The sequence below is a fragment of the Aethalodelphis obliquidens genome, unplaced genomic scaffold (assembly GCF_003676395.1).
Source record: "Aethalodelphis obliquidens isolate GAN/ISIS:26980383/991018 unplaced genomic scaffold, ASM367639v1 scaffold38, whole genome shotgun sequence".
Classification (NCBI taxonomy): Eukaryota; Metazoa; Chordata; class Mammalia; order Artiodactyla; family Delphinidae; genus Aethalodelphis; species Aethalodelphis obliquidens.
This window is the reverse complement of record NW_020837982.1, coordinates 13,290,065-13,362,153: the sequence shown is the minus strand read 5'-3', so window position 1 is coordinate 13,362,153 and position 72,089 is coordinate 13,290,065. Positions and strand designations below refer to the sequence as shown.

The window sequence follows — 72,089 nt, the reverse complement described above, 5'->3', positions numbered from 1 at the left end:
GACTTAAATGTTCCCCAGGAGGCAGCCACATGGAGATGGCACGGAACAATTTGGTCAGTGGGAACAGTAAGTACAAATGTCCTGTGATGGAAACAAACAAGCTTAAAGGATTCTCGTTACTAAAGGAAGGCCTGTGTGTCTGGCATATACTGAGAAAGGGCAGAAGTGATAAGAGATGGGATCCGGCAAGGAGGCAGGCACCAGATCGTGACGATTCATAGGCCACGTTGAGAACTCTGGATTTTATTCTAATTAATTAGGCTTTAACCTCTGCCTGGAGTGATTTCTCCTCACCTGGCACCACATTTTCGAAAGAGAACGTACTGAAATCCTCTTCATCTTTCAAACTCTGTTCTAATGCCATGTTTTCTAGAAAGTCCCATACCCACCAGAAAAATCAGTTCCTCCCTGGCACTTTGATCGTCTTATTCGTTGTGTACATGTTTGTCTCCTATATTCATTTTGAGTGCCTGAGGTCTGGGATGGAGTCCCATTCACTTCAGAATCACCTATCAAAGCGCGTGGCACAAATAAATATTCTTTGGATGACTGAGAGGATGAATGATACCAGCTTGGGTCCTTTAGTCGGACTTGCTAATTGCAAATCTGGACCCAAAAGGAACAATCTATAGCTCAGGTAGATTTCACCTGGAGCAAAAAGAGACCCTGAAAACGACAGGAAGAATGAGAGGACGCAGAAGGGAGGAGGCTTGTAACGGGACTCCGCGTACTTCGATAGAGGCCATACCTGTTTTCCTCAGTTCTAACCCTCGCTTGGGAGCTTGGGAAATTACTCAACAAAAATTACTCAGTGAAAACCACCATTCTCCACTTATCCGGAAGGTAGACTTCTGACACCCTAATCTCTTTAATGTGGACAACACAAGACAAAAACCCAAAATGAAAACAAAACCCAATAAACAAAAAACTCAAAATAGAAGTTAAAGGAAAACAATCTTAGCCCAAAGAAGTAATCATAAAACCCAAGACCTCAGAGCGAGAGTGACTTCAGGCAATAGCCTATTTATTTCCTTTTCTTCCTTCTTTCCTCTCACTTTCTTCCCCAAATATTTACCGAGCACCTATCAACTGTCCAACACGGAGATGCTGCTGGGGCAAAAGCAGTAAACATGACAGACGTGTTCCTGTTCTCAGGGAATTTCTTTCCTTTTCCCTCCTGCCTCACTGCCTCCCTGCCCCCTCCTAACCTGCCTTTCTTCCTTGCATGCTTCCTTTATTTATTGTAGTAAGAAAAGGCAACAGATTCTGAAATCCAAGTTTTAGAGTTCAAATTCTGACTGTGCCGATTAGTAATTGCTCTCTCCCCCCAGTTTTGAAATCACTCTGTCAAACCTTGCCCCAGGTATAAGAAGTCATTAGGAAAGCATAAAAGAGGAGGAAAGCAGAGGACTGGAGATCTAGGCTGAGGTCTTGGCTCTGGTATTTTGACCTTGGGCAGATCACGTGACTTCTCCGTCTCTCCATCTCTAAGAGGCAACTACTGTCCTTTTCAACATTCTCTGTCTCTGGGCTAAGTCAGCTAATAGCCCCGCCTCCAGTGCTGGGTATTTCATACAACTGGCAGATGCCACATCTACCAGCCTGTTACAACACCTCCAGGGAAAGAGCTTTAAAGGTTTTCACAAAAAAACAGATCTTTTTCATTTCTCTGATGAAGAGACTGACTTTAAAGCCAGGAAGAGAGAACTATGTGCAATTTGATGGGATTCAGAACATCAAAGGCAGTTGAGTTGGTGTTTAGAACAATCTCTCAGGTCAAATCTAATTTTATCTGAGCTGATGTTACCAAGCTCTGGTAATTGCTCCCAGCATAACTGCCAATTCCTTGTTATAAGGCTGTGAGCACAATTGCTGCAGGGCCTCCAGTAGAGGGTCCAGCTGATGGCTTTTGTCTTTGTTGCTCTTGGGGCTGAGGCAATGGGCTAGATTTCAATCTTGGGAGCTATAGGCGGACAAAACAGAAAGGACACTGGACTTGAAGTCAGGACCTCTGTCTTCAAACTGTGGCTCTACCACAGAGCCCCGGAGATTCTCCTTCCCAAGGACTTTTCCACTTGAACTTGACACTTTTGTGTACTGGTTTCCTGAAGACTTTGTGATGGAAGAGGGATGGAGAGAAGTTTGGGGTTGTGGAGAGTGGGGTGCTACTCAGGGTGGGCAAAGTTGACAGAGGCTCAAATGGCACAATGGCTCTGCACACAGCGATTCTCCTGACTTAGAGAAAAGGTTTGAGCCTGTAAGTTAGGGGTCACTGAGGATTGCAGGAAGCTGCCGGTGTTGGGCATGGCAACATAACTGGGAAGAAAAGACCTGCAATGGTTAATTTTATGCGTCAACTTGACTGGGTCACAGGGTGACCAGACATTTGGTCAAATTTATTCTGGGTGTTTCTGTGAGGGTGTTTTTGGATGAAATTAACATTTAAATAAGTAGACGGAATAAAGCAGATTGCCCTCCCTAATGTTGGTGGGCCTCGTCCAATCAGTTGAATGTCTGAATAGAACAAAAAGCTGACCCTTCCCCGAGGGAGAGAGAATTCTCCTGCTTGATACATTGAACTGGGTCATCTGCTCTTCCTGGTCCTACAGCAGCCTGATGGCCTTCAGAGTTGAACTGGGACATCGGCTCTGCAGATTTTTGACTTAGCCTCCATAATTGCATGAGCAATTTTTTTTTTTTTTTTTTTTTGTGGTACGCGGGCCTCTCACTGTTGTGGCCTCTCCCATTGCGGAGCACAGGCTCTGGACCCGCAGGCTCAGCAGCCATGGCTCACAGGCCCAGCCGCTCCGCGGCATGTGGGATCCTCCCGGACCGGGGCACGAACCCGTGTCCCCTGCATCGGCAGGCGGACTCTCAACCACTGCGCCACCAGGGAAGCCCATGCATGAGCAATTTTTATTATTCTTTATAATAAAGCTTAAAAACTAATTTCCTATTGATTTTGATTCTGCCCGAATAACATGGGGCACTACATCTGCAGCAGAGTTTCTTACAATCAACAAGGAAAGTTGGGAAGAGAAGTTCAAATAAACACCTTCCGAGTCCAAGGCCACCACTCACTTGATCATCTGTTTTGAGTCTGGCAGACTCTATTCCCCAACCTCTTGGCAGATGTAGAAGGGAGCAGGTCTACTATTAGCCAAGTGCAGCAAAGTGGCCTCTAACTTTTGGAAGATTTCCTAATCCTTTATCCACATCCTCTTGCCCTACATGGGTAACAAAGGCTTCTGTTTTCCCATCACAGGCATTCCTAGCCCATCATCTTAGCTCAGAAACAAGCCTGGCAGATAACCTCCCTACCGGGCAGAAAACCTCTCCTCCTCTCATGCACATCCAGATTCCACTTTAGACACTCTGTGACTTTCATCTGGTCCCTGGCTTTTTGAGTGAAACATCCACAAAGTACATAGGGATGCCCAAGGGGCTAGTTTCTGGGCTAGCTCTGGGCTATAGGCAGAAGGTATGAGCAGAAGTAATTTTATCTGCAGGGAGTAATATTTTGATATTTATGTGTGTGATTTAGTTTGATTTCTCTTACCCTCTACCTTTCTCTTCACACTGAAGAAAAAGTTTTCCATATATACTGTTCTTAGGGTACCGATATACAAAGTGAACAGAAGAGCCAAATTCAGGGCTTTCGAACTTGTAATTAATCTATAGCAGATATAATAACCTTGAGTATCATACATCTTTACTTCAAGAACCAGGTGCTTGAAAAGAAAAAAAAAAGATGTTTTGAATTCTAGAAAGCTTGGTTTCTAGAAAGATCAAGAGGTGACGCCTGGAGAAAGAGGGCAAATTTTATTCATCAACAAGAGATGACAAAGAGGAGCTTGGAGAATCGCTAAACCCTGCCCGAAAAGGAGTGAGAGCAACTGCGTTACAGGAGAGGAGGCAGAAGTGTAAGAGCAACCTAGATGCAGAAAAGTCTGCACAGCACAACAAGGCTTGGGGAGGAGTGATGACAACCCGGCGGCTACAGCGCTGAGTTTTGGAGGGTCAGGGGCGGAGGTCCAAGGCTAGGGATTGCCAGCTACACCTCAGCCACCCCTACCAGGGGCATCTGCTCACACCAGGAGGCTACATGCCCCATTCTCCATCCCCTCCGTCCCCTCCCGTGAAATCACCCTCATGTCCAGAAAGATGAGGAGGGATGAGGGATAACCTTAAAATTAACTGAGCATTTATGTGAGATTAAATTTTAAACAGCAGTGAATGAATTGCCTTAAATCAGTAAGATTACATTTTCTACCATCAAGGGGGGATGAGAGTTTGAGACCTAAACCTAATCATTTTATAGATAGAGTTTTGTCTTTCCACCCCTGATTTTTTTTTTACTACAATACTTATTTTGTCTCTATGCTATTGATGGGAACAGCCATATTCTTCTGGGCTGCATGTGCTTGTAATCACAGCTCTCAGATGCTAGGATCATCTTCAGAAGGGGAAGAGATCTGGTTGAAGCTGGACTCGAGGCTGTCCTTCAGAAGCCAGCATTGTACATCCACCATTTCCGCTCTTAAGATTGCCTCTGTTGCTGTTAACTTTATTATTATCACTAGTTACTATTACTGACTGAGAATGTACCATTTCCCAGTCACTGTGCTAAGTGCTGTGCTTAGATGCTTGTACTTTTGTTTGGGTTGTATCAGACTTGATTGAGGTGGCTGTTACCACCTCTAGTCTATGAATGAGTAAACTGACAAACATACAGACTAAGTGACTGTTTTTCAATTCCACGGCTTGGGGCTGGCAACAGTGGGATTGAAATGCAAGTATCTCTGACTCTAAATCCCTTGCTCAAAGATGACTCGGTTATACTGAATTGAATTGAATTGATAACATGTACACTTGCCAGAACTGTCCGAAGTGTACATGTTATCAATTCAATGTACATTGTGTACAATGTAAAGTGTACATTGACTGCCCCGAATCAATCTAATTGTTAAAAATTGAATGAATAATTGTCATTTGTTTTGCCTGCCCATCGTCTGCATCTGTTTCTAGGTTTGAGAGATTTTTTCCCACTTTGGGGTCTTGGTGGGAGAACTATTGGCAACAGCTTTAGGGGAACCCCAGCGAGCAACACTTGGTACAGGCTGAGATTCAAGGGCAAAAGGGTCAGCAGCTTCATTGGTCTCCCATTCTCCCATCACCCATCACCCAGGACTGAGACCTGTCCAAGACCTAGTGCTGGGCACACTATAGGGTCGAGCGCCAGGAAAGGGCCCTCGCCTACCTTTTGCTCTTTCATTGTATAGGGCAAGCATGAGGGTGATTTTGCAGACCACAAATAAACATTACGGACTTGGGAACCAAATTGGAATTTAACTGGAAAACAGAGAGAATGCTCTCGTGTTCAGAGGGGGAAACAGTCTCCCGGGCCTGGGGTGTCCACGTACGGCTTCCCAAAGATGTGGGAGATGCACCTTGAAGAATGACTCCATTTTATTTAGGAGATATGAAGTGGATTGTAGAACATCAACTCCATGGAATATTATGGGATCATTAACATTATAATTAGAAAAACTGTGTAAGAACTTGAAAAAATGGTATACTAGTGAGCATGGCAGAATCAAACTTTCTGCTATGATCACAACTCGGTAAACTCCATGCTTATGAGTGTGTGATGGAAAGAAAGCTGGAAGATAAAAACAAAGGATGTGTTTGTTGTGGTGCAATACGGGGTGAATTTTCTTTTTCATTTCCATTTCCTTTGGGACTTTTTGTTCTTGTTATCAATACAATACCATTTTGAAAGCAATGGGGGCTGGGAAGATGAGTGTTCCTAGCTAGAAAAACAACCTTGTCATAGACTTGAGACTGTGAGGGCAGTCTGTTTGTATGCTAGGGTTTCTGCAGTTGAGTTTTTTGTCTGTTGAACAGCTGTGCTCAGACAGCACCACTAGACCAGAAACCAGGACTGTTTTGATGGAATGTGCCAGACAGCCACAAACTCAGGCAAGTAACTCGCTCCTTCACTTAGTGAAAGAGACACCAGAGTCTTAGGAAGTCCTTTCTACCTGGGAGGTACAAGAGAAAGAGGGGCTTTGGGACTCGAGTGGAAGGTGTCTGGTGTGTGAGCCTTGGTGGGAGGGTGTTTGGGGCGCTGAGAGGACGTGACCAGAGTCAACCATCTCTGCTCTGGCGGTTTTAGCAGCAGTCACACCCTTTGTCCGGCAACGTTTATCCTGCACCACTTTTTTTCCAGAAAAACTGGGGAGTGGGGAGCTGCCTATCCAGCAGCCAACTAAGCTGTTTTCATTTTACGCTAATTGGCCCCAAACTGGTCAACAGGGGCATGCAGATGCTTCCCTCTTCTCACATCCCATGCCCCGGTCCATGGCGTCCAGCAAGAGCCCCAGTACCCCAGCCGCCCTCCAGATCCAAGCAGCTCATCTGCCAGTGAATTATGGGCCAGCTCAGGCTGTGAGGCACTCTCATTTCTCTTACAGAGAGCAACCTGGGAAAGGTGTCCTGCAGGGTGGAAGCACATAGAAATTCAAGTGGTCTCAAGCACCGGGGCTGCCTTCGTTTTCCTGGCTCACGAATCCGAGAACAACTTGAAAGGAAGAATTGTCAGGGCTGTCTCAGATCCTTGCTTCTGTCCCCCGACGTCCCAACCAGGGATTAGACATGACGCTGCATTCGTGGGAACTAGATACCCCAAGTTGCTGGCTTCTGCTCTCCATCTGCTTCCTGTAACTTCCCCAAAGCCCCAGCGTTAGTGCCCAGGTCCCCCGGGGCGCTCATGATTAGCCTTCTTAAGTTCCTCCGCCCTGAGCTTCTTGTTGACATCATGACCAAGGGGCCTGCTGAGGCTGCCAGGGATTTCCAGAGTGTTGCTGCCCTACACAGCAGGCTGCCCACAGGCTCAGCAGAGCTGCAGGGCCCTCAAGGCGAGTACATCCGCCCTGAGCCCCTGCTCCACTGCATTGACCCTCAGCATGAGAGCTGGGCTGCTTCTGCACAGAAGCGGGGAGCATGCCCACCGAACTCTCTGCTCTCCTTCGTCATTTGAGCCTCCAAGCAGCCTTGTGTGTGCCTGGAATAATCTAGAAGAGCAACTGCCTCTATTTTCACCTTCAATCTCTTTTTTGGGGCTTAGGCATGGATCACGGAGCAGGGCGAGGGAACAGATGCCTGGACAGGTCCATAGTACGCTTTCTGTCACATCCTTCCCTCCCAAGAAGGTCTTCTTGCCTCGAAGGCACTTTCCAAGCAGTTTATGCTAAGATGTGTAAATATCACCTGCCCCACACCCAGAATGCTTGATTCTTAGTCGTAATCCCCCTCTATATGCCTTCAAGTTTTCTAAACTCAGTCCTTCCTCCAAATATAGGTGCTGAATGAGATGTAAGACATTACATCACAATCACCATCAACCCAATCGTCATTACCCTCCTCTTCAAGGTGCGCCCGTGGGTACCACGGAGTGCAACACCCCTAACGCATGCTCTGGCCTCATTCAGCATTAGTGAAAAACAGACCACAGGCCCTAAATCAAGTTTCTTGTGCCAAGCCTATGTCACCAAACCTAGACTTAATACCTAACTAGTTGCAGTTTCAGCTTCCCCGTGGAATGTAATCTTAACCAGTCTGTCTGGGATCACCTGGTCAGAACTAGTGAGGTAACCTGCCTGGTGGACCCCTTCCTTCCCCCAAAGGAAGGTGACCTTGCCTGATACGATCCACTCTTTGCTGGAAACTTCCTTGTCCTGCGCCCCTCTGCCTATTAAAGTCTCTCATTTTGTGCAGCCCTTCAGAGCTCCTTCCTATCTGATAGATGGGATGCTGCCTGATTCATGAATCACTGAATAAAGCCAATAAGATCTTTACATTTTACTGAAGTTGAAAGTTGTTTCTTAACAAAAAACAAAATTCAATTCGGTTAATTTATCTCATATTTGTCTGAGCCCACTGATACTCTGAGTTTGCTTCCTGAGCCCCTAGTGGGGTATAAGGATTGGCTGGTTTGAATAATTTCCGTGGACTCTAGGGCATAGGGGCTGTCCTAGTTGTCTGGTACCCGGCCCCCCAGTGGGGTGATTAGGGCAGGTGGATGGTGGTCTGGAGTGTTAAGAGCTCCAAAAAGGAGGTGGTTGGAGAGAATGGGCCCTGGATTGGTTACTTTGCCTATGAAAGGTGCACTCAGGTGAGTTGTTTGCTATTGCTAGGAATTGGCCAGCCCTGGGAGGGGCAATCTCTCCGCTGTCAGCAAGACCCCAGATGCCAAAGGGTTAGAATAAAAAGGCATGCTTCTACAAGGTGTCATACAGTTTTATTATAATGGTTAACTGTTGAACAACCTTGTATCCTAGTTCCATAGCCTAAAAGTTCCCAAAGGGACCAAAGCTAATAAGAAGGCAGAGGTCCAAAGAGTAAAGACAGTCTTGAGCCATCACAGAACATCACTGGTGACCTGAAGGAGACTGAAGTCACCAAAGGGCAGCCCAGGGAGTGTGTGGATAGAGATGGAGGCCAGCGGCACTGGCTGCAGGGTGTGGACTCAAGGTCTGTGAACAGCAGTCTCTTATCCATTGGCCAGACTGCTGAATTGCTAACAAGAAGTGAGAAGTCCTCCAAAGGACGTGGCTTAAATCCCACTACGCTCCTCCCTGAACCGCTGGTCTCAGTGTCCTTTGCTCTCAGTCCTTTCAAGACAGACTCTCTGATGCAACCTGGCTGAGTGAGACACGCTTAGATTGCCTTCCAGCTCTACAACTCGCTACCCGAGTGTCTGCTATTTAGTCACCTCTCTGCGCCTCTGTTTCTTAAGCTGTAAAACAGGAACAATATTGCTGTTGTAGGCTCTTTATGAGAATTCAATAAGATAAAGCATGCCAGGTGCCTGGTACACAGCCTAATACGTATAGGGGCCCAACAAATCTGGTTTCTTTTCCCTGACTTTGAGAAGGCAGTGAAGGTGTTAAAAACTTTTTTAAACTATGAAATATATAGCACACAGGAAAAACTGTGCAAAAAGAAAAGACAGACAGCTCAAAATTTTATCACAAAGCTGGTACCCAAACACCCATGGACCCAACACCCAGGTAAGAAAATAACACATCATTAGCACCTTAGAAGCCCCATTCACGCCTAAGCCCAAGCGGTGCCCACCCCTCCCTCCTGAAAGGGAACCATTCTCCTGATGTTTGCGGTTATCCCGTGTGTGTGTGTGTGTGAGTGTGTGTGTATGTATGATATATATATATATGTCTCTTATATCACATATGTCTATCTAAACTCTACATTTTAGTTTTAGCCACTTCTTAAACTTTGTATAAATGAATTATACAATATGCTTTTTTTTTTTTTTTTTTTTTTTTTTTGCGGTACGCGGGCCTCTCACTGTTGTGGCCTCTCCCGTTGCGGAGCACAGGCTCCGGACGCGCAGGCTCAGCGGCCATGGCTCACGGGCCCAGCCGCTCCGCGGCACGTGGGATCTTCCCGGACCGGGGCATGAACCCGTGTCCCCTGCATCGGCAGGCGGACTCTCAACCACTGCGCCACCAGGGAAGCCCCCAATATGTATTTTTTGTTGTGTGTCTGCCTTTTGTTATTCAACAGTGTGTTGTCAGATAGCTTTAAATGTGTTTTCACTGAGAGATTCACGTAGCTGGTGCTTTGCTTTCCTTTCATTGCTCGGTGGTATTTCAATAGATGGATATACCGCAAGTGGTTTATCCGTTTTTGCAGCTGATGCACGTTGGGTTGTTTCCAGTTTGGGGGCTATTACAAATAGTCGTGCAGCAAACATTCCTGTACGTGATTCCTGCTGCATTCCTGTTAAGTATATAGTTAGAAATGGAATTGCTGAGTTACAGGGAATGCAAATCCTCAACTTTAGCAGAAAATGCCAGGTTTCACAAGTGGTTGTACCAATTTATATTCCTTATAAATTTAGAAACTAGTTGCTCCCTGTTCTCATCTACTTGGTAACGTCAGCCTTTCAAATTTCAGCCACAGTTCTCGTAAGTGTGCAGCGGCTTTGCACTGCTGCTCTAATTCACATTTCTATGATTTCTAATGAGGCTGAGCATTCTGTGTTTATTGGCCATTTGGAAACCTTCTTTTGTACCTGGTTAAGAGCATGTTGAAGTCTCTTGCCCACTTTTCTGTTAGACTGTCTGTCTTTTCTTTGACTTATAATAGTTTTTTTAAAAAAAAATATTCTGGATGGAAGCCCTTTTTTGACTTTATGCAGCAAATATATTCCTCCAGTCTTTGGGCTGCCTTTTTATTTGTTTTCTTATTGGCATCTTTTGATGACCAGAAGTTCTTAATTTTTGAAGACAGTCAGGTTAACCTTTTCCTTTTGGTTGGCAGTGTGTGTGTGTGATGTTTTATGTCACCTACCCCAAGATTATGAAGAGTCATCCTTTAGATGTTCCATTGTTTTACTTTGAACACCTAACATATTCTAAATCCAACTGGAGTTGGTTTGGGGTATGGTATGTGTGGTAAACACCAAAATTTTCTGTCCTTTCCCTTACATTTGCACATGAATATCCAACTGTTCCAGCACAATTGGCTGAAACGCCCACCCTTGCTTCCTCCTTTGTGGCGCCACATCTGTCATCTGTCCATTCATGCATGATTCTATTTCTAGGCTCTTAATTATGCCATTGATCTATTTGTCTATCCTTGTCTTAATTAATCTCTTATAATAATTCTCAATATCAAGTAGAGTCAGGCTCCCACCCTTCATCTCTGAAAGTGTCTTAACTTTCTTTGCCATTTGCTTTTCCACATAAAGTTTAGGATCAGTTCCCAATTTTCCCCCCAAAATAAAACCTTGAGATTGTATTGAATCTATCAATTGATCTAGTAAGAACTGACATCTTAAAAATATTGTTTCAAATTTGCACGGCACACCCCTTCATTTATTTGGGTCTTCTTTAATTTCTCTTTTTGTATTTTCTGCAATGAAGTCTTTATACGACTTTTGTTAGATTGAATCCTTGGTATTTGATATTTTTCATGCTAATGTGAGGTGTATATTTTAAATTTTCTTTTCATTTTATGGCAGGTATAATATAAATATATATAAATTTAAAAGATTATATCTATATATCTTTAGTCGCTTACAGAATTTACTTTCCACTCCTAGCTTACTAAGATTTTTGTTTTTTCAATTTAATGAACAAATGTTTAAATTTTCCAGATGACATTTCTACATCTGTTATTTTCCCTTTATTCTGCTAATGTGGTATATTATGTTGATTTTTAAATGTTTACTTAAACCATGTATTCCTGAAATAAACTCAAATACTTATATTATCATATATATGCTAAATATATATACATATATATGTATATATTGCCAGATTCAGCTTGCTAACATTTTCTTTAGGATTTTTGCCTCTCTGCTCACAAATGAGTATTTTCTTTTCTCATAATGACCTTGTCAGGTATTTGTTAAGGTATTCTGACGTCATAAAACAAACTGGGGAGCAGTTTCTCTTAATCTTTGTGCAAGATTGTCATTGCCAGTAAAGCTATTTGCTCCTACAATTGCATTTGTAGAACATTTAAAATTCTGGTTTCATTTTCTTTAAGTTATTAAAATATTCAGATTTTCTATTTCCTCCTGTGTCATTTTTTTGCATTTTATTGTCTTATATTTTTAAAATTGAAGTACAGTTGATTTATAATGTTTCAGACATACAGTAATTACAAGATATTGAATATAGTTCCCTGTGCTGCCTCTTGGGTCACTTTTAATAAATTATATGTTTCTGGATTCATCTCATCTAAAACTTAGTATGTGTTGACGTAAGGCTGTTGATAATATTCTCTTATTTCCTTTCTCTGCATGATCTTTGGTGACGTGCCCTATTTTGTTCCTGACATTAGATATTCGTGCCTTCCTTCTTTTTCTAGTGATCAATCTGACTAGACATGTGTCAATTTTACTAGGCTCCCCTTTCTGTCCAAAGTATAGCTTTACTGATCCTCTTTTGTAGGCTGTCTCTGCCATAAATTTTTGCTTTTATATTTATTTTTCTTTCTTCTACGTTTCTTTAACATTTGTCATATATGTTTTTTTTAACATATTTATTGGAGTATAATTGCTTTACATTGTTGTGTTAGTTGCTGCTGTATAACAAAGTGAATCAGCTATACGTATACATATACCCCCTTTCCCCTCCCTCTGGCATCTCCCTCCCACCCTCCCTATCCCACCCATCTAGGTGGTCACAAAGCACCAAGCTGATCTCCCTGTGCTATGCAGCTGCTTCCCACTAGCTATCTATTTTACGTTTGGTAGTGTATATATGTCCATGCCACTCTCTCACTTCGTCCCAGCTTCCCCTTCCCCCTCCCTGTGTCCTCAAGTCCATTCTCTACGTCTGCGTCTTTATTCCTGTCCTGCCCCTAGGTTCTTCAGAACCTTTTTTTTTTTTTTTTAGATTCCATATATATGTGTTAGCACATGGTATCTGTTTCTCTCTTTCTGACTTACTTCACGCTGTATGACAGACTCTAGGTCCATCCACCTCACTACAAATAACTCAATTTCGTTTCTTTTTATGGCTGAGTAATAGTCCATTGTGTATATGTACCACATCTTCTTTATCCATTCATCTGTCGATGGACACTTAGGTTGCTTCCATGTCCTGGCTATTGTAAATAGTGCTGCAGTGAACACTGTGGTACATGACTCTTTTTGAATTATGGTTTTCTCAGGGTATATGCCGAGTAGTCAGATTGCTGGGTCATATGGTAGTTCTAGTTTAGTTTTTTAAGGAACCTCCATACTGTTCTCCATAGTGGCTGTATCAATTTACATTCCCACCAACAGTGCAAGAGGGTTCCCTTTTCTCCACACCCTCTCCAGCATTTATTGTTTGTAGATTTTTTTGATGATGGCCATTCTGACCAGTGTGAGGTGACACCTCATGGTGGTTTTGATCTGCATTTCTCTAATGATTAGTGATATTGAGCATCCTTTCATGTGTTTGTTGGCAATCTGTACATCTTCTTTGGAGAAATGTCTATTTAGGTCTTCTGCCCATTTTTGGATTAGGTTGTTTTTTTGATATTGAGTTGCATGAGCTGCTTGTAGATTTTGGAAATTAATCCTTTGTCAGTTGCTTCATTTGCAAATATTTTCTCCCATTCTGAGGGGTGTCTTTTTGTCTTGTTTATGGTTTCCTTTGCTGTACAAAAGCTTTTAAGTTTAATTAGGTGCCATTTGTTTATTTTTGTTTTTATTTCCCTTTCTCTAGGAGGTGGATCAAAAAGGATCTTGCTGTGATGTATGTCATAGAGTATTCTGCCTATGTTTTTCTCTAAGAGTGTTATAGTGTCTGGCCTTACATTTAGGTATTTCATCCATTTTGAGTTTATTTTTGTGTATGGTGTTAGGGAGTGTTCTAATTTCATTCTTTTACATGTAGCTGTCCAGTTTTCCCAGCTCCACTTACTGAAGGGCTGGTTTTTCTCCACTGTATATTCTTGCCTCCTTTATCAAAGATAAGGTGACCTTATGTGCATGGTTTTATCTCTGGGCTTTCTATCCTGTTCCATTGATCAATATTTTTGGTTTTGTGCCAGTACCATACTGTCTGGATTACTGTAGCTTTGTAGTATAGTCTGAAGTCAGGGAGCCTGATTCCTCCAGCTCCATTTTTCTTTCTCAAGATTTCTTTGGCTATTTGGGGTCTTCTGTGTTTCCATACAAATTGTGAAATTTTTTGTTCTAGTTCTGTGAAAAATGCCATTGGTAGTTTGATAGGGATTGCACTGAATCTGCAGATTGCTTTGGGTAGTATAGTCATTTTCACAATGTGCATTCTTGCAATCCAAGAACATGGTATATCTCTCCATCTGTTTGTATCACCTTTAATTTCTTTCATCAGTGTCTTATAGTTTTCTGCATACAGGTCTTTTGTCTCCTTAGGTGGTTTATTCCTAGGTATTTTATTCTTTTTGTTGCAATGGTAAATGAGAGTATTTCCTTAATTTCTCTTTCAGATTTTTCATCATTAGTGTATAGGAATGTGAGAGATTTCTGTGCATTAATTTTGTATCCTGCTACTTTACCAAATTCATTGATTAGCTCTAGTAGTTTTCTGGTAGCATCTTTAGGATTCTCTATGTATAGTATCATGTTATCTGCAAATGTCATATATGCTTTTAACCTATTCTTTTCTCAAATTTCTTGAAATGTATGCATCCCACTAGTTTTCTGGGGTTTTGTGGTAAAATACACATAATATAAAATTTACCTTTAGTGACATTTAGTACATTCACAGTGTTGCACAACCTTCATCATCATGTAGTTCCAGAATGTTTTCATCACCCCAAAAGCAAGCTCTGCACTTACTAAACAATCTCTTACTAGTCCCCTCTCCTCCCAGTCCCTAGTAACCCCTGATCTGCCTTCTGTCTGCATGGATTTGCCTCTTCTGGATATTTAATATAAAGAGAATCATTCAATAAGAGGGGACTAGGTAATTCCCTGGTGGTCCAGTGGTTAGGGCTCAGCGCTTTCATTGCAGTGGCCCAGGTACAGTACTTGGTCAGGGAACTAAGATCCCACAAGCCACGTGGTATGGCCAAAAGGAAAAAAAAAAAAAATATATATATATATATATATATGGACCAAAAATTCAATGGCATAAAATGTAGGTTAATGGAAATCAGTATTTTTTTCAATCTATATTGCCACTATACTGTATTGTCATATACTGTACAATACTGACTGTGCACTGAAATAAGAAAGTCCCAAATGATTAAGGCTTTCACCTATTACTGTATCCTTCCTCCAATAAAAGGTAATAAAGTTAGCCATCCCTCTCCAAATGGGGTTGGCCAGAGGATGAGACAACCCAAACACCAATTGTGTTTTTTCCAAATTCATGTTATTGTCTAATGTGGTATTTTAGGACACACACACACACACACACACACACACACACACAGCTTGAATTAAAATCCAAGGATTGCTACACTTGTAGCTGTAGACCGTACCATCTTCTCTAGCTACTTTAAGTAGGGAGGAATTTATTAAATGGTATTTAGTAACTTAGAAAATCTTTGGAAAGGCTGATAGAACAGGCTTCAGGTTAAGTTCAGGAACAATTATGGGTGAGAAACAGAGCAGAAGAAATTACCTCTGCCATGTTTCGAAAGCTGTTTACCTTTGTTTTTCTCTGTAAAATGTATGACCCACACTTTCCTCTTAACTTTGTTTCAAATCAAAGTGTCACTTGGGTGCATCTGATTGGTGGAAATTCAGTTAAGTTGCTTGCTGTTATCATGGTTGATTTTACATTATTATCCCTTTAAATCCAGCACATTCTTATCAGCTACTTGGGGATCAACACAGAAAGCCACCACAGAGGCTTGCACTTGCCTCTAGAACTTGCCGGGGCTCACGAATGATCTTAGGCTTCTTCTTACGGACTCCAGACCTTTCTTTTGTTGGCTCCCATCATGGCTGATCTCAATGGCTTCATACATTGACTCTCCCTCTCTGTCCAGCTCTGTTTGAATCGGTGACCTTATTTTAAACTGCCTCGTTGAGTCTTAGGACACAGTTTCCAGGGATTGTGGCTCAGTTCCATGCACCAAAACTCTGGGAAAGTTTCCCCCATCATCCAGGACACACCCAGGACTTTGAAATACTTCTCCAGACAGCCCTACACTATCCTCAACCCCTCTAACAGGGGGAGGAGGAGATACTGTACTATTATTGTTGTTGTTATTAATAAGAGAGAGTGTGCTAGCATAGGAAAGCTCCCAAATAAAGAGAATAGTGTCCCCTGGATTTGTGCAACATGAAGATACTGACACAGTATCCACTGGTGGGAGAGAGAAAGAACTGGAAAGGAAGCAAGTGGTTATAACAGAAAGAAGGTCGGGGGAACCTGAGATCATACACGGAGACCAACACAGTAGCTTTAAGGGTTTTGAGGGCCCTAACACACTTCTCTTGCAAGCCGCGGTCCTTTCAACGAATATCTAGGTGTGGGCGGGGAGGGAGGAAGATCATGAGACCCGCATGCTCTCAGCATTGTACCTGGAAGGACCTTGTTTCTCTTTATCATTTTCTATTTCATGTACCGTTTAGCACACCACGTTTATGCTTACGCCTGTGATCTTTTGAAGATCTAAGCTCATGAATCTCTGTAAAGTTCAAAGAATCTCATTTAATGTTATCTCCACATTGTGGGTGATTTTTTTTCCCACTTGATAGTAAAGATTTTGTTTTTAAAAATAAGAAAAAATGTCTTTGATATCCTAACTTTGAGAATTCCTTCCAAATACATTTTCATGTGTGCAAGTATGTTTATACATGTCAGATTATGTGACTTTGAAGTGTTTTGTGTTTGTGGGTCCCAATGTGTGCATTCATTCATGTATGTGTGTATACACATACATGTACTTTATGAACTGTTGCTATGAAGTAATGACATTGGTTTTTGTAACACGAATGCTGAAATGACAAAAGGAGCGAACATCTAGGGCAGTGAATCTCAACAGGGGGCAATTCTGCTCCCTGGTGCGTGTGGGAGGGGCATTTAGCACTGTCCGCAGACATTTCTGGCTGCCAAAAATGGGGTTAGGGTGCTCCTGGCATCTAGTACACAGAGGCCAGGGACGCTGCTAAATATCTTACAGTGCACGGGGCAGCCCCCTCACCCCTGCCCACGACAAAGAGCTATTTGTCCTAAAGTGTCCATAGTGCCAAGGTTGAGAAACTCCGTTCTAGACACATAGTACTGAACAAAAGTTTACCGGGCACCTATAATATTCAAGACTCTGTTTTAGCCTTGGTTCAGAAATAAGCATAATGCAAACATCTATTGGTACGCCCCCCATGTATTTAGTAAGGGAGTGTATCAGGCAGGGTCTCAACTGGAAACACTTGGTACGCACAGATTAAGATAAGTTGAAGAACTAGTTACAAAGGAACGAATATAGGGAGAGCATAAGGGAGAGTGTGGTGGCCTGGGCTAGCAGCCACCAAGGTGTTATCCTCCGTGGGACCTACAGAGCTAAGGTGTGGAGTGGATACTGGAACCTGGAAGGGGACGGAGTCTTCTGGTGCAGCCACCTTGAAGGGAGCGAGCTTCAGTTGAGAGAGTTAACCTTGAGGTGACCTCCAAGGGAAAGAACTAGGGGACCAATTACCCCCACCTCCCTCCCACCTACGCTAAGGGCCCCCCATGGGCCAACAGAAGCCAGAGAACAAGCCAGAGAACAAGCTGGGCTTACAGCTCAGCCCAACTGGAAGCCGGATGGAGAACAGTGAGGGAGGGGGGCGGGCACCAGGGAACATGAAGGTGAACGAAGGTATCTGGGCAAGGACTTACTGTGTAAAGGACTCTCACTGCAAGCAGCTACTGGTAAGAGCCAAATCAAGGGCTCTCAGCTTTCGGAGACGTGAGGGGTTCTTTCCAGCTTGGATGAGCTCAGGGAGGCCTCAGTAAAGGATGCGGCATTTGAAAGACAGCCTTGGGAACTGACTAGAGTAACCAGCATGTCAGCCTTTTCCCACTTTGAAAGGGCACCTTCATCTCGTACACGCAGGGGAGCGGGGGGGGCTTCGGCTGCAGGCCTCGCCAGCCTCCTCTCCTGCCCACGGATCCCAGCCCTGCCGCTGCTCCTAGAACATGCTGCTGGAAAGCATCTCCCAGCTAGGACACTTCTCCCTGGGCCTGGCCACGCTCACAAGGGGGACTGGGCAGGTCCTGCTTCTCTCCATTAGCCTGTTTCTTTGTTCTTCGTAACACCACTATTTTACACATATATAAGCATATATGTGTATATACTACTTTCATATATATGTGTATGTGTGTATATATACATCAACTGTTACGTAGGATTGCAGTACCCAAAGGACATTTACATAACAGAGGAGCACAGATATTTAAAACCTTAATATGCCTTTCACCCTAGTACAAGGGAAAAACGCTCACCAAATGAAACCCACACAGGGAACGCCCTCCTGCGCTCCCCCAGCTCCTAGCCATGCTCTCCCGTTTGGGGGTCTGTTCCTCGTTGTGGATCCTCTTCTACTCTCCCTCCTATGAGTATTTTTAAAAATATATTTATTTTATTTTATTTATTTGGCTGCACCGGGTCTTAGCTGCGGCACGCAGGACCTTTTTAGTTGCGGCATGCATGTGGGATCTAGTCCACTGACCAGGGATTGAACCCGGCTCCCCTTCACTGGGAGCAAGAAGCCGTAACCATGGGACCACCAGGGGCCACTCCTCTTCCCCTAGCGGCCTCTGTACGTAGTGAGTTGCTGACCATCCTCTTTGTTCTATTGATAACTCATTGGAAAGCCGTGGGGTTTCTTTCCAATTCGGCCTCCACCATGGGCACATCTGCCTTTCCCAAGGATAAATATTAATTATCAGAGATATTACACTGTAAACCCAGAAGGTGGAAGAGAAGTATTTTTCTTACATCCCCAATGCTTTCAAAGCTGCCTCTCTACGTGTAATGAACACCTCGTATCATTTACTTTTGAACAGTGTAAGTGCGCCCACCCCTTCAAACTAGGACCACCTAGAGCCTGCTGGAAATAAGAAGTGGGCCCATTTTCCAGCTTTATGCCTCTTAAGAACTGCCCTCATGACTACACGAAGACCTAACAGGGGCTTTGTAATTAGTTCTTAATTACAAGGTGAGATTAAATTCCTAGCCAGCCAAGAGCATTCTCTTCCCCAGACTCTGAATGGAGAGAAAAAGGATGGTTTTGTTTTTCTAGTAACATAAGATTTTACACTGAGAGATGAGAGCTGGAGCATGAGGTCTGATATTCAAGGTGGAAAGAACATCGTAAGCACAGAGGTTGGAAATAATGCACATAACCTATTGTTTAAATGAACATTGTTTAGAAATGTGAAAGCAATGAACTGTGGGTGTATACCTAGCAGGCACCAGATTATAGGTGATGTTTAATTATTTCCTTTAAAGATTGATTTTGTATTTTAAAAAATTACATGCTGCTGATTTAGAGAAGGATATTAACTCACTGGAATAGAATCACAAAAATCCATTTGTTTTTTCAGTTTCTGCTGCTACTTGGGTTAACTCCTTTCCCCCCCCGCCCCACTTGATAGCAGATTCCCTTCACGGCATCATAGTTGAATTCCATAACTTTTTGGTCCCTTTAGGTTATTCTGTCAGTCCGGTTTCCTCTCAGACTCTGTGTTGTTTTTGAAATTGTTAATTTCACGGTCATTCCAAAGTCCTCTTCCACCATCCCCCAGCTCTTCCCCCAACTACAGGGGCCAAAGTCAACAACAGCGGCTTAGAACAGGGAGGGTGGTACACACCAAGCTGCTGTTGGGGCCCTGGGGAGGGAGAGGGTTGGAGCGTCTCCTTCCTGGCTGTCCAGTGGGAAGCTTGCTTCTTTCTGTTGGCTGCTGTTTCCTCTCTAACACTCAGTAGCCAGAAGCCATTGGTTCTGCCTGAATGTCAAGTTTCCAAAGGAATGTTGGTTACTTGAGGGAGGGTACCTGTTGGTGTTTCAGGGAGCCCTAGGCAGCCCTGCCCCCTGCACGTTTCCCTGGGTTCAACTCCTAGTTGTGATGTGTCCCTCATCTTCCTCCCAGTAGCCACTCCAGACTGTCTAGCCATCCCATCTTGTCTATGGGGCCGCCATACCAAGTTTCAAGCTGTCTGGAGCTCTATCCTTCACGCCTGGTCAGGAAACACACAGGTTTGCCACGTGAAATGAGGAGGGTCACTGGTTCCCTACTGGCATATACCCTTCTGCCCTCTGTAGCGCTGGCAGGAGGCATCTTCTTGTCCCCTTTTGACCAAGATGATCTCCAGTCCCCAACTTAGTGGAGGGAAAGAAGGCTCAGGCACTTTCCTGAACCCCCTGGATTCTCCTAGTTGTTCTCCCTCTTAGCGTTGTGGAGAACAGGCTAGAGCCCATTTTCACGAACTGACACTCCTTCAAAATGCCACCTCCTCTCCCTGTCGCCTCCTTTCCTGTTGCCGTTGTGTGTGAGGAGTGGGTGGGTGGTACTCTCTTTACTGAATGGCATCCTTCTACACGCCCTGAAGGAATGGGGCTGAACACAGAGCCGGTGGTCCTAGCAAGTGAGAAGGTGGGGTATCTCGTAACAGCTGTTTTCAGCCATGGACCTGAGTAGCCAATTGCAATAGGTGGCAACTGACAACACCGTGTTACTGTTATGACCACCCTTCAGAGATACGCGTATCCCCTCCCACAATTTGGTTCGGATGTCAGAACTGATGATACCACACATTCACCAAGAAGGTATGAAAAGTTTTATTACTTAGGGGTTTGAGGTCTCTGGGGGAGAGCAGAGCGGTACGCTTAAGTAGACCCCAAATAACTTCAGAGATGGAGGAAGGGCGCCAGGCCTGGGTTTTTAGGGCAGTTAAGGAATGGGGCCAGGGTGAGAGTTCTCAGGCAGGGGCTGGGGCTAGCTGGGTTTCACTCTCCTGCTGGCGCCAAGGAGGCTTTCTTATCAGTTTCCCCAGATGTGGGGTACAAGGGGTAGAGGGAGGGGTGGAGTTTAAAAATTGTCAGTTGTTGAACATAAAAAACGGGGCCCACAAGCACGTGAAAAGATGCTCAACATCACTAATTATTAGAGAAATGAAATCAAAACCACAGTGAGGTATCACTTCACTCTGGTCAGAATGGCCATCATCAAAAAGTCTATGAATAATAAATGCTGGAGAGGGTGTGGAGAAAAGGGAACCCTCCTCCACTGTTGGTGGGAATGTAAATTGGTGCAGCCACTAAGGAGAACAGTATGGAGGTTCCTCAAAAAACTAAAAACAGAGTTGCCATATGATTCAGCAATCCCACGCCTGGGCATATATCCAGACAAAACTCTTTTTCGAAAAGATACATGCATCCCAATGTTCATGGAAGCACTATTTACAATAGCCAAGACATGGAAGTGACCTAACTGTCCATCGACAGATGAATGGATAAAGAAGATGTGGTATATATCCACAATGAAGTACTACTCAGCCATAAAAAAAGAATGAAATACTGCCATTTGCAGCAACATGGGTGGACCTAGAGATTATCATACTAAGTGAAGTAAGTCAGACAGAGAAAGACAAATAACATATGATATCGCTTATATGTGGAATCTAAAATATGATACAAATGAACTTATCTACAAAACAGAAACAGACTCACAGACATAGAAAATAATCTTATGGTTACCAACGAGAAAAGGGGGGAGGGATAAATTAGGAGTTTGGGATTAACTCATACACACTACTATATATAAAATAGATAAACAACAAGGACCTACTATATAGCACAGGGAACTATATTCAATATATTGTAATAAACTGTAATAGAAAATAATCTGAAAAATAATATATATATATATATATATATATATATATATATATATATACACACACACATATATATATGAATCACTTTGGGGGAATTCCCTGGTGGTCCAGTGGTTAAGACTCTGAGCTTCCAATGCTGGGGGCCCAGCTTTAATACCTGGCCATGGAACTAGGATCCCACAAGATGCACCGCGCGGCCAAAAAAAAAACAAACCAAAAACGGAATCACTTTGCTGTATGCCTGCAACTAACACAATATTGTACATCAACTATACTTCAATTAAAGACGTTTAAAAAGAATGGGGCCAGATTCTTTCTTACAGTTACGTAGACATTAGAAAAAACTCAGACGGTACTGCTCTTCAAAGTCGTCGCTGCCGAAAGCTGGTCTGGTCCTCCAAGGAGCAGAAACCAAGACAGGATTAACTGTGCAAGGGTTTTTAGGAAAAATGCCTGCCAGGGAAAAAAACAGGGAGCAGACCAGACAAGCTGGAAGAGCCATCAGACTGTGACACAGAAGTCTGACCTTGAGTGAAGGACAGAAAGAGAGAAGGTTTGACGGAAATGTCCTAGGCTGCCATGTCATCTGCAAAAGGATCAGCAAAGTCTGGGGATGTTTCTGTGCTGAGGTTGGCCACCCCAGGAGTCCGCGCCAGTAAGGGGTCTGCCTTTGTGCCCCGGCTGCATGCGGGTCTGAGCTGGCAGGAGCCCTGGTCTTCGTGTGCACAGGTGGCTTCCCCAGCTCTGCAGCTGGGCCCCTGTCAATTGACCTTCCTATAGGTGGAAGCCTGGGAGGCAGCCTCATGGCCACCCCATACAGACACCTAGTCCAATGATTGTTTCATCGCTAAAATCATTTTGCAGCTCCTTTTCAGGGAGATGTCTTCACAGGATAGTATAGAAGCAATGAAAGGGCAGAGAGTTTCATAGCTTTTAAAAAGACCCTTTACTCTTGACCAAAACCAGCATCGGCCAGCTAGAGTACCCCTCTTAGTACTTATCGGTGTGGATTTGGCTATTACACACACACACACACACACACACACACACACAGACTCTGCACTTAAATGATAAAAGTCATCATTAACGACATCCCAAGGAATACGCCACAGTATCTGAAGGCAGTATCTGAATTAAAAGGAACAATTCCAGACACCTTTGGAACAATGGTAACATGGTAAGAATAATTGTACTGCCTTCCAAGGTGACTTCACTGAGGTGGACCATTCTTAGCATATACAGGATTTGGGGGACAATAGTGAAAATTCAAAATAGCTCTGCTTTCTACCTTCATTTCTTCTCTGTGTGTGCTCGGACAGATGGGGATGTGCAGGAATTATTCACCATAAAGCTGATGGACTCTTCCAAAGCTCTGGGCTTAGTTTTGAATTTGTACTTTTATATTCTTTTTATTTTCAAGGGGATATTCCCAAATTTTATAACTTTTAGGATCCACAACGCCTTCACCCACGCCAGGAATGTGTGTTTGTGTGTGCACATCCTGGCTGTGTTTGTGTGTATTCCTATGGCTTCCTTCCCCCCATCCTCGCACTTGGGTGCATATGGTTCTCCAGATGGGGTAATGTTCTCCTTCACACATGTTTTTAAATGTCTTTGGATTGTTTAACAAAAATAAGTTAAAGGGTAAAAGAGTAAACACCTGCTTAGACAAATCTCTGAACCAAAGTGAGGGACGGAGGAGGGACATTTTTCTTGCCCTGCCGGGGCTCAAGCTTCAAGTTTCCAATGTAGTCAAATTTGGGGGAAATGATCTTTCTTCACGCCACTAGAGGGCACCAGTGTGCAGACAATTGTCAGGTTTGGGAGGGGTGCCGAGCTCCACGGAACAAGAGGGAAGGTGACTCTCACATTCCCATAGCCACCGAGTCCCTCTCCTTTCCAAAACACCTCTTCCTACACTCAGGATGTTTCTTTCCGGATCTGAATCATCCGAGTATTTCCTCCTCGCCTACCCTTCTACGAGGCTACACACCCCCCTCCTCCAGATTCCTTGTTGTCATGACCATCATCTCTGTGGATGAAGGTTGAAGGACCCCCGGGAGCATAGAGCAGGGAGACCTACGGGTCCCGGAAAAAACACTGAAATTATTATCAGGAGACCTGGACTCAAGCCCCAGATCTGTCATTGGCTGTGTGATCTTGAGAAAATCACTTTACCTCTCTGAACCTCTGTGTGCTTATCTGCAAAATGGGAGGGAGAGTCCTCTAAAGTTCTTTGTGTTTCTGAGAAAAAGACTGGATACAGTTAAGCATCCTGCTTTGAAGGCAAAAGCCTCGTTCTTTCCCGTCATGCCGAAAACCTCTCCTTCTAAAATTCTAAAACCTGCTTCCTTAGTATTCTTTATCAACTCCTGAGGAATAAAATTCCAAATTAAGGACTTCTTTGGGTTTCCAGGCCAACATATAAGGAACTTGGACTTCAATTCTTCCACCCACACACAGGAGAAAATATGAACAAACTGAAAATCAACAACTCTTCTTAGATCAATCAGAAAACTGACATCCTAGGGCAAACTGCTACCCCCCCACCCCCAAATGGAAGAGACAGACAGGTAGACAAAGAATCACACCTTGCTGGAGCTGAAGATCAGGAGAAGAAAACTCTGCAGGAACCAGTACTGGGTTCCTTTTACCTAGTTTATCACGTCAAACTTGCAACAAAAAATAACAAAGCATACTAAGAGACAAAAAATGGAACAAAACAAAAAATGACACGGGTTGAAGAGACAGGGCAAACATCAGAACCAAACTCACATGTGGCAGAGATGTTGGAATTAGCAGACTGGGAATTTAAAATGACTATGATTCGTATTCCAAGGGCTCTAATGGAAAAAGTAGACAACATGCAAGAACAGATTGGCAGATTGGGAATGGAAGCAGTGAGATGGAAACTCCAAGAAAGAATCAAAAGGGAAGGCTAGAGATCAAAACGCCATGACAGGAATGAAGAACGCCTTTGATGGACTCATCAATAAACTGGACTCGGCCGAGGAAAGAATCAATGAGCTTGAAGGCATCAATAGAAACTTCAAAAACTGACGTTCAAAGAGGAAAAAGAATGAAAAAGATAGAACAAAATACTGAAGGGCTGTAGGACAGTAACAGAAGGTGTTATGTACGTGTATTAGGATTACCAAATTAAAGACTTCCTCTCTCATCTATTCATAACAACACCACTTACATAGCCACGTCACTCTACCCTGCAAAACCCAGAGCTGAACTAAGAAACCATGTTTTTGCTTGTAACTCCTAACATTGCCATACCTTATTAAATTATCTCTGTTTAAACAATGAAAGACTTCCCGAGGGATGTGTGAGAATTTGAGGCAGCGGAAAGGGGCTTACCTGGTTTCTCTGTCACCTCTTTGGACTCGTTAAACTGGGCTTGAAGTGACTTCCGTCTTCTCCCATCTTCTGCCCGAATCTCCTACTCCTCAAAAGACAGCTCGTTCAAACCACTGGACTGTGACCAGGGGACTGGACTGGTCACTGGATTGTGACCAGTGAGCTGATATTTCTTCATGGTATCAACTGGAAAGTCATATCCCGTTTCCAGTGGAGCTTTGTCTGGAGCTGGAGAAAAATTGGACCAGAGAGTTTGGAGTAGCATGTGGAGAGGTAACTTCCTTGCTGTCACTTCAAGGTCACAGGCTTGAGGTCTGCTGACTATACTGATTTCTCCTGTTCCATCACTTTCTCTTTATTTTAATCACCTTCATTATAAATGTCCTCATAAAAGGCCTGCCACCTTCCATCCTCGTTGCTACCCTCCCCCAGTCCCATCTGCATCCTACTTAGGATTCTTCAGTAGCATTCTTCTCGAGAGGGACATTCAAAGCCATCTATGACCTAGTGAGTGGATCTCTCGTTGCACCCCCCTGGCCTTCTCCTTTCTCACCAGCCACCATGTTCGTACAACACTGAGCTGTTTGTAGTTATCACAACCCAAGTCATTTTACTTCCTTGTCCTTACGTATGCTGCTCCCTCTGCTAGAAAGATTTCTCCCCACTCTTGGGCTACATGCTCTAAGATTCAGCTCAAGTGCCCCCTCCACCAGGAAGTCTTCCCTGAGAAGCCAGTCCAGGTTTCATGCCTCTCCTAGTTTCTCCCCCATAACACAGGCAGACCTCTGCTATGCCACTTCCCTGGACTACCATCGCTTTCCTAGTCACCTTCAAGTGCCTGGGGGGCAAGAATTGTGTCCCTTTCTCTAAGCTTATTATCTAGTACAATATATGGAACACGGTTTGTTACATGAATAAAAGTATGAAATAGTTGACAGAATGTAAAACTCTCAAAAATATGTTGTGAAAAGAAGGTGAATGTGGATCATGAGGGAGAAGAAAAGAAAAAGAAGAAAAGTAAAGCAGAAAAGAAAGTAGGCAGGAAAGTTCTGTGTACTGTTTTAAACATAATAATTGGAGGAATTAACATTTCAGTCCTGGTTCAGACTGTTAAGGAAATACAGTTTAAGAAATGCTTTTTGAAATGCATTTTTGAAAAACCTTAAAGATAAGAATCAGTAGAGCTTAAAACGAAATACATCTTTCAAAACGCTAAATCCACTTGTCAAGCCAGAAAGCAAAGAAAACATAAAAAGGTGGAAAGCACAGAAAAAGATGACAGAACAAAGATCAAACATAGGAGTTGTATCAATAAAAGCAAATGGATCAAGCTTTTCTATTAAAAGACAAAACCAATGGGGTCAAAACCCCAAACCTGAGTATGTACTGTCTACAATTTACATACCTAAAATAAAATGATCCAAACAGACTAAGATAAAAGCATGGGAAAAGACATGGCTGAAATATTAAAAAGGAAAAATATGGAAAATGGAAGTTACCATATTAATAGAAGACAAAGTAAAAAAATCTAAGGTAAAAGACATTATGGGAGACAAAGTTTTTTGTTTTACTTTTTAATTTATTTAATGTTTTAATCAAAAAAAGTTAAGCATGGGCACAGTCTAAATTTTTTTTTTACTTCTCATATAACAAATATGTCAGGTCCTTATCCCTCATCCCCATCCAACATTCTAAAGGCAATATTTTTCAGTTCTTTTGGCTGTTTCTTATATGTAAGAAACGTGTTAAAATTAATGGACATAAACAGACCTCAGTTGATCAATGATATTAGCTTCTTATATTGCCAGCAAAGGATTTTTTTATACCCATTTTACTCTGCTCTCATTCTTCTGTTGTAGTTATGTCACAATTTGGAGGTTTGTCCATATCCACTATCATATCAGTTAGGAATGTGCTTGGCTGCAAGTAACAGAAAACACACCTAGCAATGGCTTTCAGGCAGTCAAAAGCTGATGTGGTGGTTTTAAGATGTCCTTAGGGACCCAGGCTTTTTTAATTTTTCTGTTCTCCCATTTTAGGCTCATAGTTTTTGTCCTCATGGTCACAAGACAGCTGCTACACCTCCAATGTTGCACCCATGTTTCAGGGAGGGAAAAAAAAAGGAAGGAAGAAGGGAAGCCAGAGGAGAAAAAAAAAAAGTTTCCTAGGAACACTTAGCTCATGTCTCATTAGCAGGCTCTGTGTCACACACCTCCAACTGCAAGGTAATCTAACATTGCAAGAGTTTTTAGATAGGCACATTGCTGCCTGAACAAAATTGAGGTTTGGAATCAAGGAAGAAAGGAGTGTAGACACTGGCAAGGTAACCAACAGTGTGTATCACTGTTGTTTTTATTATTATCTCTATGTAAATAGTGCTAATGGCTTAACCAGTAATTGTCATAACTATTTTCTTTCTTGTACATCTTTTTGTTTTGCCTGGAGTCAGAGCTTGCCTCATTATTTTTCATTTGCTTAAGGTTGTTTTTTCCCTTCAACTTGTGGCTAACTTTTCCCATAAATACCAAAAGCTCTGTAAGATATCTCTCATGTGCTTACAGCCATCAGATAATCTATCATTTCGAACCTCTTTCAGGAGACATCACTACTTGAGACCTCCATCCTTCTGCTCCATCTCTAGGTTTGAAGCCACACTGTCAGCTGGGACATCCCTCCATCCCCTTTCCCCACTTTTCTGAGTCCTTGGTCTTTCATTTTCTTGAATTACTATCTAATTTTGTTGGAGTATATCCCTTAGTTGCTTTCTGGAAGGAAAAAAAGAGAAAAAGACGTATGCTAGTTTATATATATATTGTTTTAGACTTTTGCATTCCTACCCTGACACTTAATTGCAAATCTTGCCAATCTAGAATTCTAGGTTGGATTTCGTTTCTCTCCAATTTTTAAAGTCTTTGCCGCATTGCTCTTTTGAAGTCCAGTGCCATTCTGATCACTGATTTTTGCTTGTGCCCTGTTTCTCACCCCACCTTTCATGTTTTTAGGTTCTTCTCTTTATCTCAGTATTCTGAAATTTCACTATTGTGTGTACTGATGTATTTTATCACCCACTGTGCTGAGCATCTGGTAGGAAGTAATCTGGAACCGTTTATCCTTCAGTTCTGGGACGGTTAGTTTTATTGTTCCTTTAATAATATCTTCCCCTACATTTTCTTGATTTTTGTTTTCAGAAATTGTGACAAAATTAGGAATTGGATTCTTTCCTTTTGTCTATTTCTTTATAATTTTAAGCTAAGTTCCTGAAGAATTTTCTGCTTTGTTTTCCAAACGCTACTGAACTTTTCGTCATGGTTTTCACTTTTTTTTTTTTTTTTTTTTTTGGCGGTACGCGGGCCTCTCACTGTTGTGGCCTCTCCCGTTGCGGAGCACAGGCTCTGGACATGCAGGCCCAGCGGCCATGGCTCACGGGCCCAACCGCTCCGTGGCATGTGGGATCCTCCCAGACCGGGGCACGAACCCGTGTCCCCTGCATCGGCAGGCGGACTCTCAACCACTGCACCACCAGGGAAGCCCGGTTTTCACATTTTTAATTTCCAAAGGCTGCTTCTTCTTTGCTGATCGCTGCTCCCTGTCCCCTTTATAAACAGGTTTGTTTCATAGAGGCACAATATTTTACTATTTCTGAGGATACTAATTACAGTTTTTTTAAAGTTTAAAGAAATTAAACTTTAAAACTGCATTATTTTCACTTCTGCTGATTTTGTTTTGATTCCTCTCTTTTGTATCAGGAGCCGTCTTCGGAGGTCTCATGATTCTCTGCTGTTCATATTTAAGAGTGAAGCACTGAAAAACTAATTGAAACCTACATCCATGGAAGTTATTGATTTCACTGTATGGGAAACAAGTGGCCACCTAGCTTTTCCTTTGGGAATCGAATGTCAATGTGGGTAGGTCTTTTCTTTGGCTGTGTGTAGAAGGATTTGGTTTCTCCAGCCTCCCTCCCAGAATTCTGTGGCTGATAGGAAATGTTCTCATCATTCTATGAACAGACTTTGAAACCTTATTCCCCTATGTTCGGACCACCATCTCACCTGGCCCTACTCTATGGTCAATGTATCTGAGTTTAAAGGCTCTCAGGTGCAATTTTTGAAAAAGTATTTTTCTCTTGCTTTATACTGGGGATAATTGCTGACTATATAGGATAGTGGTAGGCAGGGTAGGGGACATTGGATCTAATTGCTTCTTGTAAAGACTTTCAAATAACCCTCTGGTTGTCAACGTTACCTCACCCCTGGTTTCTTTGGTACTTGCCTTCTCTAATTCCGAAGGTTTTCCAGCTCTCAGCCAGGCAATATTTCCTGCTTCTCACCAGTTTCTCCTCTGCCATAAGTGGGATAAACCTTTCTCTCATTGCTAAGCCATTTACAAGTCATCCATTCATGCTCCCTTTTCATGTAACAATATTGTTTGGGGTTGTACAAGTCTTCTGCTTTCATCAAAGATGGAATTTGGGTTTCAGTTTCTCCTTGTTGTTTGGAATGATTTTGAAAAGAAATGAAAACGAAGCCACCTTTTCTCTATGATTTTAAAACTGGAAGCCTTATTTTGTTTTGACAAAAGTTACAACTCACAGAGAATGTGTCGCTGATAGCAAACTTTTATCTGGGCAAAATGCTGCATCAAAATAAGTAAAAACAAAATATTTGCTATTCATGGAGAAATTGACAGAATTAGAATGGTGGTGAGGAAGGTATTATACTTCTTTAAATCTTCAACAGATCAAAAGGCAAAAATAGGGAGGTTGAAGATCTGAATAATGTAATTAATTCATTTGATTTAAAAGATATGTTTCACGAAAGATCCTGAATAGCCAAAGCAATCTTGAGAAAGAAAAATGGAGCTGGAGGAATCAGGCTCCCACACTTCAGACTATACTACAAAGCTACAGTAATCAAGACAGTATGGTACTGGCACAAAAACAGAAATATAGATCAATGGAACAGAGTAGAAAGCCCAGAGATAAACCCACGCACATATGGTCACCTTATCTTTGATAAAGGAGGCAAGAATATACAATGGAGAAAAGACAGCCTCTTCAATAAGTGGTGCTGGGAAAACTGGACAGCTACATGTAAAAGAATGAAATTAGAACACTCCCTAACACCATACACAAAAATAAGCTCAAAATGGATGAAAGAGCTAAATGTAAGGCTAGACACTGTAACACTCATAGAGGAAAACATAGGCAGAACACTCTATGACATAAACCACAGCAAGTCTTTTTTGACCCACCTCCTAGAGAAATGGAAATAAAAACAAAAATAAAAAGTGGCACCTAATGAAACTTAAAAGTTTTGCATAGCAAAGGAAACCATAAACAAGACAAAAAGACAACCCTCAGAATGGGAGAAAATATTTGCAAGTGAAGCAACTGACAAAGGATTAACCTGCAAAATTTACAAGCAGCTCATGCAACTCAATATCAAAAAACAAACAACCCAATCCAAAAATGGGCAGAAGACCTAAACAGACATTTCTCCAAAGAAGATATACAGATCACCAACAAACACATGAAAGAATGCTCAACATCACTAATAATTAGAGAAATGCAAATCAAAACTACAATGAGGTTTCACCTCACACCAGTCAGAATGGCCATCATCAAAAAATCTACAAACAATAAATGCTGGAGAGACTGTGGAGAAAAGGGAACCCTCCTACACTGTTGGTGGGAATGTAAATTGATACAGCCACTATGGAGAACAGTATGGAGGTTCCTTAAAAAACTAAAAATAGAACTACCATATGACCCAGCAATCCCACTACTGGGCATATACCCTGAGAGAACCATAATTCAAAAAGAGACATGTACCACAATGTTCATTGCAACACTATTTACAATAGCCAGGACATGGAAGCAACCTAAGTGTCCATTGACAGATGAATGGATAAAGAAGATGTGGTATATATACACAATGGAATATTACTCAGCCATAAAAAGAAACGAAATTGAGTTATTTGTAGTGAGGTGGATGGACCTAGAGTCTGTCATACAGAGTGAAGTAAGTCAGAAAGAGAAAAACAGATACCGTATGCTAACACATATATATGGAATCTAAAAAAAAAAAAAAATGGTTCTGAAGAACCTAGGGGCAGGACAGGAATAAAGACGCAGAGGTAGGGAATGGACTTGAGGACACAGGGAGGGGGAAGGGGAAGCTGGGACGAAGTGAGAGAGTGGCATGGACATATATACACTACCAAATGTAAAATAGATAGCTAGTGGGAAGCAGCTGCATAGCACAGGGAGATCAGCTCGGTGCTTTGTGACCACCTAGAGGAGTGGGATAGGGAGGGTGGGAGGGAGACGCAAGAGGGAGGAGATATGGGGATGTATGTATGTGTATAGCTGATTCACTTTGTTGTAGGGCAGAGGCTAACACACCATTGTGAAGCAATTATACTCCAATAAAGATGGTAAAAAAAAAAAATCAAAACTGCCAGGAGTAAAAGAAAAGTAGCCAAGGGACTTCCCTGGTGGTCCAGTGTTTAAGACTTCACCTTCCAATGCAGGGGGTGTGGGTTCGATCCCTGGTTGGGGAACTAGGATCCCACATGCCTCACAGCCAAAAAAAAAAAAAAACCAAAACATAAAATAGAAGCAATATTGTAACAAATTCAATAAAGACTTTAAAAATGGTCCACATCAAAAATATCTTTAAGAAAAGTAGCCAAAAGAATAATTTCTTGATTAGATTTGGAAATGGTAACATGTATGTAGTATATAATGCATATATTTATAAAATATCTACCTACAGGCATATATATTATATATATAAAATGCATACATATATATTATATATGTGTGTTTATATAATGTGCATATGGTATGTATACATATATTAGTCTGTGTTTTAAAAAATTGGGGTATAAATTACACACAGTGCAATTTTAAAATCTTGATGAATTATTTTTTGTTGAGGTGTGGTTGATTTGCAATGTTGTGTTAGTTTCTGGTGTACGGCAGGGTGATTCAGTTATACATATACATATATATCTATAATTTTTCAGATTCTTTTCCATTATAGGTTAATGGAAGATACTGAATATAGTTCCCTGTGCTATACAGTAAATAAATAAATGATAAAAGATATGTTTCAAACTCTGTACTTCACAGAGAATAACAAGAAACAAAATACAAACCTCAGTGATGGATCCACGACCACATGAGAATGTGTGTCATGATGAAGTTGGCATTTCAGATCAGTAAATAAGGGGTAGATTATTCAACAAATGGTGTTGGGAAAACTGGCAAATGATCTGGAAATAAAGAGAAAGAGACTAATGACTTTGGTCTTTTAGTTATTGCTGCCAATTCTTGGCAGGCGGTTGGACTACTGGGGTTTTCCCCAGAGTCCTCGTTCCCTGGTCTTTTGCATGCCACTATAGGGTACTTTCTAGGCATTCCAAAGAATAATCAGAATTAAGCCATTTGACTTCCTCGGGTGACTTAAATGGCTGTGCTATTGTGAAAGCCAAGAGGTCCTTCATACTTTGCCCTTCTTAGGTGATTGCCTTGCATGCATTTGATAGCATGGAACTAACTGCACATTGGATTCTTCCACCATGAGTTTGGAGGGGCTAGTGCATGGGCTGAGAAGGTTGGGAATCCCACATTACTGAGCAAAGGTAGCTTTCTATTGTCAAGCCATCATAAAGCCCTCTAATGCTGTCTGAGGACTCTCGTGGGGCTCCTCCAGCTATTCCACTGACTTCTGAATGCTCCAGGCTTTGAAAAGGCCTTCCAGAGAGCCTGCCTTCTTTCTGCATGCCCTCTCCCCCCATCCAGAAGGGATGTGCAAAATATTTATCAACTTTCATTGTGTCATTGGCACCATGAATGATGGAATATCCATCAGTCTAGAAACTAGGTGTAATTAACCAGCCAGACCTGTGCACAGTAGGTGAACATCAGCTCTTTCTGTACTAGAGACAGTCCTCCTACAATTCTCCCAGGAGCATTTCCCCCGAACTTCATTTTGTTTGAGGTGTTATAGTCTCTTTTAATTTTTTCCTCCTTTATCCCTTTGAATTTATTGTATGGTTGTCCTTGCCTTCTCTGACATGTCTGCCTGATAATAATTTTCCCAGTTTGATTTACTATGCAAGTCTCTTGAGCCAGTACATTTCCGGAGGGGGCAGATGCCTCTACTGGCAGAATAGAGAGGGGTGTGGCCAGGCACATCTCCAGTGGCTTCCCCATTTTGGAAGCATCTTTCCCTTGCTTTTCCTAAGCTAGAGTTCTCTGCGAACAGGGCTTTCTCTCTTCCCCGTTACTCAAAATCCTCTCCCATTTGATTATACCACCATCTCTTAACCCTGAGTACCCATCTGGATGTTCTGTGCTCTGATGGCTGAAGAGCAAAGAGGATAAAAGTGAAGGATCCCACAGGAGATTCACAGCCAAGCCCGGACGTGGCCAGTACTCCTTCTGCCCACACTTCACTGGCCAGAACTCAATAGCGCGTCCTCTGACCACTGTCAGGAAGGCTGGGAAATATCATTTAACTTATTGACAGAAGGAAGAAGTGGGTTCATGAGCATCTCATCAGCCTCTGCCTCACTATTTTCTCCATCCTGCGGGATGTGGTACATGTTCTAAGTTGGAGACCAATCTGTGATAGTTCTTCTTTCCTTTTTATGTAAAGGAGCATTTCCATTGGAGTAGCCATGTTCTTCTTTTAGGCCGCTTGTCCTTAAACCTTGAGATGCATTGGAATTGCCTGGAGAGGCTTGTTAAAAACGCACATTCCTGGCGCCACCTCCAGGAAATTCCCTTTTTCCATGAAAGTTTGGAAATAATGTCAGCCAGAACGCGACAAAAGTTTTCAAAAGTTGCACTGGCCAAAATGTTAATGGTGGTTGTCTTTGGATGATGGGTGATTTTCTTTTTCTTTCTCTTTGTACTTTCTAAGTTGTCTGATATGAACATGTGTTATTCGTATAAATAGGAAGAGGAGAGGCTAATTTTTTAAAGTTAATGGACGCACCTTTCTTGTCAAGGCACTAACTTGACACAGTACTAGTGTCAACTAGTACACAGTACTCTTCTCTTTTTAAAAAAAATCCGTAAAACAATTTTAGCAGCTTTACTGAGGTATAATTTGCACTCCATAAATATGCCCCTTGTAAGTCGCCAATTTTTAATACATTTATAGAGCTGTGCAACCATAACCTAATTCAGATGTAGAACATTTCCATCATCTGAAAAGGTTCCTGCCTGCCCGTTTGCAGTCAACCCTCACTCCCACCTCAGCCCAGGTAATCATCGATCTTCATTCTATGTAGATTTGCTTTTCCTGGGTATTTCATGTAAACTGAATCATGCAATGTGTGGTCCTTTATATCTGACATCTTTCACTTACCATAGTGCTTTTGAGGTTCAGCCATGTTGTGACTTGTGTCGGTAGTTTCTTCCTTTTGATTGCCAAATAGTATTCCAGTGTATGACTACATAATATTGTGTTTCTCCATGCACCAGCTGATGGACATTTGGACTGTTTCTACTTTGGGGCTTTTATGAGTAATGCTTCTGTGAACATATGCCTACAAGTCTTTGTAGAGATATATCATTTTGTTTCTCTTGAGTGGACAGTTAGGAACTGAACAGACAGATCTTTTAGGAAGTTTAAATTTAACTTGTAAAGAAACGGCCGAACTCTTTTCCAAGTGGTTATATCATTATGCATTCCCACCAGTAGTGCTTTAAGATTTCAGTTTCTCCACAATCTCTCCAACACTTGGTATGTTCAGTCTTTTGGATTTTAGCTATTTTAGTAGGTGTATAGTTGTATCTCATTGTAGCTTTAATATGCATTTCCCTAATGACTAATTGTGTCGAGCAACATTTCATGTGTTTATTAACCATTCATATAGTTTCTTTGATGAATTGTCTATTTAATTACCCATTTTTAATTGGGTTGTTTGTCTCCTGATTGAATTATGGGAGTTCCTTATATTCTGGAGATAAACCATTTTTTCAGGTATGTAATTTGCCAATATTTTCTCTCATTCTGTGATTTTTTCTAACTTTCTAAACAATGTCTTTTCAGAGAAGACTTTTTAATGTTTAGTGAAATCCAATTTATTAATTTTTATCTTATGAATTATGCTTTTGATGGCCTATTTAAGAAATCTTTGCTTAACCAAAGTTATAAGATTTCTCCTGTTTTTTCTTCAAAGGCTTTTATAGATTTAGCTCTTAAATGTAGGATTATAATCCATTTTGAATTGATTTTTGTTTATTATCTAAGTTTAGCTAAGTTTAGCTTTTAAAAAAGTTTAAGTTTAGCTTTTAAAAAAATATATCTAAGTTTAGCTTTTAAAAAAATATATTGGATCTAAGTTTAGCTTTTAAAAAAATATATTGATATCCAATTGTCCCAACATACTTGTTGAAAAAACCATCCTCAAAAAGAAAACACAGGGCTTCCCTGGTGGCGCAGTGGTTGAGAGTCCGCCTGCTGATGCAGGGGACACGGGTTCGTGTCCCAGTCCGGGAAGATCCCACATACCGCGGAGCAGCTGGGCCCGTGAGCCATGGCCGCTGAGCCTGCGCGTCCGGAGCCTGTGCTCCGCAACGGGAGAGGCCACAACAGTGAGAGGCCCGCATACCGCAAAAAAAAAAAAACAACGAAAAGAAAACACAAAACATTGGGATAAAATATACATAGCAGAAAATTTACAATTTTGGCTAAAATTTTGAGTGCAAAATTTTCTTAGTGTACTTTTAGTATAGGTTGTTTTTTTTTTTTTTAGCGTGGTTCATTGGCATTAAGTGCATTCACACTGGGAGTTCCCTGGTGGTCCAGTGGTTAGGGCTCAGTGCTTTCACTGCCATGGGCCTGGGTTTGATCCCTGGTCAGGGAACTAAGATCCCACAAGCTGCACAGTGCAGCCAAAAAATAAATTAAAAACAAAAAAAGTGCATTCACATTGTGCAACCGTCACCACCATCCACCTCCAGAGCTATTTTCATCCTCCAAAACTGAAACTCTGTACTCATTAAAAACCATAACTCCCCATTTCCCCTCTCCTCCAACCCCTGGCAACCACTATTCCACTTTCTGCCTCTATGAATTTGACTATTATAGGTACCTCATATTAGTGAGACCATGTGATATTTGTCCTTTTGCGATTGACTTGTTTCACTTAGCATAATATCTTCAAGGTTCATCCATGTTGTAGCATGTGTCAGAATTTCCTTCCTTTTTATGGCTGAATAATATTTCATTGTATGTATAGCACATAGTTTATCTATTCATCTGTTGATGGACACTTGGGTTGCTTCCAATTTGAGGTTATTGTGAATAATGCTGCTATGAAATAGGTGTACAAATATCTGAGTCCTTGCTTTCAATTCTTTTGAGTATATACCCAGAAATGAAATTGTTAGATCATCTGGTAATTCTATTTTTATGTTTTTGAGGCACCATTATATTGTTTTCCATCACAGCTACATCATTTTACATTCCCATCGGCAGTGTTCCAACACATCCTCACCAACACTTGTTATTTTCCATTCTTTTTTAAATATTCAGGTCATCCTGACGGACCTGATTTAAAAAACATTATTTTTGGCTCCCTCATTTTTAGAACACTTTTTCACATGGCTTTGAGAAGTCCAAATGGCTGTATTTCTTACTACCTGCTGGCCATCCTTCTTAGTCTCTTTGGATGTATTCCCCTCTTCCCCCTGACCTAGCACTTTAGACTTCCTCTATGCTCCATCCTTACACCCTAAAGAATTTTAAAAATCAAAACCCATAAATACTGTATCACTTATATGTGGAATCTAAGAAATACAACAAACTAGTGAATATAATATAAAAGAAGCAGGCTCACATGTTTAGAGAACAAACTAGTGGTTACCAGTGGGGAGAGGGAAGGGGGGAGGGGCAACATAGGGGTAGGGAAGTAAGAGGTACAAACTATTAGGTATAAAATAAGCTACAAGGATATATTGCACCACATGGGGAATACAGCCAATGGTTTATAATAACTATAAATGGAGTATAACCTTTAAGCGTTGTGAATCATTATATTGAACACCTGTAACTTATGTAATATTGTACAGCAACTATACTTCAATAAAATAAATTAAAACCCATAATTTTAATTATGAACACATCCTGAATTTACTTGACAAACTCTCCAGTCCCAATCTTCACCCCAAATTCTAAATGTGAATATACAGCTACCCGAACAACACTTCTACTTTCACCCCTAATAAGCTGCTGAGAGCTGAGATATCCAAAGCATATTCTTAATTTTCGCCCCAGTTCTGTTGGGCACCCCCACAGTAAAGGCAACATCATTTACCCATTTACTCAGGACACATATCTTGGATTGTCTTTCACTCAGACCCTCATCCCATTCAACAGAAAATCCTTCTAACCTACTTCAAACACATCCTGAATCCAACCACATCTCACATTCTGCACCACTGGCATCTCAGTGCATGCCATGTTAACATGACACACAGACCTGTAACATCCTCCTACTGGTGTCCCTGCTGCTCCTCTCCCCTCTTCCCCCCCTACGGGGAGAACTCCCCACACAGAAGCCAGCACAATCCTTTGAAAACATTGACCAACCACATTCCCCCTGCTCTCAATCCTCCAATGGCTTCCCTTGACCCAAGAGCATTCAAAATCCTTACCACGGCCCTCAAGGCTTACAGGATCTCAGCTCTGGCTGCTTGTCTGGTCTTGTTTCTCACCATTCCTGCTCATGGCGTGTGGCCACACTGGCCTCCTTGTCCCTCCTTGAACGTATCAAGGCCTTGGCCCCTGCTGTTCCCGTTCCTGGCACGCTGTTTCCCTAGATATTTGCAGAGCCCCCTCCATCACTTCAGTCTGGTCTCTGAACACACTTCATGTCCCCAAAGAGGCTTTTCCTGATTAGCCCTTATAAACAGTCACCCTGTCCCATCCTGCACTATCATTTTACTTCTGCTTTATCTTCCATCCCAGCTCTTATCATTATCTGACCCAACACTGTATAATTATGGGTCTGTTTTCTCCCAGTCTTATCCCATGACAGCACAGACATTGTTTTTTCTGTTTATTTCTCTATTCCCCAGCACCTAGAATAGTGCTTAGTCCCTGAAGATTTTATATTATCTTTTTAAAAACTAAAGGGAATTCCCTGGTGCTCCAGTGGTTAGGAATCGGCGCTTTCACTGCCATAGCCCGGGTTCAATCCCTGGTTGGGGAACTAAGATCCCGCAAGCCGTGTGGCACGGCCAAATAAATAAATATAAATTTTAAAAAGAAAAAAAGAAAAAATTTGAGGCTCCCAAGTAGATTTCTCTAGGAATCAGTATTAATAAAAGATTTCCCTCTTTTTGTTGAATGCAGAGCTCTTACTTTCTGGTTACATATTCAATAATTATCATACAAAATGTCAGTCTAAGCCCAGTGTCCTGACATTCTAAACTCCTTTCTCTGTTAGTACTTGAAAAATCTCCCTGAGTACATCGCTTTGCTCGTTCTTCCCACTTGAAGTCATCAACAGGGCAGCCCTGGTTTCCAAGCCTCTACCTCGATCTGTTCTCAGGCACAGCATCGGTGCCCTGCAGTGGGAGATGGAGAAATCCCAGGAGTGTTGCTACATCAGGAGACTGGCTTCATTATTATGCATCCCCAGTAAATCCTAAGCATGACTTATGAGACTCCTTTTAGGGTGATTAAAAGAAAGAAAGAAACTAATGAGAAGATCACACACTTCATTTGTAGCAAACATTTCAGGCAGTTTTCTTCCAAGATGTTTATAAAAGAAACCCAGGGGAGTGAAATGGGTCTCTACATCTTGATACCCTGAGTCAGAAAATTCAAGAGACCATGTATTGACATCTTAGAGGAGAATGAGGGATGTCCAGTGGAGTTGAAACATAGTAATGAATGGTGTGTGGCGGACGGTAGTGTGTGTGTGTGTGTGTGTGCATGTGCGTGTTGGGTGGAGAGCTGATGTTGGGGAAAGATGAGAATGAGGGTGGGCGGTGGCCAGGCAGTAAAGCATCTACTAGAATCTTCAGTGGTGAACTGTTGAAGGATTTTAAGCAAGGACATGCTTTAATGAAACTTGCACTTTGGGAAGATCCTTCCAGTTGCAGCGTGGAGATAGAGGGCCACACCAGAGACATCAAAACCAGTGACAAGGCCATGGTATTTCAGGGGAGACATAAAGGTAGCAATGAGGACAGAAAGACATATATTAAAGTGGTAGAAATGACTTCATATCCTGGAATTCCAAGGTGCAGAAAGACATTTGAAAGGATTCCAACCTCCGAAGAGTAGCACATTGGCCTCCCTTGGAGAGATACGCAGAAGATGGAGAATTACAGCTTTATTTATTTATTTTTTGACTGGTTAGCTAGTGAAATTACATCTTTGTTTCAAGATTTTTTAAACAATTTTTATTGGAGTGTAGTTGCTTTACAATGTTGTGTTAGTTTCTACTGTACAGCAAAGTGAATCGGCTATACGTACACATACATCCCCTCCTTTTTGGATTTCCTTCCCAGTTAGGTCACCCACAGAGCACTGAGTAGAGTTCCCTGTGCTATATCATAGGTTCTCATTAGTTATCTACTTTATACACAGTAGTGTATATGTGTCAATCCCAATCTCACCATTCCTCCCACCACCACCCCTTCCCCCCTTGGTGTCCATATGTTTGTTCTCTACGTCTGTGTCTCTATTTCTGCTTTGCAAATAAGATCATCTATACCATTTTTCTAGATTCCACATATATGCATTAATATACGATATTTATTTTCTCTTTCTGGCTTACGAGAATTATAGCTTTAGATCTTTAGTTACCTCTGCAAACTCTAAGAACTTTCTCAGGGCACTAAGGTCTACTCTCTGCAGATAAGATGAGCAGAGAATAGGTTCTCCTTAGGTTCTGATGATATGGACAGGCCTGTGTGGCCCCCTCAGGACCGTGACCTATTAAAAGAGCTTTCCAGCAGGAGACAGAAAGTGGAGTTTTCCAAACCTACTCAGTAAACCTTGTTCTCACCAATTTTCCTCAACCGTAGTAATGAGGGCAGTAAGCCAGGGAGAGATGGATGCCAGGAGAATCCTTTAGCATCCTGCCAAGCAAAGCAGTGGACCAACTTTGAGATGACAAAACGTTAGATGCAGACAGGTCACTGTGCTATCAGAAGCCCGGCTGCAAGCCCACCATGGCGCCTCTTCCAGAAGCAACACACAAGCCCAGTCTCCGCCAGGGCCAGACCCGGGACCTTGCACGGATCTCCGTCTGAGCTGCGATTTCCTGCCAACCAGTCTTTCCTAGCATGTGCCTGCTGGAATAATCTGTCCCAAACCCACACGCTGGAGGCTACTGAGTTGTTTTCTTTTTAAGAGCGGAACTTCATGCCAGACAGCAGCCCTATGCGACTATTCTCCATCTGCCGACTCTTCTCCACCAACCACCAACAGATTCTTCTCCATCTTCCTCTGCTCTGCTCTGTATCACATATCGTCCCAGGCTCCCTTCACCTTTCTCTGCTCTGCTCTGTGTCCCATATCGCCCAGGCTCTCTTTCCATATGGTTTCTGATTGGGTTCAACTGATAGGAAATTTGGGCAAGAGGTTGGAAACCGGAGGAAAGGGAGGTCAGGATACGTCTTCCCTTCATCCTCCCATCTCGGGCACTTCAACTTCGGCTTCCCTCCACGACTGCAGCCCCCCAGGTGGTCGCTCCTCTACTGTTCCAACTCCTATGGGCTCTGCGAACAAACTTCCTCCCCATGTTGGCTTCAGCCCCAGGGATGGCCATGGCTTCTCTCTGCTGCTGGTGTCTGGGTATCTCCGCATCCCTTTTTGTCTCCCAAACCCAGGCTAGCTCTCTGGGAGTGGCCTCTTCATGTATTTCTCTTCATCTGAACCATCTGCAGTGAATTCGACTTCCTGCAGAGACTCTGACAGAGTACAGTTGCCATGAACCATGCTTGTCACCCGCAGAGTCCGTGCTGCTTCCCGTCCTGTTGAACTTGGGCAGTGTGGAAACTACGGCTTAGTACTGCAACTCATGTTGGGATTCACATGCTTTCTTCTGGGCGTCCACCTATATAGGTTTGTCTTAATCCCTTAAAAATACACACATGCGTACTTGGCGATTCCTCGGCGGTTTTGATCATTTCTTGGCTAAAAGGACTGGCCTCAGAGAGGTCTTCATAATTTCCCTTTTGAATCTGAGATGGACTCCCCAGTCCCCTCTCAAGCCACATATTTATTTTCCTCTACCACGTGTCGAAAAGTTGAACATCTGTGGCGATGATGCAGTTCTGCTCTCTTCTAGGGTGAAGATTTAGTCTGAGATGAACTGGGAGGTTGCACCCTAACCTGAGCTATTCAGAAAAGTGTCCCCAAATGGAACTCAGATCCCGACTGGGAACGCCCTGCCTGAGCAACTGACCGAGGTGTCTGTCTTGCTTGTGTCAACGGGGTATAGAAGTCAGACCCTAACCAGCTTCCACAAGAAATTTCATCAGCCCTAACATGCCATGATTCTTACAGACTTAACTAGTTTCAGTGAGTCACAGAAAGCAGTAGCATCCCATTGTGCCCACATTCTGCCCCTCAGTCATCTTCTTTCTTCTGCATAACTTCTTCCTCCCAATTTCTCCCCAGAGGCTCACGATTGCCCTTCCTAAAGCAGAGTAACTTCCCTCTGCTGAAGATTTAGCGCTTGTCTTAGATCGGGTTTCCTGGATGGAGCTCTGAGACAGAGAAGTTGTATGCAGGCTTTTTAGCGAGTAGCCTTGGGACACACAGAAGAGTGAGAAAAGAAGGAGGCAGTGGTCAGGAGGAGATCGAAAGAAAGGAAAGGGGCTAAATTCCTCGCTGACAAGGAGTCAGTAGCAACTGTTGCATTATTCAAGTTTAAACTTCAGGAAATCCAGGTTTTAAGTGATTCTCAAAAGACTTAGAAGTGGCTACCGGTAGAAGGAAATAGACAGTATGGCTTCCACATGAGGCGAAGGACAGCAAATTAAAGACAACACAGATGATCCTAAAGATCACCTTGTTCAAACTGCAGCACGCGTGCAAATCACCCGGGATCTTTTTAAATGCAGATTCTGACTCAGTAAGTCTGGGGCAGGGCCTGAGACTCTGCATTTCTAACTAACTTCAGGCGATGCTGCTGACCTGCAGCCACACTTGTGGGAAGACACTGATGACGACAGTGAGATCACATACCCGCGATCTCTGCAAACCCTGCTCGATGCACTAGACTTCTCTGAGTCCCCAGACGCACTCCGCAGTGTCCTACCTCTACGCCTTGGGTCACACTGGCTCTCCTATTGGGAATGACTTTCTAGGCACTGCCTCCACTGTCAGAATTCTACCAAGTGACCCAGGGCAAGGTCTATTCAATTCATACTTGCCCATAAAGCCTCCCTGATCCCCTAAGCTAACTGATCCCTTCTTTCACTAGAACCTTGCCTTACGGAACTGCCCACATTCTACCACATCTCAAGCTGTCTGTGCACAAACCTGTCCTAGTTTGCTCAGGAATGTAAGGATCTCAAGGTAGGAGTTCTGTAATCTTCAACACTGTTCACTCATAATACCAAATACAGGGCTTCATTAATATGCAATGTTCTACATCGTTAGTTGAATTAAGTTGAGAAAGACTGAAGGCATTGGCGAGAAGTATATGGAAGCAGGGAAAACTTGAAGTGTCTTCTCCAGTGATAACTTTTTTGGCTACTTGATCTATTATTGACCCTGAGGTCTCTCGGGAGAATTGGCTACTTAAGGTGGTAAATCTACAGCCAACTGATAAAAGCAGACAGTTTGTCCTGCATGCCAACCAGTCCCTGAACCCGCCGATATGCAGAATGTCGGGGGTGGGGGTGGGGGGAGGAGCATTCTGCTGATTGACTGATTTCCCCATCTTGAAACCATTTGTTTGGCTTGATTATATACATACACAATAAATATCCGTCCACAAAGCATCAACTTCCTTAAAATTTATGAGTTATTTCTTCTGTTCCCTTACTAACACATTTTCATTTTTCTCTGTCCTCAGTTTCTGGGACAAATCTAAGCCTATATTTAAAAAGAGCTGAAAAATGAAAACAAACAGCCCAAGATATGAAAGCCATTCAAATGAATGCAGAGTTTATTTTCATTACATTTAATCAGACTACTTGGGGACGGATGCTATTACATCAACTGATGACAGGGGAGAAGGCTATTTAACCTCTATTTTGTTCTTTTCTCTTCTCCATTAGGGAAATTATCTTCAAATCAGGAAGGCTAGACTAACCATGAGTATGAGATGGCTAAAGTCCCAAATAGGAAGAAAGCCACCTAGAGGACCCATCATCAGACTCAGTGAATCCAAGGGACTCACGCCTTAGAAACTGCAGCCTCGAAACCAAAAGCATGTGCAGATGTTACTGAAGAATCAATACTTTCTCTGAACAATTATGATGGATGAGGTAGGTGACAGAACGTCGAGAATGTGTAAACACTGACCTGGTTTTTTTTGGGAAATGGGAGAAACTGAAATCTTTAAAATAGACATCTGCTCCCCAACAAAATCTCATAATGGATTATTTACATGTAATTCATTCCTTACATTACAATTATTTGTGAGCTGCGGTTAAAGAAATTGAAAATAACTGAGAATCAGAATAGGATCCCTTTAGAATTAGGCAAAACAAACCTCCTTTTCCTTTGAGTAGAATCCCTGGTCTGGAAAATCAAGGAACTAAAAGATCAAATACCTGTTATCTCAGGAAAAGATGTAGCGTAGATTTGATTATGTTTCGGGGGCTGATAAACTCAACCAAACGCACTGCTGGTCAAGGAGCAATGTCAAAAGTCTCTAGGAACATATCACGGGGCTCTGTTTTTTACCCATTTCTGTTGAGCACATACCGAATGGTGAATTTTCGGAGGCATGTTGCAAGGTGGCCTCCCACGGCCCACTCCTGGCCTTTGCTTTTACAACTTCAGGTCATCCATTAGTTCTTGCTTAAATATTAACTCTCTGACTGTGACCCTCCCCGCGATTGCTGAAGCCCCCCCCATTCATACGCTTTCGTTGCATTATGCAATGTCTAGAACCTCCGGGTTTTGCAAAACTTTCGCAAGATTCCGTTTCTTTATCAAACACCTTTCATCACTTCTTCAGATTCTCTTTTCTTAGGACTGGTGGGTTTACCAGGATGATAGACTGGCAGTGCTAACACTGAGGAAGTCCTGGGTGAACTGGGGTGAGTTTGTCACTCTAACCTGAGGAATCCTTGCCTCTTCATTTGCTGTTTTAAAAAACCAGTAAAGGGGGCTTCCCTGGTGGCGCAGTGGTTGAGAGTCCGCCTGCCAATGCAGGGGACACGGGTTCATGCCCCGGTCCGGGAAGATCCCACGTGCTGCGGAGCGGCTGGGCCCGTGAGCCACAACTACTGACAAAAATAAGTTCTCCTTATTTTTTTGATTTGTTTTTCATGGTGCCTGTCTTTGCACAATGAAACCACCTGCACATCTTATATTGAGGAAGCTGCCATAGAGAAGTCTGTCTTCAAAACACACTTTGGTTAGTAGAGTTAAGCAGAGATGCTGCTTGGCCTATGTGACACCCTGGGTTCCCTTCTAATGCCTGATAATCCACATTTTGCATAACTGCCCAAACCATTAAGACCACATCTTTCTTCCTTGGTCTCAGCAACTTTCCAATCGACTGTGGATCAGAAAAGTTTTAAGTGACTTATCAGATTCCTGGTAACAGTGCCTGAGGCAACCCTCAAGGCCACTTAAGATTCGGGTCACCAATGCCAGTGTGTGTGCTGGGAGGCGGGGTTCCTACAACAAGCAGTTCTCCGACACCAGTTGTGTGTTCTACAATTCAGCCCAGTTCTGACACTGTCTACCTGGAGATGGCGTCAGATCCCACAGCTCAGCCCTACCTGAACCATAACCTGCCAAGGGCATGAGAGCTGAACCCCGCCTCTCCCACCGCCCCCCTCTTTCGGGAATATTTATTACAGGCCTGTTTCGTGCCCGGAGCTCTGCTGGTTGTAAAGGGTCCTCTGAAGGACACCTGGAGACTTTCAGGTGTAATTCGGGGATTTTGGAGGTCTTTAAAAAAATTTTTTTTCTCTTTGATCTGATGCCACTCTCGGTGGATTAATGAGGGATTGTTTGGAGAAGCACCACCACTAATATACTAGTATAGATAGATGATAGGTAGACAGATAGAATATAGAAGATAGATAGCTTTCTCTCTATGTAACTCCATAACTCTCTCTCTGGTCTGTCTCTATAGATATACCCACACCAGAGGCATGGCATGAATCTGGTCAAATACAAGCATGAGCTGGGCCCACGAGAATGAACAGAAACCCACAGCAGTTCTTGCGGCCTCTGAGCTGGGAGGGGTGGGCGTCTGCAGAAGCCGGACCCAGATCAGGGGGCTGAGCACCCACCCTTGGCCCAGGAGCCGGAGACGCTGCCGGAGGGGCCAGGGAGGGAGGAGTAGCTGCGACTGTGGCCTCCCACAGATGAGGCGAGAGGGCAGAGCAGCGACAGCAGGTGGAAGCCTCCACGTGGCTGCCGTTCCTCCTCCGCCCTGTGTGGGCTCTGTGAGCCCATCCTCAGAAACACCCGGGAAGAGGAGTTCTCGGGAATACTGTGCAGCCTCACCAAGCTGCCACGTCCCCGAGCCTCCAGGCTTCGTGAGCTACAGGGACGTATCTATGTGACAGAGAATGGGAAGACCTGATTTTTGCAGGTAGAGGATGTTCTAATCAGATAATTGGCCCTTCCAGCTCTTGTCTTTTTTCAAAAACGAAGGGCTACAGCCTCCAATTAAAATCAGCTAACATTTCGTGAGTGCTTGCTATGTGCCAGGCACTGGTCTGAGCATCTTCTATGTAACAGCCTCCTCGCTGGCCTCCCTGCCTCCACTCTCGGGCCCCTACAACCCATCCTCCACACAGTGGTTTTAAAACATCAATCGGATCATGTAACTCCACTGCTAAAATCCTCCGATGGCCTCCCTTTACGCCTGAAACAAAGTCCAGGCCGTTTCCCCTGGTGCCAGGAGCTCTGGCCCTGTCTCCTTCTGCAACCCCATCTCTTTCCATGGAAACCCCCTCCATCCAGCCTCATCGGGTTTTCCCTGTGTCTCAGAACACGAGGCTCACTGCTAATGTTTCGTTTGCTTAGATGGTTCTTCCCTGTTACCTTTCTTTTCATCTTTCAGATCCCTTTAAGAATAGGCTCTTGGGCTTTCCTGGTGGTGCAGTGGTTGAGAGTCCGCCTGCCGATGCAGGGGACGTGGGTTCGTGCCCTGGTCCGGGAAGATCCCACATGCTGCGGAGCGGCTAGGCCTGTGAGCCATGGTCGCTGAGCCTGCGCGTCCGGAGCCTGTGCTCCGCAACGGGAGAGGCCACAACAGTGAGAGCCCCGTGTACCGCAAAAAAAAAAAAAAAAAAAAAAAAAAGGAATAGGCTCTTTTTCAAGAGGAATTCCCTAATCAACATAGAAAGGGCACACATCCTTCTTACTGTAGCCCCATCACATGCTTTCTTTTCCTGAATAGAAGCGTCACTGTCTGAAATGACATCACTCATTTCCTTGTCCTAAGTCTCCAACCCCACTAGAAGGTAAGCTTCAGAAGGACAGAGACTTAATTGCCATTCCTTCTTATGGGACAGGAACGCTGCCTACCACCGACTGTGTCTGAATAAATATTTGTTGAATCCGTGATAAGTCTTCACAACAATACTAGAAGATGGCAGTGTTTTGCCCTCAGTTTTACAAAGATCTGAGGAATCAGACAGATGAAGTCATTTTCTCAAGATAATCGGCTGTAAAGCCGTGGAGCTGGAGTCTGAACCCCTTCCTGTCTCTTGCCTCTCAGCCACTCTAAGATGAAAAGCTATTCTGAACAACAGCTCAAGTTATTCAACTATTCTAAAGTTACCAATTGTGTAGATATTCCCTAACTTCTTAATGGTTCAAAATAACTATTTCTTCTAAGAGACTTTGTTGGTCTTTTATAACCCCACCCCAACCAATACACACGCTAAACACCATTGCTCAAAGTTAGATGTTCTGGGGATGTTTTGTTGAGAGTTACTTTAGCAAAGGAGGGTGTCTGATTTGTCCTTCCTTAAATATCCTTGATTCAACTCCATCTTTGACTTTGTTTCTCTTTCTTTTTGCATTCTGTTTTGAATGTATTCTATCTTGTATTTCAGGCTACCTTCAATCTTTCTTTATAAGGTGGGCCTACAGAACATAAATAGCTGAATGTGTATTCCTGAGGGATGTACTCAAGCTATATTATTCTGGGTAGCACTAACATTCAATGTAAGTAAAATAATGAGATAAAATTTGAGTTTCAGAAGTCAGAGGGTTAGCCATTAAAAGTGATGATCACAAAGACTGTAACACTGCAAAGATGCTGACAGTATGAGGTGAGGAGGAAAGACGGGTGCAAAATTTTACATTCAGTACTGGTCAGAACAATTCTCAAAAGAAGACTGGAAGGAAATTAAAAATGTACGCTATTTTGTACAAATCTGAAGTATGCAGATTTGAAATGGTGTGATATACGAATATAATATCTCACTTTACAAAATCAAACTTCATGATTACTCCATTTTAAACTATTACGGAAAATCTAAAACATACACAACACAAACAGAATAAGGTAACAAACCCCCATTCACCCACCACCCAACTTCAACAACTGTCTTCTGCCAGTCTGTTTCATCCCTGTCTCCACCTGTTCTCCACGCTTCTTGAGCATTTATTCGTTCAATTTACGCATGTTGAAATGCACAATGTATGATTTTGACATCCACGTAAGCCATTCCTATGATTCCAGAAATTTCCCTAGCATCCCCTTCTAGTTAATCTTACCCCAGCAGAGGAAACCACTGTTTTGAAGTTTTCCACAATAAATTCGTTTTAATTATTCTAGAACTTCCTCTAAATAAAATTATAAAAACCACACTTTTTTGTGTCTGACTTCTTTTGCTTCTTTGTTGCCTTCAAAATTAGTTCATCACTCTTTTCTGAAATAGGTTGTGTAAACTTGGTCTTATTTCTTCCTCAAATATTTGATGAAATTCTGTAGTGAAACCACTTGGGACTGAAGTTGTCTCCATGTTGAGGTTTTTCATAACCAGATTAGGTTTTTTTGGTAGATCAGAAGGCTGTTTTGTGTCCATTTTGATAATTTGAGTTTTTTAAGGAACTGGCCATTTCATCTACACTGTCAATTTTGTTGACATAAAGCTATTCACAGCATCCCCTTTTAATCCTTTTGATAATTATACAATCTGTAACAGTAATCCCACTTTCATTTCTGAGACGATCAATTGTGTTCATTCCCTTTCTTCCTTAATCAGTCTTGTTTGGGGCTTAGCAGTTTTGCTAATCTTTTGATCAAAAGAACTAACTTTTGGCTTTGTTGATTGTTTTCCAATTTCATTGTTTTCTGCTCTTATCTCAATTATTCCTTTCTTTCTACTTATTTTCAGTTTATTTTCCAAGTCTTTATATAATTTCTGAAAGTGGACACTTAGACAACTTATTTTAGACCTTTCTTTGTGTCTAATATAAGCATTTACAGCAATAGATTTCCTTCCAGAAAGGCCTATGGTAAGGGAAAGAGAAAGGAAAGCCAAAGTAGTAAATTCCTTGGGTGAGCAAAAGGGACCGGCACTCAGGACAGCAGTGGAAGGATGCAATTTGGGCTAGTGGTGAAATGCTTTCTTCATTACAAAAGGAGGGGAAAAGGAGAAGGTGGGTAAAAATGAACACTTACAGATTTGCTGATGGGAAGTTGAGAGCATTTCTGCCTGATGACTTACATTTTCTCAGTAAGCATGAGGGGAGATCACCCACCAAGAGTGTGTGGGAGAGGAGAGGGTGGGGAAGGTATGAGCAGAAAGGCAACTATTGAAATAGTCATCTCAGGGTGTGGAGAAGAGAATATAGCAGTGAAGGCATGCATTAGGCAGAATGGAGGGCTGCCATGGGGATAACAGCTGTGATTTTTAAGGCAAAGAAGTTAACCCGGGTCTGTGATTTTCTACACAAAGCTCAGCTGCTCACGTGATGGCATGGAGAAGGCAGGAATGTGGGGTTCCACCATGGCTGGAATTTACCATGTGAGCAGGACAGTGAGATGAGGGGAGAGGTCAAGGGACTGGGAATATTTGCAAAGACGTGATTATTAAACTAATGAACCATGGTTTGGTAGCTGGGTGATTAGAAAAGTGAGGATAAGATTTGAAAGTCCCCATGAAATCAAAGGATTGTAGCATTGGGGGAAACCAGAGTAAAAGACCCAGAAATGTTGATTATAGGGTTGAACTCAAAGTTCGAGTTTTGAGGGAGATACGGTTATGGGGGTGAGAAGGATTAGGTGTGACCACAGAAGACAGCAGATGATGTAGAGTTAGAAGATATCTTTGGCGGTGATGAATCAAGGGACTGAGGGGCCAGGGTGCTGTTTGGGTCATTGCCATAGATGTTCTTCTCATCAAGAATGTTGGCAGGAGTAGAGGGGACAGGAAGACTGTAAGACCTGACATCTTCAGTGGGTGATGGGCAGTGACTGGCAGGCTAACAGATGGCAGGAATGAGAAGCGAGAGAGAGTAAGAGAGCTGTGTAGCATGAACTTGAAATAAGAAAGAGTTTTTGTAGGAGGGAGAAGAGCCAATGGTCTGGAGGTGGCAATGGCGAATTAGGAAGACACTGAAATTACTTCCTGACCCTGAAGGCCTCAGGCTGTGAAAGAAAACTCAACTCCTGCCAGAGTGGCCTTCAGAGACACCAGGGCTTTCAGAGGGTGTCCAGCACCAGATAAGGAACGTTTCAAGAGAAGACTGAAGTTAGAGGGGAGATAGCTGGTCTTAGAGTGGGTGTTCCAGAAGACACAGCGACAGGATTTAGGCAAAGCACAGGGGGGGAATATCGACCCAGATCTGCAAGTGCAAAAAGCTAGAACAAGACTGGGAAAGGGAGAGGTGTGAGAGATGAGTTGAAAAGGGTGGTTAGGACCACAGCTGTCAGATACGCCCTAGAATGTCTTTTATGGAGCGTGTGTTAGTTTTCCACTGCTGCTGTAACAATTTACCACAAACTCAGAGCTTAAATCAACACAATTTATTACCTTATAGTTCTGGAGGTCAGAAGTACAAAATGGGTTTCAATAGACTAAAATCAAGGGGTAAGCAGGACTGAGTTCCTTCTAGAAGCTTTACGAGACAATCCATTTTCATGCCTTTTCCAGCTTCTAGACACGGCTTGCATTCCTTGGCTTGTGTCGTTTTCCTCCATCTTCAAAATCAGCCATCTCTCCTGTTCTGATTCTTCTGCCTCTCTCTTCTCCTTTTAAGGACTCTTATAATTACACTGGACCCACCTTGATAATCCAGGATAATCTCTTTATTTTAAGGTCATCTGATTAGCAATCTTACGTCCCCCTGGCCTGGAACATAACATATTCAAAGGGCCCCAGGACTAGCAGACGGACAACTTTTTTTTTAAAGTTTTCTTTTTAAAAAAATTATTTATTTATTTATTTTTGGCTGCACTGGGTTTTCACTGCTGCATGCGGGCTTTCTCTAGTTGTGGCAAGCGGGGGCTACTCTTCGTTGCGGCGTGTGGGCTTCTCATTGCGGCGGCTTCTCTTGTTGTGGAGCACAGGCTCTAGGCGCACCGGCTTCAGAAGCTGTGGCTCGCGGGCTCTAGAGCGCAAGCTCAGTAGTTGTGGTGCACGGGCTTAGTTGCTCCACAGCACGTGGGATCTTCCCGGACCAGGGCTCGAACCTGCATTGGCAGGTGGATTCTTAACCACTGCGAGGATGTGGACATCTTTGAGGGCCCATGATTCTGCCTACCACAGTATCTTGTCCAGGATGAAAGGATATGTGTAGCCACTTAAAGGAGCCATGCCAAGCAGAACAAGAAGTGATGGAAGCAGGGGAGGTGAGAGGGAGGTGAATCAACTGCTGCTTGGTTTCCAGGGAGAGAATCACAGTGGCCCAGGAACTGTTCCAAGACCTCAGCATCCAAGGATGGAACCATGCTGTAAAGCACTGGTTCTTAAACTTTACGAGCATCCAAATCATCTGCAGGGCATGTTAAAACACAGAGTGTTTCTCCCTCTCTCCATTTCTGGCTCAGTAGGTCAGAGGTGGAGCCTAAAATCTGCATTTCTAACAAGTTCCTAGGTCATGGTGAGGCTGCTGGTCTGGGAGCTGCACTTTGAGAACCATTACCCTAATGTGCCCTTGCTCAAAAATTCTGTGATTGAAGATAATTTATGAGTGTGTGTGTGTGTGTGTGTGTGTGTGTGTGTTGCATGTTGTGCTTTTAGAGCATGGATTTCAGAACCCATCTTGAACCCCAGCACCACCACTAATTTACCATAGAACCTGTCTATTCCTTAGTCTCCACATCTGTAAAATGGGGAGAATGACAGTACCCACTTCATGAGGAAAGTTATGAGGATCAAATGAATTAATAACATAAAGCATGCACTAATGCCATAAAAGTGTTAGCTATTATTTAAGAACTTGATCAGCCAAAAAAGAGGAAGAACTAGAGGTCTTTAAAACAGAAGGACTTGTATTCAGGGAATTGGTTACACAGGTGTTAGAAGAGCTGGGAAGTCAAGATTAGTGACAGTGGAGGTCACTGCTACTGTAGGGGTGGGACCACAGAAGATGTTTCCAGAGCTCAGAAGCTGGGGCCATAGTGGGGGCCGTCCAGTAGAAGCAGAGTAGAGGGAAGGGTGGGAAAAGGTCTGCCAGCAAACTGTCCACTAACTTACTCATAGATCTTAGTTAGGGATAAAAAGAGAAAAAGGAAAACTCTTTCTGCAGAGTCCCCATAATACCAGTTATCTCATTTGTTTCAGCTCAAGTGTAGTTCAGGCAATCCCCATTCATTTCCCTCTGTTGGAACGAGGAACTCAGCAACAACATTTAGAGCAGACACCAAGAGAACATCTCCTCCCACATACAATCTGCCCTTGTGCTCAGTTCTGCACAGGAGACGTCATGAGACCTTGCACACACACCGGAGTCCTCCTGGGGCTCTGAGAGTGTGTGCTGGGGCTCCCCGGGGAGAAGCCCTCGCCGCACGTGGAGGAGACCAGAAGGTACTTGGTGAGACGCGGCACGTGGAACAAACCCGAGAACATGGAAGGAGACAGTTTCAGGATGCGTCTGAGGCCGGGAGAATTGCAACGTCTGCCTCGTTGGTTTTCTTGAATATGCTTCGGGAAGATCATTTCTCTCCAAAGGGCTCTGCTGTGTTTCACGAGCAAAGTGTCTCCTTGTGTCACTGTGATGAGTCGCCATCGTAGGCTGTGAGGCCTACAGGGGCCATCATTCCTGATACTAGAGGCTCATGTCGGAAAACAGGGCCACGTGAATGGCACTTGGAGGAATGAAGACATTGGCATTGAGAATGCTGTCCTTCCGGGCAGCTGTGAAATCAATCTGAGTGAGCTGGGCCTGGACCTGGAATCGGGTAGACCTCAAGGTATGATCCAGACCAGACAGGAGCAGGACATCAGAGTTAGGGAAGGAGTGGGGCAGGTGGGGATTTGACACATGGGTGAGTGCACACTGGATGCAGCCTGGAAAGACCCTTCCCACACTCAGCCTCCTGTGATATTGTGATTTATAACAAGAAACATGTATTTTGGTCTTCACCCAAAGAATTCCTGGCACAGGGCTCCTAATAATACCCTTGGAATTTCCTGAGGGATAAGAGCCATAAAAGTGTCTTCTGTTATTTATAACGAGCCCCCTTTCAGCCAAACCAGAGTTTATGTTAATGAGGTGACTTTTGGGGGAAGCCCCTAGGGATGGGGCTGGTTGCCAGGGGAAACAGCCACGTGATCAGAGGGTTGGAATTTTCAGCCTCCTGTTCCTTCCCCATCTTGACCTCCAGGGACAGAAGAGGGGCTGGAGGATTAGTCCAGTCACCAAATAGCCAGTGATTTAATCAACCATCCCCGTGTAATGAAGCCTCCATAAAAAAATCCAAACTGAGGGGTCTGAAGAGCTTCCAGGCTGATGAGGGCATGGAGATTTGGGGAGGACGGCGAGCCCAGAGAGGGTATGGAATCTCCGCGCCCCTTCCCACACACCTTGCTCTCTGCATCTCTTCCATCTGGCTGTTCCTGACTTATATCCTTTGAAATAAACCAGTCATCTAGTAGGCAAACTGTTCCTGAGATCTGTGAGCCATTCTAGCCAAGGATGGTACTTTAGGAGACGGTTGTGGGAACCTCTGATTTATAGCCAGTTGGTGACAACCTCGACTTGCGAAGGCGTCTGAAGTAAGAGCAGTCTTTTGGGACTGAGCCTGTGAGGTCTGTGCTAACTCCAGATAGACAGCTTCTGAATTGAGTTAAACTGGTGGCAGAGGATTGGAGAACTGCCCAGCGTGGGAAAAACCTACACACCTTTGGTAACCAGAGGTATTGAGAGTCTTCTGCGAGCAGACAGAGCACAGAGGAGCTTTCTTTTTACATCTCCCATAGTCAAACAGGGAGGAAGATGTAGTGATCAACCTTTGGCAGGGAGGCCAGGGACAGCGTCTTGAGAGTAACAGGCAGACGATAGAAAATTCTGTTTGGCCCGTGTTTTTAGAGATCTCTAAATTTCTAACCAGAATCTCCTCTACCCTGTGATCTGTTGTGAAAGTACTTTCTTCCACTCCATAGATTCTGGAATCAACCTTATCCTTAAAGAGACCAAATAGAGAAATTCCTTTATCAGTATTGCTTTAAATCCCATCCACGTTACATCTGCTTATCCCTCCAGGCCCTGCCTCTCTCCCTGTGATGGAGTCACTGGCTGTTACCCACTTGGAGGGTCTGAGTTTCTTGTAATTGGCCCTAGATGCCCATCATTGGCTTAGATGCCCACCTCTGGCCCTTTGCGTCCTGCAACTAGACAACCCCACGGCATCCTGGACCTCCTCTGCCACATGCCCTGTCTCCCTACATGTTATCAACCCTAATTCTGAGGCTGAGCTCAGACTTTTGATGAATGGTACCTGTGGTTTGTCCATACTCCCCACACCTCCCACTTTGAAATCGATCCCCAGGTTGAGACCTACATTTTCTCTCATGTCACTGAAGTTGTATGCCCGGCCTCTGGACTTGCCACCTTCATGTTTTTTAGGAAGATGTAACAGCTATACTAGAGCTGAAGTTTGGGAAATAACAGCTCTCCCGCACTCCCCTCAGGGTACCCAGTGACTGCAGGACCCACAGGCGTGCTTTTGTGTCTGGGTCTCTACCAGCGAAAAGGCGTTGTTTCCCTTCAGTGTAGGGACCCCTTTTGGCTGGAGAATGGCTGGGATGGTCCCAGAGAGAACAGAAGTAGCTCAGCGACCAGGCCACGGGTGAACCAGGACAGAACCCCGAGTCAGGAGTGGCACACACGCTTTTGGGTGGGTGAGTCCCCTGTGTTAGGTTTTATGGGACTTTAAGCGAGGCGGTAAATTGACAAGACGCATGTGGAAACTGGGGAGGAGAGGGGGTCCCTACCAGCTACACAAATAACTCCACAGCCCAAGAACTGGAAAACGTGAAGTTGTCCCTGAATGGTTCTGTCGAAGATGTTGGCTACATCAACTAACCTCATAGAGCTATGGGTGAGACAGTAAGTGCCTGGAACAGAGTAGATACTCCACAAACGGAAGTCATTAATAATGTGATTATTATCATCAGCTCTTAGAGTACTATTCCCTTTCAGAGGATGAATGTGGAAGTTGTCATAGTGATTATTATTAAGCATCTCTATAAGAACTTTCTGCTCTCTCTAGGTGACACTAGCTTTTCCCAGGTTTGGGGGTACTGAGCAAAATGTATTAGGTTTCACATGAACCCCAGGCCCTCCTCTGGGAATACTGCTTAGAGCTATACCTCTTGCATAATTACATTTGTTGAAAAGTTGGAAGCTATGGGGTAGAGGGAAACACCACTGGGTTCAGAGCCTGAAGGTGACTTGGAATGTGTAGGGAGTTTGAGGGATTTGGGGCAGATCAAGGGGAGGTGACACACAAGAGGCAGTAACATACAACAAGCTATACTGGGCAGTTGCAGGAAGGGGAAACTTTTCATAGGGAGAGAGCTCAGAGGCTTAGGAGATAGGGGCTGCCATCCAGAAGCGGAGGAGGGCAAGGAACTCCAGGGTAGGGGGCGGTCAAAGAGGGGGCTTGTATCTAAGGGTTGTCACTTAGCAGCAAAGTGGGGAGTCTCTGGGCCAGAGAGCTCTGAAGGGCCAGGGCAGCGTGGGGTCTTCATGGCTGGGGGCTTATCTTGTCAATTGCCGATAGATGTGGGGTGAGGTTTCCTGGAGTATGCAAAGAGGCAAGCTCTAAATGGCTAAAAATTTGTTTGTTTGGGCTATTTTTAAAACAATTGGCTGTGCTGCCTGTAGGGTGCACACGTTGTCAGTGTCTTTAGGTGACGGCATGGCCACCACTGGAGTCTGGTGCCCAGTCAATACTACCACTGGGCTGCCTTGGTTCTTCCCTAACATGCTGGGGCAGAGCGGACTCTGAGCCCGCCCCCTGCTTTCCTACGCAGCTCGCAGTGGGGCAGTTTTCACAGGGATGCTGTCTCCCATCTTGCAGTCTTTCTCTGCTTGGCTCTGGGGTCCTTCTTCTTTGGCCACATTTTTCTCTCCACACACAGAAGCCTTCTTGTACACTGCCCCCAACAGTACATGTAATCGCCTCTCCTGGGACCAACCCCATAATCTCATATCCAATTCACTGTCTTCTTTCTTATTTCTCTGTCGCCTTCACTTTACTCTTGCCCAGAGCCTGTCTTCCCCTCTCAACACAGTTCATGTCTCCCAATATGCCAGGTTGGCCGCAATCCCCTTCCCGCCTATATCATCTGAACCTCTGCTTTCTCTGCCTGTTATTAACTTCTTTATCTGGGAGCACATCTCATTTATTATTAAATTTCATTTACACAGAAAACATTGGATGTGTAAAAATTTGAGTTTGGTGCCAGTGGGCTTTTGAGCACATGGAACTCAGCCTACAGTGAAGAAATAACCTAGCGACCAACAGACAGAGGTCATCTTTGGCTGATTTATTACCACAGAATGCCAAGATGATCATTTCCTGGCTGTGTCAACTTTGGAAGATTTCCTTAATGTCTTTGAGGCATGGTTTCTTCATCCATTAATGGGTAGCAACTACCTCGAATATTTACTGAAAATTAAAACCAAGGATCCAAGCCCAAGAATTTAAAGCAACTTCATAGCCACTCATTTTTGTTTGTTTGTTTGTATGTGGCCATTTTCTTTTCACTTGAGCAAGTGAATGTCAGGTCTTCTTTTCTAGCAAGTCTTAAAATGAGAGGAATGGGCCCCTGAAATTGAACCTGTTCCCCCATCTCACCTCTTTAACCCTGACACTGAACACATCATCCTTACCCACCTGCTGCTTAAACTATGGAAAAACAAAGGATAGGGAAAAGTTGTCAAGGAGAGGAAGAGGAATACGAGAGAAAAGGGGTGGACACAAGGAGGGTCCCAAGGGCCCTTGTTACGTAAGCAAAGCCAAAGAAGGAAAATTAGCGAGACTCAAAAGCAAACCCAGGTGTGGCTCTGTCCAGCTCCCCTCCTGCTCCAGCCTCACAGATGATACACCTTTGGACACAGAGGGTTGGTCCTCCTCACCTGTCACTTCCCCACCATCCCTCATCTGTCCTGCAGGGGCAGGACTTAGTGTAGGAATCTGTCCAGCTGGCTCTCTCCTGGTCTGAGGGCATCAGTAGCATGTTAATAGCACTGCATTTCCCCTTATTCCAGGGTTTCCCAACCTCATAGCTCTTGACATTTTGGACCACATAATTCCTTGTTATGGGGGACTATTTTGTGCATTGTCAGATGTTTAGTGGCATCCCTGGCCTCTACCCACTAGGTGCCACTAGCACCTCCCAGAGTGGTGACAACCAAAAATGTCACTAGACATTGTCAAATGACCTCCGGAAGGAGGAGAGGGGGGCAAAAGCATGTCCAGTTGAGAACCACTGCCTTATTATACTCTCATTTCTGTTTTTTGTTTTTTCTGTTTTCTTCTGGGATAGATTAAAATCCAAGAAGATGAAGTCTCCAGCCAGTAAAGCGCTTTGCAGGACATCTAACTTATAAGCGCCGGCTAAAGGCAACACCTCTGTGATGTTTTCTTGAAGACCCCTATTAGAAGTAAGCACTCTTTCCTGCAAATTTTTAGAGCACTTTGTCCTTTTGTCAAATTACCTTTCATACTGCACTTGTGGGAGTGAAAGCTCTGATAGCATCATCATCAATATCATTAATCTTCAAATCTCTGGAGAACCTAGCATGATGCTTGAAAGGCAGTCACACAGTGGTTTACTGTTTGGCCAGCACGGATTCCATTCCCAGTCCCCATTTTTGTTGGTTTTTGTTGCAAGCGGTGCTCTATCTCATTCCTCTCCGAGTCTCCGGCTCTCTCACAGTCCTGGCCCAGATGCAGTGCTCTGGACCTGGTTCTTGAATCAATGTGTCTCCCTGATGCTCTGACCCACTGATGTCTGGTATCTCCAAACCTTCACAAAGTCTCCATCTGCCAGAGGAAAGCAGCTGTATCTCCCTGGAGCCAGAATCCCACCACTTCTCAAAAGTTGGCTTTGCTTTGTGGGCCAGCCAGCACCAATGTTAAAAAACATTTTTCAGCAAAATCTAGAGCCATGATATTCCCAGCCCACCGGCAGGGTTCCCTCACAACAGAGCCTTCTTCCTATTGGCAGGGGAGAGAAAATGAGAATCATGGAAATTTAATATCTTCACATTATGCAGATCTGATTTAATCAGAGATGAGGGTGAAGTGCAATAAAAACTAAAGTTTCATTAAGTTTATGACTTTCACACTGTTATGTCAATTATTCTGTTTCCATGGCCACCAGCGGTAACAGTCTCAGCACGATTGTTTCCCCACAGAGAAAGGAACAGGAGAAAATGGTAAGAGACCGGACTGAATTTCCCACCGACAACCTCTTCCTGTGTTGGAGGTTTCTGGAAAGGAGTAAATCAAGTTGGGAGAGTCTTGAGGATTCCTTCCCAGAGGAAAGCCAGGCAAAGAACGGAAAGCCAGGAGGGAGGCCATGTCTGTCTTCTGGTTTTCATTTGTTCCAAGAAAACTCTTACAGACTCTCATCTTCCTGGAGCAATTCGACCCGGGAATATTGCCACGTGTCAAGCGGTCAAGTAGCAAAAGTGAAGGGCAAGAGCTTAGCCCACGGCTTGCCAACATGATGGGCCATCCCATTCCTTGTGCTCTTCTCAAGGATTACCACATGAAACTAAATTTGTGGAAGAGGGTGGGTAGCATTTATTTAAAGGGCGGATTATATGGCGGCTACCGCTTCCACACGCTGCATGGGGCACGAGGGTATAGGAATCAGCAAAGTGAAATGTTGACAAGTTGCTGGTGGGAAGTCAGCTGGTAGATCCCAACATAACTGCCCCCATGTTGCATGACTCATGGATATTTAGGGGGAGTGGGGAGCTCTACAGGGGGAAAGAGAAGACAGTGGCTACTTTGGTAGACTTGACACTGGGCAGGCTGTGCTGATTGCCTGCTCGATATCCATTCCCATTCTACCCTTACTCACAGACCGCTCCACCAAGACTGCTCACCCCTCACGTTCCCTTCCAGCTAGGGGTGGCGATGTGACACATTTCTGGCTGGTGACAATCAAAGGGTACATGGGAAAATGGCTTTTACTTTCCTGATTGTAGCAGACGATTTTTGTGCCTTCCACCACATCTCCTCCACCCACCTCTGATTTCAGCCACAGCTGCGATGGGCAGCTCCAGGCTCGCTGCCATCTCAAGGGCATGCTATGACATTTCTTAATTTTTGTGATTTAGGGATTTCTTTGAAGCCACAGACGTCTACTCAGCTCTCATCCTGGCACAGTCAGGAAGATCAGGGAGCTTAATGCCTCTGGGGTTAACCCGCAAACAATGAGGGATGGCAGCCCATGGATTGATGCTGCAGCCGCCTGTCCTTCAGATAGAAAAGTCTAGGAAGCATTCTGTATGCTTTTCCCACGTCCCCAAGGAGCTGAGCTCCTTAACAGCGGTAGAGCACCCTTTACTGGCTCCTCCTTCCCTGTCTCACTCTTACTATACTCAACCTTACTCTTTTTTTTTTTTTTTTTTTTGCAGTACGCAGGCCTCTCACTGCTGTGGCCTCTCCCGTTGCAGAGCACAGGCTGCAGACGTGCAGGCTCAGCGGCCATGGCTCACGGGCCCAGCCGCTCCGCGGCATATGGGATCTTCCCGGACCGGGGCACGAACCCGTGTCGCCTGCATCGGCAGGCGGACTCTCAACCACTGCGCCACCAGAGAAGCCCTCAACCTTACTCTTGTTTCATGGCATTACCTGCATGCACCCAAGTCTTTATCTCAGGCTTTGCTTTTGCAGAAACCCAAACAAATACATGGAGATACAACCAAAACCTGACCATCATCAAAGCAGGACTCAAATCTCTCCTCCTCCACCCATTCTTCCCCTACTATCTTTGTCTTCACATCACATCTTTGTCTGCCCTCCCTCTAAGCTTAGTGTCTATGAACAGCTTTGTCTGCCCTCCCTCTAAGCTTAGTGTCTATGAACAGCAGTTGACCTCTCAGTGTGGAGAAAAAGGAACCCTCTTACACTGTTGGTGGGAATGTAAACTGGTACAGCCACTATGGAGAACAGTATGGACATTCCTTAAAAAACTAAAAATAGAACTACCATGTGATTCAGCAATCCCGCTCCTGGGCATATATCTGAAGAAAGCCATAATCTGAAAGCATACATGCAATGTTCATTGCAGCACTATTTACAATAGCTAAGACATGGAAGCAACCTAAATGTCCTTGACAGAGGAATGGATAAAGAAGATGTGGTACATATATGCAATGGAATATTACTCAGCCATGAAAAAAACCAAAATAATGCCATTTGCAGCAACACAGATGGACCTAGGGATTATCATACTAAGTGAAGTAAGTCAGAGAAAAACAAATATCATATGATATCACTCATATGTGGAATCTAATTTTTAAGAAAGATAGAAATGAACTTATTTACAAAAGAAACAGACTTACAGATATCGAAAACAAACTTACAGTTACCAAAGGGGAAATGTGTCAGGAGCTTGGGATGAACACACATGCTACTATATATAAGATAGATAACCAACAAGGACCTAATCTATAGCACAGGGAACTCTACCCAGTACTCTGTAACGGTCTATATGAGAAAAGAATCTAAAAAAGAACGAATCCATGTGTATGTATAACTGAATCACTTTGCTGTACACGTGAAATTAACACAACATTGTAAATCAACTATACTCCAATAAAATAAAAATAAAATAACTCAAAAAGTTGACCTCTCAGTCACTGTGTAGAGTTGCCCACATAGGTATTTTCTCTCCAAATGAATCTAAGCTTCTCTAGGACATGGATGATCCCTTAATACTTCTAAATATCTCCTACCAGTTAGCACAGTTCTGAGCAAATGCCCACTGACACTCTATGACTAGTTCATGGATTAGATTTGTAAAGTTGTGCATTAGTTAAACCAATGGATAATAATGGGGAAAAATCTCATTTAAGGTGGGAAATAATTTGGCTTTAAGGAATTTCCTACTTACTCACATGGATATATCTAGTCTAGAAAGATGTTCAGACACCAAGTTTTCTTTATCTCTTGTTGCCCTGTCTTTAAGAACACAAAATGATGTCTCTGAGTAAAGTAAGTCCATTTAGCTGAACAGAACTAGATTCTGAGATCAATATAATCTTTGACTAACTGCAGTGTACAATTAGTGCCCTGAGAATTCTTACATTACCTATTTCTTAGGTTTTTTACCCTCCAGTTTAGCTCAGTGGTGTTCCAGTTGAATGATGATATTCTTTTGCCTGCATCCGCCTAATTTTCAACTTCAACTCTGGTTTCTGCTGTCAGTCCTCTCAATCACAGACTCAAGCTACATTGGCTTCTTTCTTCCCCTCACATAAGTGACCCCATTCATAGTTGGTCACTGATCTCACTCAGGCTTCATGTTCATAAAGACCATTTTTATTTCACCTCTGAGGCTCTGGGCAAATCCTTGAACTTCTATCCTGAGACTCATCCTTAGGTTTGATGAGGAAATGATGCAGATAACTTCGTACAATGCCTGGGACATAGTAAACACTCAATACAGAGTTTTTTTATTTTATCATTGGTCACCCTTTCAAGAATATCCAAATGTCTTGAACACATCAGGGACAATTTTTTTAGGAAGGCAGTATTATAGAGTGGTCAACAGTACAGCTTTGCAGAGAGGAGACCCCAGGCTCCAATCAGAATTCTGCCAGTCTCTGAGATGTCCCCCAGTGATTCTCTCCTCCTTGTAGTCATGCCCTTGTATAGGAGTTTCCTCCACTGAAACATGGCAGGTTTATGCGTCCAACAGAAGATAATAGGAGTGCCAGTGGGTGACTTCTGGGACTAGATTATAAAGACATTGACGTCTCCATCTTGTCTCTCTCTTAGATTATTCACTCTGGAGAAAATCAGCTGCAACGTTGTAAAACATTAAAGTATCCCCTGAAGAAGACCCCATAGTGAAAAACCGAGGCCTCCTTCCAAAAGCCAGCACTAGCCTGCCATCCATGTGACTGTGCCATCTTGGACACAAATCCTCCAGCCTCAGTCAGACCTTCAGATGATGTAGCCCCAACTGACATCCTGACTGTGACCTCGTAAGAGGTCCTGAGCCAGAAGTACCCATTAAGCTACTTGTGAATTCCTGACCTAGGAATTGTGTCAGATGATACATGCTTATTATTATTTTACACCTCTAAGCTTTGGGATAATTTGTTTTGGAATAATAGATAGTTAACAAACTACTTATGTTGGTAGTTTGGGGGAGTTGTTTATAAGCCTTAATTTCCTCATTTGCAAAATAAGAATAATAGTGGCACTTACTCCAATGTGTTAAGGGGATGCCATGAGCTACTACATGCATAACAATTACAAAAGTGTCTTGCACACAGGAGTGCTCAGTAAGCGGTAGTACTATTATTTTTTTTATCGTTGTTGGAGTATAATTGCTTTTTGATGTTGTGTTAGTTTCTGGGAGGCTCAGGAGGGAGGGGATATGGGGATATATGTATATATACAGTAGTACTATTATTGATGATAAATATTTCCTGATCCTATTGCGCCTATGGCCCTGGCTCTTGAAGTACATTAAGAAACTGACCTCTTGTTTATAGCAAATTTTGTCTACAACAGAAGGAACATTCATCACAAAAGACCTGCCACTAGCTGATTCAGGAATAATCTGGGCTCCAACGATCCTGGACCAAGGAACTCTGAGAAGATGTAATGTAAGAGGCAAAATGCTCAGTTGTTCTTTGTTCTTTGTCTTGTTAATGTACTTGTATAGCGGGTACTTGTTTAGATAACAGGTGTAGCTGAAGCCCTGTGATGGTAAATTAATCCCCTATGTATTCTACCAGATAATAAGTCTGTGGCAGCCCAGCCAAGGAGTTAAATTTCCTTTAGGATTAAAGAACTGTAGAGAGCAGAAATACCCCACAAATCTTCACTCACTTTTTAATAAAAAAGATAGTGCTTTGGTTTAATAATGGCCACAGCTAAAATTTTAACTCTAGGCTTCTATACGGAGCAAACCGGAAATCACATTTTTTTTAAATACTATTTTTTTAAAAATAACTTATTTATTTTTTATTTATTTACTTTTGGTTGCACTGGGTCTTCATTGCTGCGCGCAGGCTTTCTCTAGCTGCGGTGAGCAGGGGCTACTCTTCATTGCGGTGCATGGGCTTCTCACTGCGGCGGCTTCTTTTGTTGTGGAGCACGGGCTCTAGGTGTGGGGGCTTCAGTAGTTGTGCCACGTGGGCGCAGTAGTTGTGGCTCACGGCCTCTAGAGCCCAGGCTCAGTAGTTGTGGCGCACAGGCTTAGTTGCTCCGCGGCATGTGGGATCTTCCTGGACCAGGGCTCGAACCCTTGTTCCTGGCATTGGCAGGCGGGTTCTTAACCACTGTACCACCAGGGAAGTCCCCACAACACTTAACCAGCATTCATTTGGAACTCCACTTTACAGGGTAAGTTGTAATTTAGCTGATTACTAAGAAGTGTTTAAAGAACCCCCTTTGTCAACTTAGCTCGTGCAGATACCCAGCTGGCTTCTAGATGCAGTGTGTCTGTGGCTGCCCTTCAGAAGTGCAGTGCTAATTATTTCATTAGCTCCTACCCTCAGAATTCCTTAAGAATTTAAGAGCTCCTAAGATATGTCTGGCTGCTGAAGCTCCCACCTCACCTGCTCTGTGTGGATTAGTGCTACAACATGGAGAAATGGACTTCTCACCCTCATCTCTATTACAAACCGAGCATCTGAGGACCCCCTCCATATTGCTCAAATGCCCCCATCCCATCCGATTTTAACTCACTAAGATACATACACAATTGGAACACACTTGGTTTTATCACATGTTCTGATAATACGCATTATGCTACACATTCATAAGGAGCTCCTCCAGAAGTGAGATCAGAGGCTTCCGCTCGCCACTGGCTAACTGCAGTGATGCTGAGGGGGACAGGAGGTGCAGAAGAGGTAAGTAAAGCCCGAAGGTTCTTGGGTCACAGAGGTGGACAGCTCATTGCAGAGAGGGAGGCTGACCTCCAAGAAGCCTAACACAGCCTGTGCTTTGGGGCTCTGTGAACCACCTACTCTCCGCTCCACCTCTTACTGTCCCGTCACAACACGTGGAAACCTGGAGATAATGAACTGCCTCTGCGCTTGTAGGAGCATCTACCATGTCATCTCCTGGTGTCAGGAGATCTGTGCTCTCGTCTTTCCTCTGTCTCTAACCAGCCAGTCATTTACCTCTGGGTTTTTGTTAGTGTTTTAATGTAGAAAAAAATGGAAACCTCTACCTGGTGCAATTTCTCAGCCTCTAGTCTGAGTCAGAGGAAGGAGAAAATCACTCAGATTTAAATGCCACTACGTGCCGGGCTTTTTAGAGATACAATTTCATTTCATCTAGATGCAAATCTGTGAGATAACTGTTTAGTCACTATTTCATAGATGAGGAAGTGAAGTGCAGAGTCCAGTCACCTGTTTCCCCCTCTCCAGATGGCACACTCACATCCTCTCTGACCACCCGAGACAACAGCTCTTGCCACTCTCCAGGTGCCTATCTGGGGCTTTTCATAGTCTGGTACCTTAGTGCTCCCATAATACCTGTGCTTATTTCTGTCATTACATCACAACATTTTGTAATATTCTGGTTGAATACATGTGTCTCCTACTCCTTCAGGGCAGATGCTCTTAATTACCTTTGCATGACCAGATTTTGTACTGCCAAGCATATAGTAAGTGTTCAGTAAACATTTTAAAGTAACATTTGTTTCACTGCAGCACTATTTACAATAGCCAAGACATGGAAGCAACCTAATTGTTCACTGATAGATGAATGGATAAAGAAGACGTGCTGTATATATATACAATGGAATATTAGCCATAAAAATCAATGAAATAATCCCACTTGCAGCAACATGGATGGACCTAGAGATTACCATACTAAGTGAAATGAACCAGAAAGAGAAAGACAAATACCATATGATATCGCTTATGTATGGAATCTAAAAACAATGATACAAATGAACTTATTTACAAAACAGAAAGAGACTCACAGACATAGAAAACAAACCTAAACAAACCAAAGAGAAAAGAGGGGGAGGGATAAATTAGGAGCTTGAGACTAACATATACACACTACTACATATAAAATATATAACCAAGAAGGACCTACTGTATAGCACAGGGAACCATACTCAGTATCTTGTAATAACCTATAAGGGAAAAGAATTCAAAAAAGAATAGATATATACATATATATGTATAACTGAGTCACTTTGCTGTACACCTGAAACTAACACAACATTGTAAATCAACTCTACTTCAATGAAAAATAAACAAATAAAACTTAAAAATTAAAAAGAGATAAAGTAACATTTGTTAGGTTATGTGTGTATATTTTTAGCCTGGAAAAATAGGAAGAAAATTTAAATGATTCTTAATCCTATCAGTCAGATAACACTAGTAACCTTAAAATAATAATAAAGGTATTACATGTACATTATTTTTAAAAATCCAAATAGTACCCAAAATGGAAAATAAAAGTTTCCCTTCCTCCATAAACCCCAATTGCTTTCCATAAAGGAGTCAGACTAAAAATAAAAGTTCCCTTTCTTGGGTATCTTTCTAAACAATGTATATACATGCATACACGTATAAACATACATACATACATCTGTATGTATGTGTGAGTGTGTACTGTTAGTATATACATGGTCTAGAAAAAAGTATATACAGACATGCATTTTTTTTGTTTTTTTTTTTGTTTTGTTTTGTTTTTTTTTACAGACATGCATTTAATAGGCTAAATACATTGATCTGTACTTTGCTTTTTCACTTAATAGTATAATTTGGAATTCTCATACCAGGTGATGAGAATTCTCTACATCATGTTTTCAGCCTATGCATACCAAAGTATTTCATGATATGAATATTCCACACTTCATTTAACCAGCCCTCAACTACTGAATGATTAGGTTGTTGGCAGCTCCACCCCAACACCCCAGTGACTTCTACAATAACCACCCTTCTCCAAGCACCTTGATATCCTTTGGTATCCCTAGCCATATCTTGGCATTGACAATGTTGATGACGCTTAAATTATGCCCTACAAAAATATCAACAATCTTTTGTCTAAAAGCTTGTTCTGGAAGCTGAAAAACAACCCAGTGTAGTTAACAGTATTATTATTGTGCAAGTCTTGTTTATTGCAGAGCCAGATAGCAGTCTAGGATTATAATTCCTTCTTTACACACGATGACAGTCTGACATGTCACCTTGGTTAGGCTACAGCCCGCCCCCCCCCAGTTATTCAATCAAACACAAATCTAGGTGTTACTGTGAAGGTATTTTGTAGATGTGATTAAAGTCCATAATCAGTTGACTTTAAGTAGAGGTTGTGTAGATAATCTGGGTGGCTCTGAATCAATCAGTTGAAAGGTTGAGAGCATAACTGAAGCTTCCCTGAAGAAGAAATGCCACCTGTGGACAGAAGCTTCAGTTCACAGCCAGGGGGCCCAGCTGCCCTGCCTGATGGCTTGCCCTTTGGATTTTGGACTAGCTAGCCACCATATGTGCATATCCCAATCCCTGGCAAAAAATCTCTTAATATATATCTCTTACTGGTTTTGTTTCTCTCGTTGAACCCTGACAGATACACAGGCCCAATGTCCCAAATCTCACAGCACTCAACATAGGCTTATTTCAAGCACCCAGATCATGTGGCTTCTCTTTTCTTATACTTCGTCAATAGCTTAAATCTACGCTTCATTTTATTGTACTTCCTATCCGGATTATGATTTTTTTAATATGTTTGCTTTTCCTAAAGTCTCTAATTGACTTTCTTTTCTCTTGCTGACAAAAGAAATACATACTTTCTTTACCATGTTGTTATAATCATCCAGCCACTTAATCATTCTATTGCTTGATGCATTTCCATTTTCTTTCATGAAGACATTCTTTTTGGATGTTTTTTGCATATTTCTGCTTAATTTTGGTCTGCTGCACAGCTGTCACACTGGAATTTCTTTTATTTACATTTCTCCATTTCTCATCACTTACATCTTCTTTCTTGGCTTCTACTCAAGTTTCTCTGGAGTAAATACTCAGCCTCCTCAGAAAGGGACCATAGGAGGTAAATTTTAAGTTTCAGAACGGTTCAGAAGGCCTTTTCCTCTCCATCTCCATTTGACTGATAGTATAACTGATTCTAGGATTTAGGTTCAAAATAATCTCTCCCAAAACCTCTGCCTTCTAACATTCAGTGTTGCCATTAAGAAGTCTGCTGGCTGGCTAGTTTTGGTCTCTAGCTATGACTTTTTCTTTTTCTTTGAAGTCTTTGAGAATTGTCTCTTTACCTTTGTTTTGTTTTGTTTTTAGTATTTATTTATTTATTTATTTTTATTGGGCTGCATCGGGTCTTAGTTGCGGCATGCAGGATCTAGTTCCCCGACCAGGGATCTAACCTGGGCACCCTGCAATGGGAGCGTGGAGTCTTAACCACTGGACCCACCAGGGAAGTCCCATCTTTACCTTCGTTTTTCTGGAATTTCACATGGGTTGATATGGATCTTTCTGGAAATTAACAAGATGTGTCAGTGTGGTTCTTTCTGGAACTTTACATGGTTTGTGACAGCCTAGTCATTTAGGCTAGTCTGCACTAGAAAGTCCCTTAGAATCCCCAAACACATCTCTTTATAGCCTTGGAAATGCTGTTACTTCTATGTATCAATATTATTGTCTTGCCCTCCTTCCTTTTCTCTGTAGGTTCTTTCCGGAGCTCCACTTGGAAGGTGTGTCCCTTGAATCCACTTTATTCTCATGCTCCTTAACCTCTCACTCAGATTTTCCATGTCTTTGATGTTTTGCTCTGTGGTCTGGGAGATATTATTAACAGTTTCTTCCAGCCTTTTATTGGATTTTTAATTTTAGCCACCAGGTGTTTACTTCCCAAGAGCTTTCATATCTTTAAAAATACTATTTTTTATGATACACTTTTGTTGTCTTATGATTACAATATCTTCCCAAAGGGCTATGAGGTTACTAATTGGAGCTTTTTTTTTTTTTAAGGTTTTCTTTTTTTTTTTAACTTATCTTGTTTTTGACACTGACTGTTCTATTTGTTCGTTTTGGTCTTTCTCTTCAGTGCCGCTGTTTTTATCACGTGTTTAGTAGATGAGGGACAGGGTCAATTTTTCTAAAGAGTTGTCTATTGCTGCTATTTATATCGGACAATTTTCCACTGGGTCTGTTCCATGAGTGGGAAGGCTAACTGCGAGTATGTAATGGGTGAAGCTTGTAAGTGAGCAGGCTGCTATAGGGTGAGCAGGTGAGAAACCATATTTTTCTAGTCCATCCATTTTCTCCATTCTCTTAGATGACTATTTCAAATATTTCCCTCTCTTCTCAAGCCTCTAAGACCTCCTTCCTCATCTTAGTGTTGGCTGGTGATCTTGTTTCCTGTTTCACTGAGAAAAGGGCAGCACTCAATAGAATGTTCATATGCTTCCCCCAACATTACCGCTACCTACCTATGGGTTCCTATGCCCTTGACTCCTTTTCTCCAGTTATTGTGGATGAGCTATCTATTCATCAGCGAAGACCAACTCTTCCACTTGTGAAAATCCTGTTGGTGCTAATGTCACTATATATTTAGAATCTGACTACTTCTCACCACCCCCACTGCTACCATCCCGGTCCAAGCCACCATCATGGTTTATTTCAAGACTCCCCCCTTTCAGTTCATGGTTTCTTCCTTATCACTCAGAGCTTATTCTCAATGCAGCAGACAACACGATGCTGTCAAAATTCAATTATAGCGTGGCATTTCTTCATCAAAAAGCCTCCAGGGGCTTGCCATGTCATCATAAAACCCCGAATCTTTACTATGCATGTATGATGTATGATGATTTAACTCTCCATCACCTCTCTGAGGTCATCCCCCACGATTTTCCCCCTCATTTACTCCAATTCAGCAGCAGTGGCCTCCAGGCTATTTCCGGAACACACCTGGCCGCCTGGTGTCTCAGAGTCTCCACCCCTGCCCTTTGCCCACATGTACAAATGGCTTACACCTTCACTTCTAGATCTTTATTGAAAACTCACATTTTTAAGACGAGTTTCTTACATCACGTTGGGGTTTTGGATCCCCAAAATCTAAATATTTTTTATTTTAATACATAAATTTATACCATTAGCTTTTATTTATATAAAAGATTTATAGGATCTTAATTCTACCTTGTTACTTTTTTTTTTCCTTAAAGTCTTCTCTTTTTTTCGGGACTTCCCTTGGTGGTGCAGTGGTTAAGAATCTGTCTGCCAGTGCAGGGGACACAGGTTCGAGCCCTGGTCCAGGAAGATCCCACAGGCCGCGGAGCAACTAAGCCCATGCGCCACAACTACTGAGCCTGCGCTCTAGAGCCTGTGAGCCACAACTACTGAGCCCATGTGCCACAAAAACTGAAGCCTGTGTGCCTAGAGCTCGTGCTCTGCAACAAGAGAAGCCACCACAATGAGAAGCCCGTGCATCGCAACAAAGAGTAGCCCCCGCTCGCCGCAGCTAGAGAAAGCCCGCATGCAGCAACGAACACCCAACGTAACCATAAATAAATAAATTTATTTAAAAAAAAAAGTCTACTCTTTTTTCTGTTTTCCTACATAAGCTCTGGTTTCTTTGTTTCGAGGTTGGGTGTCATCCTTCTGGTTTTAGAGGGTTTATAGTTAGTCCTTCTATGGTCCCTGCGTGTACCTTTGTTCCCTTACATCCTCCAGTTTTCTCAGAGGGTCTTGGCATTCTCAGAGGGTACTTTCTCTTATGTATTTGTCTTCTGTTTTTATAAATTCTTGCTCATTCCTGGGGATAATTAGCTCCCAGTGATTAGCATCATTCCACTGTTCTGTCTGTGTTTTCCCAGTCTTGTGCCTCCATCCTTACGCACCTACACCCTGGAATGACAGCATAGCTCTCAATCTGCCTCTCCCCACATTGAGGGCAATGAGTAAATTTTGTAGGATTGTTTCATTTGTCCTTTCTTTTGCCCCCTCCCAACCTCAGGTAGTATTTCTGGAAAAAAGGACATGAGTGGAGGGCGTTCCAATCCCGTCATAATACACCAAGCTATGCAGAATCTTGGGATCTTCCATCTTATTTCTCTGACTGGCACTTTTCAAAGTGCCAGTGGCTTAGAGTTTCCTTATGGCTTAGAGTTTCTTTTTATTGTTGATGGGAAAGTTTTTTATTTTAATTTTTTATCTATTGTAGTGTTTGGTGGAGATAGAATTTATAATTTCCCCTAACGTTGCTCTTTTACCCTGGAAGAAAATGAACGTCCTTTGGAAGAAACAGTGGGGTGAACTTGATGGGTGTGTCCTAGGTCTGTTTGCTGAGTTTGGCATCAGATCTGTGATGGTGGTAGCTGCCACCAGGGGTTCATGGTGCCCATTTAGGTGACTTATCAGTCAGTTGTACTCTCTCTTAGAAGGAAAACTTTTTTCCTATAAAGATAACTCTTTATTATCAATCTGTTGAAACACGAAAATGCTTCCCATTGCTACTTAAAACATGCAGAACTAAGAAAGTTAAGGTGGAGGCTAAATAAATAGAAATAGAACTTGAATTGATTCAAGATAGTAACTGTGTCTTGGCAACTCTCAATATTTGAAAACTACTGCTTGATTGAAACCTGGCTGTCAGGTCCAGGGAGATGATCTCAGTTTTCCTTGAACTGTCTCCAGGTTTAGGGCCTGGATGGATGCACATGGCATCTGAAGTCAAAGGTCGTCACTGTAGCTTTCTAAGGATAGCTTCCCGCATGAGTTTTCCCAGAGTCTGCTCTAACAGAGGTTTAACGTGGTGCAGCTTCCAGAGTTAAACTATTACTCCTCCATAGACAAATCACTAGTCTGGGATAAAATTTGGAATCTCCTTTAGCATTAACTGTCTAATGCAAAATTTTTCCTCTTCAATAAAAATGATGTGTTTTTTTCCCTAAAACTCATTACATCCCACATAAATTTACTTGGGTAATTAATTGGGGGGGGGGCGGCTTTTCGTCACCACAAATATTATTTCAGCAAAGGTTTTGTAAAGGTTTTGTAAATGAGGGAGCCACTGAGTCCAATCATAACCTGACCCATAAAAGTTGAGGGCTGACCACTTCCTTTTTTTTCTATACCATATTATTTTAATTTAACAAAAGCTTATGTTGGGCCATTTTAAAAACGTTATATGACAATGCCGACTGTATGGAATAAATGTTTGTGTCTCTGCAAAATTCATATGTTAAAGCCCTAACCCCCAATGGGAGGGTATTAGGATGTGCAGCCTTTGGGAGATGATTAGGTTTAGATGAGGTCATGGAGGTAGGGCCCTAATGGTGGGATTAGTGCCCTCATAAGAAGAGAAAGACACCTCTCTCTCTCTCTCTCTCCCTCTCTCTCTCTCTCTCTGCACTGATATTTTAAAAACTAAAATGTGGAAGATTTATATTTATCTCTTTTTACATTTCTTACTCTTATTTAATCTTTTCATTTACATAAATCTTAAATCTTTTTATTATAACTTTTTCATTGTTCCCAAGGTGAGTCTTGTAAGTTAGAGAGCTGAGGGAGGGGCCTCAGTCTTAGAGTGGGCTGGAAAACCAAAATTTGCCTAACAGCCCAAACACGGGGGATGAAATGCAGATTGGATAAGACAGATCGGATAAACCAGGTTCTTTGAGAAACTTCTAAGTTCCTGGTTCTGCATATCTTCACCTACTGATTCGCAGCCTAAAGAGCTGACTTGCCCGTCTGACTATATGTTCTCTGTTGTAGTGAAGGAGAGTATAACGTGTGATCCAGGCTGCATGAAGGGTGTAGAAAAAGGACACACCGAGCCTACTCAGATTCTCGTCTCAGCCCTGCTGTGTGACCTTGTGTAACTTATACAATATCTCTGAGCACGGATTATTTTGATCTGTATAACGCAGAACTTTGCTCCAAAGTCCCTTCCAGCCCTTTCTGGTGTATAAATGTAAAGAGAGATGGGATTGGAGATGCCAGCATGTTCCAAAGGGGAGCAGGACAAAGGTGTACAAAGGAGCCTTTTCAATGCATGAATAACTAAGAAAGGAGAGAGTGATTTTGCAGCAAATAGCCCCACCTGCTCTCTACCCTGAGCCACCTGAGTCAGTTCCTGCTGCTGCCAACACATCCCAGAGGGTCCCCCGAATTTCTGGGGGATGTAAGAGACATGCATACATTCCAGCCCCTTTCTGCTGACTCTGGGACTGCACAGCAAGCTGCAGCCATTATTATTGCTGATGCCACTTCCTACTGAAACAATTCGGTGCTAGTAAGCCCCTATAACAGTAAGCAATGGTTTGGCTGAGTAATTGTCACTAAATACCATTCAAGGCTTTGTTGCTTCTTGGGCATATTGCTAATTATTCCACATCTGAAATAACACCCAGAAGCCCACTGAATGCTAGTAACCAGGGTTTCTTCATGCTCCTGAAGCCTTATGCTGGGTGTGATTAGGAAAGTCAAGGCTCTAATCCAGTAAACAATGGCTGCCTCATAGTCTCAACTTCTACAAAATCACAGCCTTCTGCAAGTTGTACCGGAGCTCAGACAAATCACGGCGTCCGT

The 72,089-nt window shown here is 43.0% G+C and overlaps 1 long non-coding RNA gene across 1 annotated transcript; it reads right to left on the bottom strand.

Annotated features, from left to right (window-relative positions):
- Positions 1–23,923: 23,923 nt before the first annotated feature.
- On the bottom strand, positions 23,924–58,958 carry LOC113633085 (uncharacterized). Its single transcript, XR_003438052.1, has 3 exons — positions 57,042–58,958; positions 31,882–31,998; positions 23,924–24,948 (listed from the first exon to the last, which is right to left on the bottom strand). It is a non-coding gene; the product is annotated as an uncharacterized LOC113633085 (long non-coding RNA).
- Positions 58,959–72,089: the final 13,131 nt, after the last annotated feature.